Below are 60948 nucleotides of genomic sequence, written 5' to 3' on the forward strand. Positions count from 1 at the left end.
ACAAAAGAGCGACATGTGACGTCCTTATGTAGATGACGCTGCTCTGTATCTTGGCTGTGGTGGTGGATACACAAACCTACACGGGTGATAAAAATTTGCACGCAACTACACACACATCGATATGAGTAAAACGGGAAATCTAAATAAAGCCCATGAACCGTGTTAATGTCAGCATCTCGACGGTAATATTGTACTAGAGTTTCGTAAGATGTTACCCCTGGGAGAAATGGGACAAATGGTACCTGAGCTCTCTCTGTGTTATGTCTTACAACTGCGTGTGATTCTGCAATTATCTCAGAATTAAAAGCTTCATGGCACCATCTGCCAAGAGCCAGCCCTGGTCCTCTTCGCGGATCTAGGGGTTCACAGAGCAGGTGTCCGGTCCACCAGCAAGAGGACCGACCCAGGGGGAGAGATCTACTGGGGACGAGCGTGGGGAAAGAATCAGAGGCAGACGTGGAGCTGTTCCATCAGGGCATTCCTCATTCCTAGAGCCTGGTCAAAATTAAAGATGGCGTCATAAGTTCCATGTGGTCATGACCTCTGGCTTCCAAGAATTGTCTCCCTGGTGGAGGGGGGTGGGGGGCGGTGGAGGGGACACGGTGCATGACCCAGGCTTAAGGACAAATCAAAAAACTCTACAAGGTTTGTCTGAAAAACATCCATCACCCACTTCCTTTCCCCTAATTGCCCCCTCTCCAGTGACAACTTCTTTCCCTTTTTGTGGTAAATAGAATTCTAAGATGGCCGCTGTGAGCGTTAATTTTTTTTTTTCTTTTTATTGGAGTATAATTGCCGTACAACATTTTATTAGTTTCGGGCATACAATGTAATGGTTTTATATTTGTATATATTGTGAAATGATCGCCACAAGTCATTAACCTCTGTCACCATACGTAGTTAACAAAATTTTGTTCTTATGGTGAGAACTTCTAAGAGGTACCCTCTTAGCAAGTTTCAAACGTGCAATACAATGTTAGTAACTACAGTCACCATTCTGTACGTTACGTTCCCAGGACTTATTTATTTTATGACTTGAAATGTGTACCTTTTGAACGCCTTTGACCCATTTCGCCAACTCTCCACCCCACGCCTCGGCCACCTACCAATCTGTTCTCTGTATCTACGAGCTTGGTTGATTTTGCGTGATGGGCAATTTTATGTGTCAACTTCACAGGGCCACACGGTGCCCGGATCTTTGGTCGAACGTTGTTCTGAGTGTTTCTGTGAGGTTTTTTGGATGAGATTAACATTTAATTTGGTAGACTGTGGGGTCACTTAGCAAGTAACCGTGGATGGCCCCTCGCAGCCGAGAGCAGTCCCCAGCCCACAGCAAGACGGCAAGGACCACCGTCCTGCCCCTGCAGCGTTCTGTCAACAACCCGAATGAGTCTGGAAGAGAGCCTCAAGCCACCAATGAGAGGGAAGACCTGGCCGACAACTTGATTTCAGGCAGGTGAGGCCCTCAGCAGAGGATCTAGTCACACTCAGCCTAGACCTTCAGAAACTGGCCTAAGAAATGGCTTGGGGTTCTTTTGGTTTGGTTTGTTTTTTCAAAAACGGTTTTATTTCACAGATGCAAGGTCATAATTTCTGACTATTCCTCCCCGCGCTGCAGAATATGGACTTGTTATATTTGGTTACGACTCAAATTTAAGGAACTCAGAGCATTGTCAAAAGACACTAATAAGCACACCCCCCTTCCTCCATCCTTTAAAGAGAAGTGAAGTTCTTTTCAGGGCACCTGGGTGGCTCAGTCAGTTAAGCGTCCAACTCCTGATTTCAGTTCAGGTCGTCATCTCGCAGTTCGTGGGACTGATCCCCACGTTGGCTCTGAGCTGAGCCTGGAGCCTGCTTGGGATTCTCTCCCTCTCTCCCTCGGCCCCTCTCGTTCACTTGTGCTCTCTCTCTCTCTTAAAAAAAAAAAAAACAAAACTTTTTTTTTTTAATAAAGAGAAGTGAAGTACTACTCCATTTTCTGCAATAGAATTAAATCAAAAACCAGAATGGAACAGCCAATGGGGGAGGAGGAGGAGCATGATAAATTCCCTTCATCACGTTAGTGGGTTGCTACATACACTAATCCAGAATGACACCATACAATTAGATTATACGGGGTTTTTTTCTTTATGTGGTGAAATTCACGTAACATAAAATTAACCACTTTAAAGGGAACAATTCAGTGGCCTTTAGTACGTTCACAGTGTTGGGCATCCACCCATGAAGCAGTCACTCCCTGTCTCCCCTCCCCTCAGCCCTTGGCAACCGCCAGTCAGTGGTGTCTCCCTGGATATTTCCTAGGAAAGGAATCATGCAGCGTGTGGCCCTCTGTGTCTGACTTCTTCCACTCAGCATAATGCTTTCAAGGCTCGTCCACCCCGGAGCACGTATTAGCATTTCATTCTTTTAATGGCCGAATGCTACTCCATTGTATGCCTGCCCCGCAATTTGTTCATTCATGCATCCGTTGATGCACGTTTCGATTGCTTCCCCCTTTCGGCCACTGCGAATCATGCTGCCATGAACATGGTATACATGTACCCGTTTGAAGACCTGTTCTCAATTATTTTGAATACACACCTCGAGGTGGAATTGCTGGCTCGTATGGTAATTTTATGTTTAACTTCTTGCCGAGCCACCACACTCTTTTCCATACGTGTTGTGTTAGCTGCTCTTTGCGGTAATTTACTATGCAGAATTAAAGAAACAAATACACAGGGGCACCTGGGTGGCTCAGTCGGGTAAGTGTCCGACTTCGGCTCAGGTCATGATCACGGTTTGTGAGTCCGAGCCCCGCGTCAGGCCCTGTGCTGACGGCTTGGAGCCTGGAGCCTGCTTCGGATTCTGTGTCTCCCTCTCTCTCTGCCCCTCCCCGACTTGTGCGTGCGTGTGCGTGTGTGTGTGTGTGTGCACGCACGCTCTCTCTCTCTCTCTCTCAAAAATAAACATTAAAGGGGCGCCTGGGTGGCTCAGTCGGTTAAGCATCTGACTTCAGCTCAGGTCACGATCTCGCAGTCCGTGAGTTCGAGCCCCGTGTCGGGCTCTGGGCTGATGGCTCAGAGCCTGGAGCCTGCTTCCGATTCTGTGTCTCCCTCTCTCTCTGCCCCTCCCCCATTCATGCTCTGTCTCTCTCTGTCTCAAAAATAAATAAACGTTAAAAAAAACATTGAAAATTAAAACAAAATACACCTTTCTTGTACCTGATTATTTAAAAATCTACATCCATATCTTCAGATAACATGCTCTGGATAATTTAATTGCTGCTTCTTGATTTTCCAGAAATAGAGTAAGAATTGTCCCTTGACTTCCCACCATGGAAAATGAAGGTCAGGTCCTCTTAATTCCCACCCCCCACCCCACCCCCAGTACAGTCTTCCCGTCCTCCTCCTCCTCCCTGGGTGGTTATGTCATAACTTTGGTTTGATTATTATGTAGTGCTTATATTATTATAATACCCATGTACTTACACCATGCTTACTCTTCCTTTCCTGCACAAAATTTGTTTTTTCTGGAGTTAATGATTTAAAATCTAAGCTTTACATTTGCTTCATTGTCTTTTCTTTCTTTAATTTTTCTAAATATTTATTTATTTTTGAGAGAGAGAGAGAGACAGAGTACAAGCAGGGGAGGGGCAGAGAGAGGGGGAGACACAGAATCCGAAGCAGGCTCCAGGCGGTCAGCACAGAGCCCGACGCGGGGCTCAAACTCACAGACTGCAAGATCATGACCTGAGCCAAAGTCGGACGCTTAACTGACTGAGCCACCCAGGCGCCCCACGCTTGCTTCATTTTTTATGTACTTACTACTATTTCAAAAATCAAACACTCTGCCAATTGCTGAAATAGCCTCTCAAGCTTTATGGACACCTCAGCTATTCTATTTTATCATGCTGGAGAAGCTTCTCACAGCCTGCTGACCTACTGGACCCTGGACTGGTTGCCCCTTATGGCCAGTGCCCAGTAGGAGTCCTGGGGGTCTCCCTTCCGGCTCATTCTGGAATTTGTACCTCTTCTCTGTTGGAGCTCCTGTTTCTTATATCGCCGATCTTTTCTCCTTCCCTGACTTACTCCCTCTTTTATGTTGCAAGATATGCTCCGGTAATTTCCCAAGAAAGAGTCCTTGGAGGAAAATCTTTTGAGACCTTGCATGTCTACAAATGTCTTTATTTTAGCCTCACACTTGGCTTACAGCTTGGCTGGATCGAGAAATCTGCAGCGGAAATTATTTTCCAGCAGAATTTCCTGCATTCTAGTGTTATTGAGAAAATGGAAGTCACTTCTGTTCCCAATTCTTTGTATGTGCTCTGTTCCTTTCCCCTGGGGGCTTGTAGGATCGTCTCTTTGTATTTAGTAGTCTGTAATTTCACAAGACCTGGCAGGAGTCCGTATTCAGCTGTCATCCATTCTATTTGTCATTCAGAAAGTCCTTTCAGGGGCGCCTGGTGGCTCAGTCGGTTAAGCTTCCAACTCCAGCTCAGTTCATGATCTCGTGGTTCATGAGTTCAAGCCCCACGTCAGGCTCTGTGCTGACAGCTCGAAGCCTGGAGCCTGCTTTGGATTCTGTGTCTCTGGCTCTCTCTGCCTCTGCCCCACTTGCACTCTGTCTCTCCCAAAAATAAATAAACATTTAAAAAATTAAAAAAAAAAAAGTCCTTTCAACCTGGAAAGGCATGCCCTTTGGTTCTGGACATTTTAAGTATTTCATTGATAATTCATGTCTGCCCCCATCTATCTCTTTTTTAATATATTTTTTAAGTTTATTATTTACTTTGAGAGAGAAAGAGAGAGAGCAAGGGACATGAGGGGGAGGAGAGGGCAGAGAGAGGGAGAGACAGAATCCCAAGTGGGCCCTGCGATGACAGAACAGAGCCCTATGTGGGGCTCGAACTCACAAGCCCACAAATCATGACCTGAGCTGAGATCAAGAGTCGGATGCTTAACAGACTGAGCCAGGTGCCTCTGTGCCCATCTATCGCCTTATGAAACTCCCATTGTTCGCATATTGGACCTTCATGGACTGGCCTTGAAATTTTCTCATCTTTTCTTTATCATGCACACTTCCTTGCTTTTCTTTTTATACTACTCACTGTGCAATATCTTCAACTTTCTCTGCCAAGACTTACATTCTAGTTTTTTGTTTGTGCTATCAAATCTGCAGCTTCCTAGAGCTTTTTGTTTGTTTTGAACGTTCCTTTTTTTTTTTTTTAATCATAGCCTGGTTTTGTTCCATGACTGCACTATCTTTCCATGGTTCTGAGGTTCCCAAACGTAGTGTATTCTTCTGAAATACTTTCTCCTCAAACAGGCTCTTTCGTCCAAGTTTCTTGTTTCAGTATGTTTATTTTTTCCCCTCGTTCATGGTGAGAAGTTTTCTGCAGATGTCTGGTAATGCTTTTCTGCTCATAGTTAAGGATGGGGGCATGAAGGGTTGATAGGAGGTGCTGGGGGAGGCCTGGGGACAGGAGCGTCATGGGCGCTGTGACAGCTTTGGGCTGTTTAGCTGGGAAACTCCAAATCCGGGTCTTGAAGTCTTTCCTTTGGGGCCGGTCAGGCTTCCGACAGGTGTTTCCTCCTGGCGGCCAGCATCACGGGTCAGAAGTTGAGAGGGAGGCAGAGGAGGGGTGGGCCATCATCTCAGCCTGTCGTGTGCAAGCCGCCCCCTCGAAGCACCTGTTTCCAGCGCGGTACCCCAGCCCCTAACGCTGTGTCTGTGCACCAGTCTCTGCTGTGTTCTCTCCGAAGACTAAAGCTTCATAAACAGACTCCCAACCAACTCTTATTTTATTAGCAGGAGCCCCTGCACCCCAGCCTCCGATTATGGAGATGTCTGCCGCTGTCTGTTCCAGAGCCTTGGGGGGGGGGGTGGCAGCGGGGGGAGGGGGGAGCTCTGCAGTGACTACTGAGTTGGTTTTCACCCCTGCCTGGCTCTCTCCATTGGTGATTCCAGGTTGGGAAGTGTTTTTCAGGTCTGCTAGCGATTTGCCACGCTTCCCTCTGCTCTCCACATTTTTAAGTTTTGCTGCTGTCACCTTCTCTCGGGGGTCTCCCATTCCTGGGCATGTATGCGTTTTGCGTAAAAGTTCCTTCCTGCCATTTTGGTGAGGTTTCAGGAAAGGCCTGCCCGTATCTGCTCCAGTGTCCCTCTTCCCCCACCCCTCCTCGTTCTGCAAAGTTCTCAGTAAGGCTGCGCGGGAGCATTCCCGGCTGGCTTTCTGGGGTGACGGGCCTGAGGACCATCCTGGACACAGCCAGAGCCAGAAGACCAGAAGGCTCTCACACATTGTTCATTTTCTTTCTGTTTCAGCTCCCTTGAGAGTTTGAAGGATGCTTTGGGGTGGCTGAGATTGGGGATTCGGTTGTGGGAGTATTTTTCCCAACCGGTTCCATTTGAGATTTAATAAAAATTAAAAATAAAAAATAAAAAATAAAAAATAAAAGCACTCAGAACTCACAAGAAGAACATCATTCTCCCAACAGAATTAGATTACCTTTAATTCATTTCCTGGGAAACTTTTGCTAAAATGGCCTCTCCCAGCCCTGAGCTAACCCGTTCTCTGTTTATGCATTTCTTGGGAATCATCAATTTCTAACATGTGCTGTAATTATGTGGGGTATTTGGTTTCTCTCTCTTATAAACATCGGAGTTTCTTTAAGGCTGGGGACTCTGTCTTATTCATTTTTATCCCTTTCTCCCCACCCCCCTATTGTCGCTTTGCCAGGAGCAGGTGTTAATAAACATTTTATAAATGATGGAGTGAATGAATGAATGAATGAATGAAGGGCTTCTGAGCAAGATAATCCCTGGGAACAGGAGTGTGTCTAACTCCTTAATCTTGCACAGTGCCTTGCCCAGTGTAGGTACTAACACGCATTCAGTAGCTGGCAAGTAGAAATGGGGCCTCTTCAATAGTACTAACCGGAGAAGCAAGAACATAGCAATCTCCTTGTATGCCTGCTGTGTTCCTGCTGTGTCTATCCTCGCCCCATAAGTAGCAGCAGCTATTTACTGAAGAAATGAAGAAACAAACAAAAAAAAATTGTCATCGGACTGAACGTTGATCCGCTGCATAACCCGGGTTAAGAATATAGGCTCCAGGGGCGCCTGGGTGGCGCAGTCGGTTAAGCGTCCGACTTCAGCCAGGTCACGATCTCGCGGTCCGTGAGTTCGAGGCCCGAGCCCCGCGTCAGGCTCTGGGCTGATGGCTCAGAGCCTGGAGCCTGTTTCAGATTCTGTGTCTCCCTCTCTCTCTGCCCCTCCCCCGTTCATGCTCTGTCTCTCTCTGTCCCAAAAATAAAATAAACGTGGAAAAAAAAAAAAAAAGAATATAGGCTCCAAACTCAGGCTGCACGGGTTCAAGTTTGCCTCTATCAGTATTCAAATTTGTGACCTTGAGACGTATACGCATCCTTTCCGAGCCTCGGTTTTCTCCTCTAAAAAGGGGGCACAACACCGGTGACTAATAATACATAAGAGCAGGTTTGAGCAGCGGCACATAGGAAGCACAACGGTATGTGGTGACTGTTGTAGCTTCTCGAAAAGGTAGAGAAAAGAAGGATCTTAAATGTTATATCATGACCTAATCTTTGTGAGCCCTGGTCCTGCTGCTCCCAGAAACAACAGATTTTAAAGGTGAGTCAGTCATTCCTTATTCTTCTAGTCCAAGTGGTCCAGAGTGATGATCCAGCCCCTACTGGATGAATGCCTAGTCTCTCACATCTCTTTCTCTCCCTGTTTCTCTCCAGAACTGTACCTGGGGCTTATATGATGGAGTCCTCTGTCCACAGACAGGCTGTCTGCTCCTTGACTGTGACAGGTGATGTGTGCCGGACCCCATGCGGCCCCCTGGGAGTGGGGCTGGCTCCCAGGGCCACAGGCTTTCACTTACTCTACTTGGTGATCTCTGAGCTACCTACATCTGTGATTGGGCGTCTGACATTCCCTCGGGGAAATTCTCGTTTGTGATTGCTTTGTGTATTTCTTGTTTCTTTCTCTCTCTCTTATAGTCTGGCATTCCCATTAAGCAGACGTGACACTTTCTGTAGTTGTCCCACGATTCTGGATGTTCTGTTCTGGTTTGGGTGGGGAATTGGTTTCTGTTTATTTTTTTCTCTCTTTGTTTTTCTTCTTTGGAAGTTATCGATCGACATAACCTCAAGCCCACTGATTCTTTGTCAGCCCTTTCCAGTCTTCTGATGAACCCATCAAAAGCATTCTTCATTTCTGTTACAGTGCTTCTGGTGTTTCCTTTGATTCTTTCTTAGAATTTTCTTCTCCCTGCTTACATTGCCCATCCTAAGCATATTGTCTGTTTTTTCCATTAGAGCCCTTACCATATTAATTATAGTTATTTTAATTTTTTTAAATGTTTATTTTTGAGAGAGAGAGAGAGCATGAGTGGAGGAGGGGCAGAGAGAGAGAGGGAGACACAGAATCAAAGCAGGCTCCAGGCTCTGAGCTGTCAGCACACAGCCGGACACGGGGCTCCAACTCAGGAACAATGACATCACGACCTGAGCCAAAGTTGGACACCTAACCGACTGAGCCACCCAGGCGCCCAATCATAGCTCTTTTAAAATTCCTGGACCGATAATTCCAACATCCCTGCTGTGTCTGAGCCTGACTCTGATGTTTTCTCTGTCTCTTTCAACTGTGTTTTGCCTTTTAGGGTGCCTTGTGATTTTTTGTTGACAGCTGGACATGATGTCGGGGATAAAATAACTCTGGTAAATAGGCCTTTAGTGATGTGGCGGTGAGGTATGGGGGGAGGGGAAGCATTCTACGATTGGGTCACAGTATTTTAATGAACCTGATCCTCTGGGCTGTGACCTTCACAAGCGTTTCTCAGCCCTCTCCACCCCCTTCGGTGGGGACTAGAGGATGACTAGAGCGGGACGGAGTTGGCTATTTCCCTTGCCCCAAGATAGTTAGGCTTCTACAAAACCACAGTAGTTTAGGCTGAAGTTAAGTAGTTTCTCTTGAGGGCAGGCTTGGTTAAGAAAAACAGAAGCATGTTTCTAAATGGTTCCTTCCCCCTCCCCCTGACTGAAGCACGGGGGTGTTTTTCTCTGATGATCGATGATCGTCACTGTGAGAATCCAGGTAGGGCTTCTGGAGGTAAAGCTCACAAAGGTGTGGGGTCCCCTCAGGATGGTGCCCCTGGGGTTTTTAATCTCTCAGACTTGTCCACACCGAGCCTCCAGCCATTCATCAATAACAGACTGGGTTTTCCAATCCCAGGACTGGCTCTCACGGAGGTTTCTGCACCAGTAAATTGCCATTCTCTCTCCATGTCTATTTCTCCAAGTTAGGGGTCAGTAGCTTGCCCTGTGGCCTCACTTCTCCAACAGATCTAAGAGGAGCTGTTGGTTTTCAGTTGTTTGCGTGTTGTTAGAACAGCAGAAGGGCATCCCAGCTCCTGACATGCAGGTTCTGGAACTGGAAAGCCTCCTCCACCAGCCCTTTCAGCTTCTCCGCTTCCCAGGGGCACGTGGGCACATCTGGATCCCCACCTGTTATCTACAAGAGGGTTGTTCCGGGCCCACCTCTCAGGCCGAGGAGGCAACTGCTGTTTTCAGCAAAGAAAAAAAATGAGTAGGGGCGCCTGGGTGGCTCAGTCGGTTAAGCGTCCGACTTCGGCTCAGGTCATGATCTCCCTGTCCGTGAGTTCAAGCCCCGCGTCGGGCTCTGTGCTGACAGCTCAGAGCCTGGAGCCTGTTGCGAATTCTGCGTCTCCCTCTCTCTCTGACCCTCCCCCGTTCATGCTCTTTCTCTCTGTCTCAAAAATAAATAAAACGTTAAATAAAATTTTTTTTTAATGAGTTTTTAAAAGGATAAGGAGGACTCACAGAATCATCGGGAGCACTCAGCTTCCAGGAAGGATGCCTGGCATTTCACCACTGGCCTGAAGAGGAAAGAGTAGGTACTGCCGATGCCCCTGCCCCTGCCCTGCCCAGACCGCCTCTGGGGCGGGAACTCACCCTTGCGGGGTCTGGGAAAGCATAACCGGCATAGAAGCTGGCCTCTGCCACCATTCGCGCGAGCAAACGCGGTGGGTGCATGGGTTACACGCTCTGAGCTGGAGTCCGGATGCGATTTGAGGAGTACCGGTCACCGGCCTGCACCCAAGCTGCAAGGGAGGCTAGGCTTTGAGTGTCCTGTGTTCTGCCTTCGAATATTGGGACTCTTGAGGCTGGAAATTCATAAAACACAGCAAAGGCATCCAAAAGGGGCTGGGCAGCCGGACAAGATGATACAGCATGGAAGGAAAACCCTTTTTCATTTTATTAGGAAAATGTTCAGACATGGCTTTTATAAAATTTTGTCCAAGATTTTTCTAAGTAGGCTCCACGCCCAGCAGGGAGCCCAACACAGGGCTTGAACCCATGACCCTGAGATCAAGAGTCAGATCCTGAATGGACTGAGCCACCCAGGCGCCCCATCAAAGAGTTTCATAGTGAACACCATATAACCACCACCTAGATTCTACCATTGACATGTGACTATACTTGGTTTATCACACGTCCCTACATCCATCCATCCATCCATCCATCTCATTTTTGGTGCCTTTCAATTGTACCATCATTAAATTCCAGATGTCAATACACTTCCTTCTAAATCAACATGCCTATCACTGACTAGGGTTTGAAATTTGCTTACAGCTTTCTTTTTCCTAAATGTTAAATGTGCATACAATGAAATATACAAACCTTAAGCGTACGTTGGTTGAAGTTTAACGAATGCCGGTGTAAACAAACATCCCAGTCAACAATCCCATTCAAACTATCACCCCAGAAAGCTCTTTCATGCCCCTGCCCTCTCAATCCCCGTCCCCACCTCACCCCCAAAGGCAACCACAGTTCTGATCTCCCTCCGCAGGTTCGTTGGCAATTACCCTTTTCATTCTGGCTTTTCCCTCAAACTGTGTAGTTACCCACTATCCCCGCCTTTCCTCCCACCTCTGGAAATTTGGTCTGAAGAGGCGAAGTCAGGTCAAGAAACCTGCCGGCTTCTCCTCCTCTGGTCTCCGTTCTCTTCCCCGCAATCAGCAGAGAGGGGCCTCCTTCACTTCCTGGATGGAAAGGATTTAAATGGAATATCTAGAGATCTCTGGCTTTGGTTTACAGTAACCTCGAGGATCGTATCCATTAGGCCTGCCTGGCTTCTGATTGCTAGAGGAGGTTTAGAGTTTACTAAGTCCCTTCTTGGCAAAGCCTAGCTTTAAAGGTCATTGTCTTTTTTTTTTTTTTTTTAATTTTTTTTTTTCAACGTTTATTTATTTTTGGGACAGAGAGAGACAGAGCATGAATGGGGGAGGGGCAGAGAGAGAGGGAGACACAGAATTGGAAACAGGCTCCAGGCTCCCAGCCATCAGCCCAGAGCCTGACGCGGGGCTCGAACTCACGGACCGCGAGATCGTGACCTGGCTGAAGTCGGACGCTTAACCGACTGCGCCACCCAGGCGCCCCAAAGGTCACTGTCTTATCAGGCACTAATCAAAGCAAACAAACCAGAACACCCAATCAGGCAGCCGATGCCTGACATCCAAACTCTTGGCTTCAGTGGGGGATGGGGGGGGGAGGGGGCCCCAGGGCAACACAATAACCTCGAGGATCATATTACCCCCGCTGCAGAATGAGTGAACCACAATGAACCAAGGGGAAGGTCCAGAATAGGTTGGTATCTTGACAATGATTGAAAAAAAAAAAAAAATGTAGGTACTGATGTCTCTGTAGGTTTCACAGAGATTCATTTGCCCTCTAGTGGGCACGAAGAAGTGTTTGTTGAATGAATTTTGGAAGGAGTGAATGAATGGGGAATGAATGTATAAGGATGTGAAGAGATCACGAGCACCCAATGCAAAAACACAGTAGGCAGGGGCGCCTGGGTAGCTCAGTAGGGTAAATGTCCGGCTCTTGATTTCGGCTCGGGTCATGATCTCACGGTTCGTGAGTTCAAGCTCCACGTCCGGCTCTGCACTGACAGTATGGAGCCTGTTGGGGATTCTCTCTCTCCCTCTCTCTTTCTCTCTGCCCGCTCTGCCTCTCTCTCTCTCTCTCTCTTTCTCTCTCTCTATATATATATATATATGAACATTTTTAAAAAAACAACACAGTAAGCTGTGCATGTTCTGTAGATTCATAGTGGCTTCTAGGTCCTGCTAATGTTTGATAGACAGGCAGGTGGATGAACAGGGCGACACTTGGTCACTGGGGGCAGGGATGAGGGCACCTCCCGGCTTGCTTCACAGCTTCTGGCCCCCACACGGTAAGCAACAATAAGGTCCGCTGAAAATTGTGAGACGGCCACCTGCCTTCTCTGGCCGGGCAAACATCTCCCTCCCAGAGCCTGAACCCTGGCCGTCTGTGTCACCGAGGTTATTACTCTCAAGATGAAGTGATGTAGAGATGAGTCATTAGTTACCCAATGACTTATCCAATGGAGGGGAGCGGTATCAGCTCCCATGTCAGGGCTCGGGTTATCAGAGGCCCAGAGAGGGGAAAGGACAGCCTGCTACCGGACCAGTCCAGGTCTAACTGAGGTGGGTCCTGATGACTCGTTGTCCCGTGAGGATGAATTCCCGAGACAATGTCGATGACTGCCAGCCTGAGCACAGAGGATCCTGTGTCCAGCCGGCTGCTCAGACCTTGGGATTCCCCCACGGGCAGCAGAGGGTTGGCTGTTGCTGGAGCCACGGGACTCTGGAAAGGAGGGGACCCAGCACCAGAGGGCTCAGTGGGCTTCCCCTGCAGGGCACAGCTGCCCCTGGAGTCTTCTGGCCCATGGCCTCATCTTTGCTTGAGGCCACAGCCTCAGATCCCCACTCCCCACTTCCCCACTCCCGCTCCTAGAGGGGAGGTAGCGTCTAGACCAGCTGTCCTCAACAGTTCCATCTCAGGACCTCTTTATACTCTGAAAAAATTTTTGAGAACCCCAAAGAACGTTTGCTCATGTAGGTTACAGCAGGAGATACTTACCAATTTAGAATTTAACACTGAGAGGGGCACCTGGGTGGCTCAGTCCATTAAGCGACTGACTCTTGGTTTCGGCTCAGGTCATGATCTCACGGTTCATGGGATCAAGTCCCTGTAGGGCTCTGTGCTGACAGCGTGGAGCCTGCTCTGGATTCTCTGTTCCTCTCTCTCTCTCTCTGCCCCTTCCCTGCTCGTGTGTGCTCTCTCTCTCTCTCTCTCTCTCTCAAAATAAATTTTAAAAAAAGAAATTAACACTGAGAAACTTACAGAAATGTTTACGCATTAACTCACTTAAAAACTATTAAACCATGGAGTGCCTGGGTAGCTCAGTCGGTTAAGCGTCCGACTTCGGCTCAGGTCATGATCTCACGGTCCGTGAGTTCGAGCCCCGCGTTGGGCTCTGTGCTGACAGCTCAGAGCCTAGAGCCTATTTCGGATTCCGTGTCTCCCTCTTTCTCTCTCCCCTCCCCTGCTCATGCTCTGTCTCTCTGTCTCTCCCAAAAATAAATAAACATTAAAGCATTTTTAAATAAATGGATAAAAACTAATAAACCCTGCATCTTAACACAACTAACATGTATTTGTGAAAAAGAACCATATTTTCCAAAACAAAAAATAATATCAGTAAGAGGGGCATTGTTTTACTTTTTCTTTCCTTTTTCCTTGTTTGTCTTTTTTTTTTGAAAACCGCTTTAAATAGAAGCCTTCATGGGAAAACAGCTGGAGTCTCAGATCTGCTTTTGCATTCAGTGTTTTGCACTATCACATATCATGCAGCCTTCTGGAAAACTCCACAGCACACCCATGAGAGAACAAAAATGAAAGAGACCCCTTCCACACCCCCCAAAAAACCCTTGATAGTACTAGAAAAATAGTACTGACTTCCCAGATTCCCTAAAAGCGTCTTGGTGATTCTGGACCTCTCTTTGAGAACGGTTGCTCTCGGTAGAGTTTCTCGAACCGTATTACGCGGATGAATCATGCGAGGAACTGTTAAAAAATGCAGATTCTGGTTCAGCGGGCCTGGGGAACGGCCCAGAAGTCTACATTTCTAACCAGCTCCCCGGTGACACCGATACAGCTGGCCCAACGACCACACACTCACGGACTCACAGCTCTGCCTCTGACGCTCTCCAAGGCGGGGCCGGACAGATGCTCTGAGTCCCGCAAAAGTCATGGTGCCCTCCGTTGCCTACAATTAAAACGAGTAAACTGGAAATTAAATAAACCAAAAAAAAAAAAAAAAATCCTTCCTCTTCCCAAAGGTGATCGTTTTGATATTTTTGAATTTTTTTTTACTGTTTATTCATTTTCAGAGAGCAAGAATGAGAGAGTGGGGAGGGGCAGAGAGAGAGGGAGAAAGAGAGAATCCTAAGCAGGACCCGCACTGTCAGCGGGGAGCCCGGCGCGGGGCTCGATCCTACGAACTGTGAGATCATGGCCTGAGCCGAAATCAAGAGTGGGACGGACGCTTAACCGACTCAGCCACCCCGGCGCCCCCTCTGTTTGATTTTTTTAAAAATTCACTTTTTTTTAATTTTTTTAATGTTTATTTATTTCTGAGAGAGAAAGAGAGACAGAGTGAGAGTTAAGGGAGGGGCAGAGAGAGAGGGAAGCAGAATCTAAAGCAGGGTCCAGACTCTGAGCTGTCAGCACGGAGCCCGATGTGGGGCTCGAACTCATGAACTGTGAGATCATGACCTGAGCAGAAGTCGAGCGCTTAACTGACTGAGCCACCCAGGTGCCCCTGATTTTTAAAACATTTCTTTTGCTGCTCACACTTTGCTGGTTATATCAATAACCCCTTACTGTTGAAAGGGCAGAGGCCCTGCCCAGATCACAATATGAGCCCAACATACGGCCGAGTGAAAAGGTTAAGTTACAAATTCACTTCTCCGTCCACTTCTTGCCTACAACCCTGAGGCACATACATGCATTTACATATGTTTGCAGTGATATGCGTATATACTTTCTTCTTTCTCTATGTTGCTTGCCTTTTCTACGCGAGCACGAGCACGTAGTATCTTTAGAGTCAGAAAAACAAACTATTTTTAAAGCATGTGTTTATTCCACAGGCACAGATTTTAACTTGTGAAGCAACATTGATTGGGCTCTCCCGAGTTGTCCCAGGCTTTGGCTCCTGCTTGATCATTTAGAACCAGAGAAGGTTGGGACAGGCGAGACCTAATCTGCAATGTTATCAGGCACCAAGGCCCAGAGAAGGTAAGTGACTGGCCGAGGGTCACAGTTTGGCCTGTTTGGCCTGGAGATAACAGAGCCCGGGCTTCTGCCTTTTATCCCAGGACATTGCCCTCCTCTAAACTTGAGTATGAATTGTTATTTGGGGTTGTGGGAAGGGGGGGTGTTTTTAAATGCCCTATATTCTGGGAGCCCCAGTCTGGGCAAACCCCAGATGAAAGATAAAGGGCCCTGGATGAGACAGTGATTAGTGGGGAGGAGCCTGACCGGCACAGGCAGAAAAGCAGCTTCAGAAGGGCCCGGGGTCTGCGGGCTGCAGGGCAAGAAGGAAGGAGAACCCTGGGCCGGGGCCAGAAGGCAGTAATTAAAGGCAGGGTAGGCCTCCAAAGAGCCCATTAAACATGTTTGCCCTGCACCAAACTGGCAAGCAGAACTCAACCCCTTTGCCATTTTCTATAAGAAATCCAACCACATCAAACACTTGGGGTTTTTATACCCTTTCCTGAGTGCTCAGGTGATCACAGAGAGCAAAGGCGCACAGCACTCTCCCACCTCGCCCCTCCTTGCCCCTGTCTCCCAGCGTCTAGCCCCCCTACCTCCCCTTTCCTCCCTCACCCAGCCCCACCCAGCCCCCGTGGGCCCCAAGTCAGGCGCTTACCAACAGAGAGAAACCTCCCTCCCAGCTTCCAGACAAATTAAAAAAACCCCTCTATTTCATTCGACAGCGACAACATGAGACTTCAGCCGCTTTGCCGTCCCGGGTCTCGGAGCCCCGGGATCTTAGCCTGTGAACTAGGATGACACTTAAGAATACTTTAGGCCAGTCCTGTTAGGTCATAGGTGGAGAGGCCGGGGTTCTGAGATGGAGAGGTCTTGCTCAAGGTCAGGGCCCCCGGTGGCTCCAGGATAGATCCAGCTCACAAAGTCAGGTGAATTAGCCTTGCCTTCGAGCCAGAGAGCCCCTCCCCTCTTTCTTATTAACCTCCTCCCAAGAGCCTAGGGAGACAGAGCTCCAGAATGGGCCGGCTCCCACAGTATGCCAGAGGGGAGGGACAGGGGAGTCGGGATCCCTGGGTGCCCAGGCCCTGGCCGCGAGTCCCCCATGGTTGCCGTGAGTCTCCCCATAGCTGCCCTGTAAGGAGAGGCCGCCGTCTTCATTTAACCGCTCCTGTCACCAGGAGATGAGCTGGCCTTCAAACCCAGGCCTGTGTGGGCCTCAAGTTTCTCCGTCTGACACTCAGGGCTCCTCCCTCGAGGCCGAGCCTGTCGGTGGGGGGGCGTGCAGGAGGTGGAGGGTGTGGTGTGGTGGAGGCATGGCCCGGGGAGGACCGTGGGCCTTTCCCCCCGTACATGCCTCTGGAGGCCGCACAGAAGAGGGCACTGGGGCCCGGGAGCCTTCTCATCCCACCCAGGACGGGAGAAGACGGCCCCGCACCAGATGCCACGAGACCCGGGTCCTGGTCCCTGCTCTGCAGCTTATCACGATGTACCCTTAGGGCACCCTCTCTGAGCCTCTGTTTTCTCGCTGGGAGGGTAAGGATGGGAGACGGCAAACCCAGATCCCCCCCCCCCCACCTCAACTGCTTTCCTCTCCTCCCTCCTCTGTTCTTGCCAGGTCCTGGGACCTCTCTGGGCCTCAGTTTCTCCCACAGCCCAGCCCTCAACTCTGTGTTAGGAAAGCCTCTTGGCTGAGGCCACTCCCACGCCGGACACCTTCGAGGTGCAAACCAGGGCAATTACTGGGCGATTAGGTGCCACTGCTAGGGCGAGAGGGGCCACGCCTCCGCTTGCACGCTGGGCGTCCTGCCTAGGAGTGCCCCGGGATCTGCCTTGTTAACGCAGGTCCGGCTGGCTGCTGTGACACGCCGTCCTGAAGGTGCACACATCACACGCCGAGGAAGCCAGGGCAGGCCGGCCCGGCATGGCAGGTGAGCGGGCAGGGCCTGGGGGCCTCGGGGCACAGGGCCGCTGAGAGGAGCTTCGGGAAAGGGGGTGTCTGCGCGGGGAAGCTTGGATCACTGATCCTTGGGGTTGTGTTGCTGCATGGTCCGTGTGTCGTTCCCTCGTGCTCCTGAGGGAGGCCCAGAGATGGAAAGAGCCAGCCCCAGACTGCCCAGCAAGTCCCTGGCAGAGCCCTTCCTGGGCTGGGGCCAGGCCTTCCCCATAGGCCTTGCTGAACCAGAGGAGGACGAGCAGGGGAAGACAGAGAAGGGGCAGAGAGAGCCCCCAGGGGCCGCCTCCTCTTAATTCCCACCCCCAAGATTCGAGGGCAAGAACAGCTCTGTCTGAGGTGAAAGGAGCTATGTGGCCTTGAGCAAGGGAACTTGCCTTTGGTGCCTCCATGTTCCCATCTGTAAAATGGGAGTTAGTACACTTCGCAGGCCTGCTGTGAGGAACTGATGGGACCGAGGGTGCTGAACTCCCCACAGTTTTCACATGTGGGGCCTCGGAGGCAGCAGGCTCAGAAAACGTGCCAGAATAGTGAGGGGCAACACTTCTGGGTAGCTAACACTTACGGGTTTCCCACCTCCTCTGGCTAGGTGCTGGGGTCCCGCGGTGAGTGAGTCAGCACCCGCAGGGGTCCTGCTCTCATAGGTCTTTTTTTTTTTTTTTTCAACGTTTATTTATTCTTGGGACAGAGAGAGACAGAGCATGAACGGGGGAGGGGCAGAGAGAGAGGGAGACACAGAATCTGAAACAGGCTCCAGGCTCTGAGCCATCAGCCCAGAGCCCGACGCGGGGCTCGAACTCACGGACCGCGAGATCGTGACCTGGCTGAAGTCGTTCGCTTAACCGACTGCGCCACCCAGGCGCCCCTCTCATAGGTCTTTAAAGGTGTTCCTCACGTGGTGCTTCCTGCTTTCTATCGTCCAGGATCATGTGACAATTACATGAGTCAACTCTTGTTTATTTTTTGACGTTCAAAGCCAGGTAGTTTAGCTTCCTTGTCATATTTGAACTTCTTCTCGCTCCACCCTGCGAGCTGCTAACACTTACAGGCATCCTGGGCCTTTCTGGCTCTTCGGATGGGGTCTGCTCCCTGAGGGTCACCCCACCCCGGCTCACACCCCAGACTGCTGTTTCGAGACCTGGGGTTCGTCTTCCCCGTCAGAGCCCCGGGCTCTGCTTGCTTCAGGATCTACTTTTCAGGGCGCACCGAGAGGTCCCTCCACCCCGATTCTCTGATACACTGTGGGCCTTCCGCTGGACAGAGTTTAATTGCTGAGAAAGGACCCTTCTGGGAGGCGAAGCCAGTGACAGAGAATTCCCATGTCAGGTCTGTTACTAACTTGCTGGGTGGCCATGCCTCTCTCTGCAGCTCATTTTTCCACCTGTAAAATCACAGCGTGAGATCCATCACGCCTAGCAAATAGCAGTGATAGATAGTTAGGTTGAATTCAATTCCCCGGTCTTCTGGGTCCTCCTGGCTTCTTGGGGACCTACTCCTCAGAGCGGTGGGCATGCGCCCATCACGCAATCGGGACGTGAATGACAGAGACATCAGATTCTGGAAGCAAAGCGTGTGGCCTGTGGGCTGTTCCTCCTGCCCTCACTGTCCGTGGCAGACGTCGCTGCTTGACCCCCGAACTCCTCCCTACAGGGCCCCAGCGTTCTCCTCAACGTAGTTCTTCAAGTAGTCCTAGCAATCGATCGGTGCTAGCAGACGAAATGAGACCCTTCTGCCACTGGTGGGTTATAATTCCCTTTTCCCAGCTCAGAAATTCTAAGAATCAGGGGGCATACTCTGTGCATGGTTGGTTCCGGCTGGGATGTTCTCACCACTGCCTACTGGCGACAGAGGCCAGCAGCTTCCAAGAGGACCCGGAAGGAAAGGGACAGTGGCCCCAGGCAACTCCCCAGTTAAGCGTTTAGCTGTGGAGGTCAGGTGCCCATGACGCACACTACGGATAGGGTTATAATAGGGCCCATTAAAAACCGATTATGCTGAGTCCAGTGTCTGGGAGAGATTGCTGGCGTCAGTAGAGAACCTCCTGGGCTCGGCCCCACTGGGTGCCATCCCTGGGGCTGGGACAGAGATCTGGGGAGGAAGGCATCATCAGCTGACTGGTGTCACCCAAGGGCGGGAGGAGAAATAGTCGGGGTGAGCTAGGGCTGGGGGTGGGTTGGTGGTGAAGAGCTGGGCGGGCGGGAGGCAACCTTCCCTCCAAGTAAAACTCGTTCTTCGGCTGGCCTCTGGGACCAGCTGGTGAGCAAGTGAGCTGGAGCGAAGATGAGGTTGGCCGGGAGGGGAGTGGGAGGCGGGGGCAGATGGTGAGGGACCTTGAACGCCACCCTAACGGCCGTGGATCTGATGGCTCTAGAGCAGGGGCAATGACATGCTGACGCTCGTGCGGTCAGAAGGGTCCCCTCTCCTTGCTGAAGCTCGGGTTCTCCATAGTAACAGGATGGAGCGAATGAAATGAGCTGGAAAATGCCGGGAGGCTGTGGGAGCCAGGCAGTAATTTAAGCAAGAGGCGAAGAGGGGAGAGTAAAAGGAAAAACAATGGGCGTAGGAACAGGGAAGGGTGGACTGAAGTGGCGGGAGGGATCCAGGGAGAGGAGGAGGACTCCCATCTGCTGACCCAGCTAAGGGTGACCCGGCGCCGGGCTAAGTACCATGTACAGAGCGAGACCACTCGCCGTGGCTGAAGCTTGTGGCTCAAGAGTGTTTATTGATAGCTCCATCCACACTCTGGGTTTCCAGGGCTAGGAGACGCACTCTTCCTTGCCCTACTTCTGGCCGTCACCTCATCTTCCAGAAAAGTCTATGAGGAAAGTATTAGTATTGCCATGCTTCAGGGCAGGCAGTCTGAACCTCAGAGAGGTCCACTCACTTATCCAGGGCCGCACAGCCAATAAGTGGAAGGTTCGGGATAGCACTAATTGGCAGAACACTGGACTGGCAGCCAGCCGTTCTTGGGCAAATACTGACGATCATACGATTAATAACACGCATGCTTACTGAGCACCTAATACGTGCCGGGTCCCGCTCTACGTACTCTGTGGAAATTGTTTCACTTAATCGTTACAACCGGGGGAGGCGGCTACTATCACCAGTCCCAGGATTCAGAGGGGTTCATCCCTTGCCTCAGGTCACACAGCCAAGGATCCACGAAGCCTGCATTTGAACTGAAGTGTGTGCCTCTGAAGTTGGGCACCTAATTGCCATGGGAAGGAAGGCCAAGAGGGGAAGGTGGGAAGGAGAAGAAAAAGACGGCAGGTGGAGAGGCCACGAGGCTTTGGGGTGAGAGGGTAGGCGGAGAGAATGCTCTTACGGCTTCCCTCTTTCTGTATGTGTGGCGGGCACAGCCTCAGGTTTGGCGGTCATGGGCCTTGAGCTCGGGGCTGGAGCTCACCCAGCATATCCCCAGGGTGGGGGCCCAGGGTTGATAATACGTCATCCATTCTGTCCTCAGGGCCTCAGGTGTGGACCAGAGAAGGCCTTGGTGGGACGTTGCCTCTCCCATCCCTTCCCCGGTGCCCACCAAGGGGCTATGTGACAAGCCTACATCAGCACGGGCCTGGGGGTAAGGGGGGTGTGTTGTGGGGAGGGGCTTAGAGGAGCCCTGGGGCTGTCAGAGACACTTGGTCCCGCAACCCCCCCCCCCCACAACCCAGTCCCTAAGTGCTCTTCCGGACTCATTTCACAGATAAGGACACTGAGGCCCCGAGAGAGGAAGCAACTTAGCCCACATCCCACAGGGAGCTGGTGGCCGGGGCTCTACCCATGTCCTGGGTCCATGACTGCAGAAGACAGGAAGACAGGAAGGAAGGGCAGGTTTTGGAATGTGGCTGCTTGAGAGAGGGGATTACAAGTGGGTGGAGAGGACGGGGTGTGGGCAGCTGATGGGGCATAGGTGTTGATCCCGTGTTCCAGGAAGCTGGGGAGCTCCCCTTTTCACACCTTTGTCCCAGCCAAGGGACAGGGAGGGACATTCGTTCATCCAACCAATATTCACTGAGCCTCTACTACGTCCTGGGCCCTGAGCAGGGCTCTAACAACCCAGACAGAATGAGACCCAGGTCTTGCCTTCACGGAGCCCACAGTCCAGTGGAGGAGAAAGACCTGTGAGCAAACAACTGTGACTAGGCTTCCTTGGCGACTGATTAGAGACACAGCCTTGGTCTCGGCAGGATTCTCGCCGAGCACGTGGAGGGGGTGACATTGGGTTCGTTTTAATTGGAGATCTGGAATCCATCCCCTATCTCTCGTATCTCTTGTATCTCTTGTGTCCCTTGTATCCCTTGGCCTTGGGCTGCCCTCCTCTGTGCCCATCTGTCCCCAGGAGGGCTGAGGAGGACACCAGTTAGGAAAGAACTGGGCTGTAACCACCAGAAAAGTTGCTTTCTCCCAGCAGGATCCTGGTTGCCTAGCCCTGACAATCGGCCCACCCAGGCCGGGTCTTGAGGGTGTGACGTTCACAAGTACGGATGACTTAAGTCACCGGAGATGCAGCTCTAGGGACAGACAACACAAGGACCAGAGCAGTGACCTCCTGGGTCAGGGCAAGTCTGGCCTGGGGGGACGGGTGGCAAGTCAAGATTTCTCGGTAACAGCTCTGCAAAACCAGCAAAGGGCAAAAAGAACAGCCATGTTCGGGGGTGGGGGGGTTAACGGAGAGGCAGAGTGGGAACAGCTGGGGGAAAGGTTGCAAGAAAAAAGTCTTTGGTTGAGCAGAAGGAAGGACATTTTAACATCTGGGCAGCAGGTGAGTGGCCTGCCAAAGGCATGCAAGCTGGAACTATGGTCACGTATCCACCGGATATTCAGAGGAGGGAATTTGACTCCGGCAGGAAGTTGTGAGAGAGGCGGTCTTTGAGATTCGGGGGTAATGGTGACAATGGCAGTTCTGGCTTGTTCTATCCTTCTTGCCCCACTGTGATGAGTCTCTTGCCCGGAGGGTGGTGGGAGATGCTTTGGGCTGTGGTGGGGAAAGGTGAAGCCAAGGCGGGACTCCCGGGACTTGAACCCATGACCCGGAGCCCAGGGACTCTTTTTACCTCCTAACCACCCCCTTTGCAAGAATCCCTGGGGCATGCCAGCACTGAGATAATTCCCACCCAACCACCTCACGTCCCACTCCTCACTCATCCCCTAAACACACACACACACGCACACACACACACAAACAATTGCACCCTGTGTTGGCCTTTCCCCGCGCAAGCTGTGGCTTGGCTTAGCATCCTCAGGCGAGAAGTCTCTTTCTTCCCATCTCTGGGTCTCAGTTTCTGTCAATGAAACAAAAGACCTGGGCGTCTAATGGCCCTCTCAGCTCTGCGGTTATTAGACAATCCTACATACAAGGTAACTGGGGTTCTGGCCTGTGTGTGCAGACAAAACAGAGGCCACCCGATCGCAGACTTCTGCGACTTGAGAGGAAATTTCCTGACCAAGAACCGCAGGGGCAAAGTCAGTGGGAGGCTTCCACTCTACTCTCAGATGTGAGAGGGAGCTCTCCAGCGAGGCAAGTCTCCTGGCGCTGCTGTTCCAGCCACCTCCCGACAGGGGTCGCTGTTGTAACCAGTCCTTGCTCACCCAGCACGCTGGTTGGCTGTAGGAGCTCCCAAGCTTGGGACTCACGCGTCAGCTATGTTCTCATTTGCATGTTTGGTCATTATCCCCAGATCATGGTGCCAGGCTGGGGCTTCCAGCCTGGTTAGAGTTAGCTAGAACTAACCTTCTCCATGAATCTCAGGCCTGGGGATTGAGACTGTGGTACCAGCCCAGCTCTTTGTAAGTGGAGACCGGTTGGAAGGCTGTTGCAGTCTAGACAAGAAAGACGTTCATTGCTTGGCCTAGGGTAGTGGTGGAGACAGAGGTGTGTGATGGGCTTGATGCAGGTTTTGGAGGTGGTCCCATCGGGACTTGATGATGGATCGGATAAGGGGGGTGAGAGCAAAGGGGAAATCAGAGATTCCTTGCCTTGGTCCTGAGTGCCAAGGCAGATGGGACATCTCCCAAGACACAGGAGAGCAGGGATTTGGGGATGGGGTAGGGAAGAAATGGGGAGTTCTGCTTTGGGTGTGTTAGGCTGGATTTTCCTAGAAGACCACCCAATGGAGACTTCAAATAGATGGCTGAACATATTGTTTGGATTTCAAGGGAGAAATCAGAGTGGAGATGTAACCTTGGCATTATCAGCAGGAGATCTCCAATCAAGACCACTTAATTATCAGAAAAAAACCTCCAGGGGCACCTGGGTGGCTCAGTCGGGAAAGCGTCCAGCTCTCGATTTCGGCTCAGGTCATGATCTCGTGGTTCATGAGTTCGAGCCCCATGTTGGGCCCCACGTTTGACAGTGTGGAACCTGCTTGGGATTCTCTCTCCCTCTCTCTCTCTCTCCTCCTCCTCTGCTCACTCTCCCTCTCAAAATAAATAAGTAAACATTAAAAAAAAAACCCTCCAGTAATATTGAACCTCAAAAGGCGAGAGTTTAGGGACCCCATTCTTTTCTTCCTGAGTTCCTCCTTCTATAAATGTACCCACCTCTTCCCCAGTTTCCTATATCAAGCAGGACTTAGAGGAGCTGCCTTTTTCAGGCCACAGAGGTCCCATCATTCCTTGACCCAGAGAGGAACACCTGGCGCCCATAGTCTATGTAATGAAGGGAAACCACACAAGGGATTTTTTTTTCTCCAAATCATATCTTTTCTAAGCTGACTTTCTCCTTCCACCTCTTCATATAGAGATGCAACTTCTGAAATCCTATCTCACTGTAGCTGCATAAAAAATCACCCCAAGACACTGGCTTCAGGCAGTAGCAGTCATTTATTACCATTGTCCCTCCCCGTTCTGATGCTGCACCTGGTCCAGCCATGCACCTGCTGCCCAGATCTCCTCATCCCTGTGGTTTGGCTGTGGCTGGGGTGGGATTACCATAAACGCTTCTTCCTGCCCTGTCAGGTGCTTGGGCTTCTCAGACTCTATCTTGGTCTTTCCTCAAGGCCTCTCCAGCACGGTGGTCTCTGTGTTGCTGCACTTTGTCAGATAGACAGGTGATTGGTTGATAGGTAGATAGATGTGATGGAGAGAGAGACAGACAAACAGACAGACAGACAGACACAGAGAGAGAGAGACAGAGGGAGAGAGGGCACATGCTCAGGGCTTCAAAGGTGCTTATCCTGAGGAAGAAGTAGCCAGGCAGAAGCTGCATCCTGTTTATGTCTCAACATCAGAAGTCCCATGGCTTTCACATTCCACCATATATATTGGTCAGAACAGTCCCAAGCGCCTGCCCAGAATTAAGGAGCGAGTATATAAACCCCACCCCACAGTGGGAAGGATTTCAATCACATTATAAGAAAAATGTGTAGAATGGCATCCATCCATCATCTATATGAATTAGTGAAGCCACCTTTGAAAAATACAATGTTCCACACTTTCCTTGTGTATTACTCAAGGTTCTCCAGAGAAATAGAACCAACAGGATGTGTGTGTATGTAGACTAGATAGATAGATAGATAGATAGATAGATGATGGATGGATAGATAGATGATGGATGGATGGATAGATAGATGATGGATGGGTGGATGGATGAATAGATAGATGATGGATAGATGAATAGATAGATGATGGATAGATGGATGGATGGATAGATAGATGATGGATGGATGGATAGATAGATGATGGATGGATGGATGGATGGATGATGGATGGATGGATAGATAGATGATGGATGGATGGATGGATGGATGGATAGATAGATGATGGATGGATGGATAGATAGATGATGGATGGATGGATAGATAGATGATGGGTGGATGGATAGATAGATGATGGATGGATGGATAGATAGATGATGGATGGATGGATAGATAGATGATGGATGGATGGATGGATGGATAGATAGATGATGGGTGGATGGATAGATAGATGATGGATGGATGGATGGATGGATGGATGGATAGATGATGGATGGACAGATAGATGGATAGATAGATGATGGATGGATGAATAGATAGATGATGGATGGATGGATAGATAGATAGATAGATAATGGATGGATAGATAGATGATGGATGGATGAATAGATAGATGATGGATGGGTGAATAGACAGATGATGGATGGATGGATAGATAGATGATAGGGGGGCACCTGGGTGGCTTCGTCAGTTAAGCATCTGATTTCAGCTCAGGTCTTGATCTCACGGTTCGTGAGTTCGAGCCCACATCAGGTTCCACACTGACAGCTCAGAGCCTGGAGCCTGCTTCTCTTTCTGTGTGGGTCTCTCTCTGGCCCTCCCCTGTTCATGCTTTCTCTGTCTCTCAAAAATAAATAAGTAAACATTAAAAGAGAGAGAGAGAGATGATAGAGATAGAGGAGAGAGAGAGAGAGAGAGAGAGAGAGAGAGAGATGATAGATAGGGATAGAGGGGATAGAGAGAGAGAGAGATTTTAAGGAATTGGCTTCCACGATTATGGAGGCCACCAAGTCCAAGTCCGCAGGGGAGGCTGGCTGGCTAGAGATTCAAGGAAGAGTTGCAGTTGGAGTCCGAAGGCAATCCGCTGGCAGAATTGCTTCTTGCTCAGGGGATGTCAGTGTCCTACTAAGGCCTTAACTGCCTGGATGAGGCCCACCCACATTATGGAGGGTAATCTGCTTTATTTAAAGTCCACTAATTTAATGTAAACTCATCCAAAAAACAACTTCACAAAAGCATCCAGAATAATGTCTGACCAAATATCTGAGCACCATGGCCCAGCCAAGTTGATACATAAAATTAACTATCACATCATGCAACGGGAGAAGAAACAAAATGGATATTTAAGGAGCACCTAATATGTGCTAGATGCTTTCCACACATCATCTTATTCAATGTCGTTATTAGAGCTGAGAGAAAGCGATTATTATACCCATTTTATGGATGAGAGAGGTGAAGTCATGCTGAAGGACACACGGTGAGCAAATGACAGACCTAGGATGCTGACCCAGGTCTAAGTGACTCCAGGAAAATGAGAGGGAACATGGGTGATGACAGATTGGAAAGTGGGGCTAGCCTCCCAGTGGAGGTCTCAAGAACCAGACCAAGGAGTTGAGGCTCTTCCTTGGGGGAGGAGAAGCACCCCAAGGAGTCATGGAAGCCAGGGGTAGAGTGGCTACAAAGACACTATTAACAACTGACTATCACTGATCCATCATCATTAGAGGCTGAGGAAGAGTAATCCTGGGACCAGGTCCATTCCAATTATGGCGGAAGGATGGGAGGAATTAGTCACAGGGTCTTCCTCAGGGCTCCCAGGCTGCACAGAGGACTTGGACTTTGCCTTGCCCACGGGAGGAGGCAGAGGGCGAGCAGGAAGAGGGACAGAAGTCTGTGGTATCAGAGCATAGGTCCCACCTTCTCCAGAAAGATGGAAGAAAATGACACTTGCTGAGTGTCTGCCATTTGCAAAATGCCACACCGCTGGATGTCATATGGGGGCGGTCTTTTTGTCTTCCTTCCAAGAGGCCTGTGGGGCAGGTGCCATCAGTACCTTCAGTTTTTAGACCAGGACACCGAGACTCAGAAAGGTGACGTGATGTGTCCGAGGGCACACGAGACACAGCCCGACCGGGGTCAGGGTCCGGGTCTCTCTGGCCCCAAACCCTGTGTTTTCTCCATTCCACACCCCAACTACTCAAGATTTGCCGATTCCTGGTCTCAGCCCTTGATCATCAGAGATGCAGGATAGCACGGAATCCGGGCATCACCCACCTTAGCTGTGCAACCTTTGTAAAGTTACTTCACCTCTCTGTGCCTCCGTTTTCTCATCTGTAAAGTGAGGGTAATAATAGTGTTTGCTTCAAGATCGCTGTCAGGATTGGGGCGCCTGGGTGGCGCAATCGGTTAAGCGTCCGACTTCAGCCAGGTCACGATCTCGTGGTCCGTGAGTTCGAGCCCCGCGTCAGGCTCTGGGCTGATGGCTCAGAGCCTGGAGCCTGTTTCCGATTCTGTGTCTCCCTCTCTCTCTGCCCTTCCCCCGTTCATGCTCTGTCTCTCTCTGTCCCAAAAATAATAAAAATAAACGTTGAAAAAAAAAAGATCGCTGTCAGGATTAAATGAATTCATAAATGTAAGTCACAGAGGATAATGTCTAGCTCATAGCATTAAATATATATATAAATACATATATATATATATATGTTAGCTATTCATCTTATTATTTTTTTCTAATGTTTATTTATTTTAAGAGAGAGAGAGAGAGAGAGAGAGCATGTGAGTGGGGTAGAGGCAGAGAGAGAGGGAGAGAGAGAGAGACAATCCCAAGCAGGCTCTGCACTGTCAGCGTAGAGCCTAATGTAGGTAGGGCTCGAGCTCACAAACCGTGAGATCGTGACCTAAGCTGAAATCGAGAGTCGGATGCTTAACTGACTGAGACACCCAGGTGCCCCCACCTTATTATTCTTATTGTCATAGTTGGGGGCAGGGTGGTTCTCACATCACCGGGGACAGCCTTACCCAGCCTCTAAGTTAGGATACACGTATTGAAAAGAAGCTGAGTGTTATTGGTGAAGAAGCTCCTAAAGATTTATCCAGATCCCAGAGCTGCACATTAAAAAGTTTAACAGGTATGAATGGACAACCCAAACCTGGATGTGAAATATAGGTCACATTTACTGATACTCTTCAATCAAAAGGAATCTGAGTCCTGCTCCCACCGGGCGTGTTGGAAAATTCCATCCAAGTTATTACTGGGGCTCCCCGCATGTTTCGGTTATCTACTGCTGCGTAACAAACGGCCCCGACACTCGGACAGTTAAAACAACAGCAATCATTCGCTCACTCACAAACCCACAACCTGGGCGGGGCTCAGCTGGGACGGCTTGTCTTTGCCTCACTCAGGTTCAGGGGAGGCACGTGACCAGAGGTGGGCGCTCAGGGGGCTGTGGGTGGGGAGTCTTGGTTCCTCTCCACGTGGACTTCTCCACGGGCCATTTGACTTTCTTCATGGCGTCGCCTCTGGGTTCCCGGGTCAAGCAACTCAAGGGAACCAGGCATAAGCTCTATCGACTTTTATGGTCTAGACTTGCAAGTCACAAAGTGTCACTCTGTTTTAGCCACAAGTCCTGTCAGATTCAGGCAGAGGGAATACATATCCTACTTCTTTTTTTTTTTTTAATGTTTATTTATTTTTGAGAGAGAGAGAGAGGCAGCATACAAGAGAGGGGAAGGGGCCGAGAGAGGGGGAGACACAGAATCTGAAACAGGCTCCAGCCTCTGAGTTGTCAGCACAGAGCCCGACGCGGGGCTTGAACTGACAAACTGTGAGATCACGACCTGAGCCAAAGTCCAACGCTTAACCGACTGAGCCACCCGAGTGCCCCTATCCTACTTTTTAAAAAATTTTTTTAAATGTTTATCTATTTTTGAGAGACAGAGAGAGACAGAGCACAAGTCAGGGAAGGGCAGGGAGAGAAGGAGACAGAGAATCCAAAGCAGGCTCCAGGCTCTGAGCTGTCGGCACAGAGCCCGATGCCGGGCTCGAACTCACGAACCGTGCAATCATGACCTGAGCCGAACCAGGAGCTTAACCGACTGAGCTACCCAGGTACCCTGACCTTTATCCTACATCTTGATGAGGGCAGTACCAACATCATACGATAGGAAAAGCACGAGTGATGGGCGATATTATTGCAACCATCTCTGGAAAATACAATCTGCCTTTAAAAAGCCAAACATTTTGGCCGGCTCTCCCCAGACCTTGGTCCAGACGAGCCGCTGTTCTGGTGCGCATGGTCCAAAGCCATGCTGTGTTTTAAAGTCAGGGATTTGGGGTCTGTGACTCCTGTGGGGCCAAAGGTAAAGGCAGCAGGGCTCGCAGGTTCCGTACAATCACAGACCCGACCGTGGCAGGCCATACTTCACAGCATGGTCATATCAATATATATCTAATCCAGCACATTCCCACCATGTAACATGGACCCATTTTTCATCAAGCGGTGGGGTGTGTTCCCTCCCCTTGAACCTGGGCAGACCTTTGTAGCTGCCTTGACTAATAGCAGACAGTGGGGGCGACCCTGTAACTTCGGAGGGTAGGTCACAAAAGGCATTTCAGCTCCCACCTCGGTTCCTCAGATCACTTGCTCAGGGGAGCACTGGGGGCCGTGCTGTGAGGACGCTTTCAAAGCGTGCTCTTAAACATCTGAGCTCTATCTGCTTAACGCCAACCTCCTCCCCTGGCCAGGGCAAGCCCGAGAGAGAGGGAGACACAGAATCCGAAGCAGGCTCCGGGCTCCGAGCTGTCAGCACGGAGCCCGACGAGGGGCTCGAACTCACGAACCGTGAGATCATGATCTGAGCCGAAGCCGGATGCTTAACTGACTGAGCCACCCAGGCGCCCCTAAAATTTATTCTGAATTCCAAATCTTGGTACTTTCGTGATCACCTGCAGCCAGGCACAGAATAGGAAAAACGGAGTCACCTAACATGCTCGTTTCCAGACAAGGTTGAAAAAGTCCACACCCTGCCTTCTTGTTTCCACTCTCCTACTGGAAACAGTGTGTCCTTTTGGGTCTATTTCATGCCACGGTTTTTTGCATGTTTGTCCCTCTCTGTCGGGGATTTTGCTGTTTAAAAGGGCCCCAAGTGTAGGGCTGAAGCGCTGTCCAATGTTCCTAAACACAGGAGGCTGTGATGTGCCTTCTAAGAAAACCAGTGTGTCAGATGAACTTGGTTCAGGCATGAATTATGTTGTCCGTGAGTGCAACGTTAATGACTCAACGATATATTAAATAAGGTGTCTTTAAACAGAAGAACACACAAGAGAAGGTTACCCATTGATCGGCAGATGGAAGAATTGTGAACAGAAGCTAACAAGAACCTAACCCTGCATTTGCTGTAAGAGTCATGGTTCGGTATTCGTTAATTCGATGTCGGCGGAAACTTTAAGGAACGTGATCTACTGAGAATGACCGGAATCAATTGCATAGGATAAAAAGTAGCCGCGTGAACAAATGACTGCAGGAAGGCAAGGCGGAGGGGGGTGAGAAACATGTCAAGGGCTTGGCCTCACCTCCCTGTCCTCCCCCGGCTCAGGGATCAGAGTCACCGAGGTGGACTGGCAGAGCCTGAAAAATGGCGTTGCCCACCACACCCAGGAGTACCCCTGCCCTGAGCTGGTGGTACGCAGGGGCCACACGTTCACCTTGGTGCTGGAGCTGAGCAGACCCCTGGAGGACCAGGAGACCATCATCTTCACGGTGGAGACAGGTAATTGTCAGGCCAATGCCCTCCGCTGGTCTACATTCAGAAAGATCTGTCTTGTGACCGGTGACCCGAGACCCTTTGGTCATCAGCCCAGAGGGAAGCATGTCCCTGCCGGGGCGGGGGGGGGGGGCTGAACTCCGGAACCCTAGAGGTCTTTGATGACAGCTTGCGGGGACGGCTGGCAGGCATTGCCAGCAGGCAGTGGGGGAGATGAGAGGACAGCTCTGGAATTCTTTGCATACCAAGGAATCGAGGGCTCTGGAAGATGATGGAAATTCTTCAGGTACTTTGGGAGCCCAAGCTTTTCTTTCTTAGACAAATGGTGGACTTTGAAAGTCCCCATTACTTTCTCCTAGATCCAGGAGGTGGGTGGGAATCAGAACCGTGGAGGTGGCCCCCCACAGTGTCCCAGCAGTTCAGGGAGCGAAGGTGGGCATTCCAGGCTTGTAGCTTTTCTGCTTCTCTAGAGCTGGGTTCCCTAGGGGCAGCTGGATCTCCTGAGTGCCTCTCCCCTCCGCCAGGACCCCAGGCCTCCGAGGACCGCCACACCAAAGCCGTGTTCCAGATATCGGAACCAGAAATGGGCAAGACCTGGACAGCAGTGAAAGAGGCTGAGACGGAGAACACCGTGACCGTCAGCATCAGCAGCCCTCCCAACGCTGTCATTGGCCGCTACCTGATGAGCACCAGGGTCTCCTCTCGCCGAAAACATAATGACCGAAAGCTGGGCGAGTTTGTTCTCCTTTTCAACCCATGGTGCCCAGGTAGGAGCTGGCAAGCTTTCCCGGAAGCTGTCCTAGAGGTGGGCCTGCCCTTAGCAGGGGCCTGGAAGACAGACTAAGCAACGGGGAGGTGGATGCCCAGAGCTTGGCGAGAGCTGAGCTTAGGCAGAGGTGGGCACTGGGCAGAGGAAGCCGGTAGCAGGTGCTACAAAGGACCCTGGGAAGGAGGAGCAAGAATCAGCAGTTTCTGGCTCGAGGGGGCCAGTAGGCAGGGATGGGGCCTCGTGGGAGGAGAGGCCCAGCAATGGGCAAGAGCCCGGCTTGAGCCATCAGCAGCCTTGGCTCAGTCCTAGCTCTGCTTCCCTCTATGAGTCTTGGTTTCCTCATGGGTGACACGGGAGTGGTAACAGTGCCTACCTCCTGGGATTATGGTGAGAACTCATAGCGCTAATGGTTGTAATGTACAAGGTCCCTCGTAAGGGGTACTGGGGCCAGCATTCTTATTAAATATTTCTACAATATGAGGCTGCTGTCGCCATGAAGCAGGGCCTCTCAAAGGTGTCAGGATTCCTCAAGTCCTTCAGTCTTGGGCTGGGCTGGGTGGGTCCCTGCCCCGGGGAACGGAGCCCCCAGGGGGAATGGGGCCCCGCCGGAAGGCAGCCCAGGAGCCCGCAAACCCCCTCTTGCCCTCTCCCGTCCCAAGCCTCCCGGCACCCGTCCCGGAGCTCTCCCTGATGTAGCCCCTTCCCCAGGCCTGCAAGGCCAGAGCCCCAGCCCATGCTGAGCCTGACAACTGCTTTTCAGAGGACGACGTGTTTCTGGCCTCAGAGGAGGAGAGACAGGAGTACGTGCTCAATGACAGCGGGATCATCTTCCGAGGCGTGGAGAAGCACATCCGAGCCCAGGGCTGGAACTACGGGCAGGTCTCCAGAAGCACAGGCCAGAAGGGGGCGGATGCGGGCCGGGGTGTGCAGAAAGTCAGGCCAGGAGCCCTTCTGTCTGCTCTGCTCACTTCCTCCCTCCCCAGCGGGGACAAGCCTGGCCGACTCTTAGAACAGATCCATTCATTCACTAATCTACTAATAGCTGCGCTAAGACAGGCTCTGGGTCCTTGGGAAGGGGAGGTGCTTTGGATATGGTGCTTTGTAGAGGAATCAATAGCTTCGATCAGGGATGCTCCGTCTTGTGCGTGCGCCAGAATCCCGTGGAGGGCTCTTTAAAACACAAGGGTGGCTGGGCCCCACCCCAGAGTTGCTGATTCTGTAGATCTGGGGTGGGCTCTGAGAATGTGCATTTCTAACAAGGTCCTAGGTGGTGCTGAGGCTGCGGGTCTGGGACCACGCTTTTAAGAGACATTGGCAGATAAATAATGACAATAAAGGGCATGATGGTGGGGGGGGGGAGGGGGAGGGGGGCGGGCATCAGAGTGGTAGAGATGGGGCCAGAGGGAAGTCAGAAAAGTGTGAAAGAAAATCCACCCCGGGGATGGTGGAGACTTCCCGATAATGGGGCTGGGCACAGCCTGGCCAGGGAGAGGGCAGAGCCCATAGCAGGTGGGAGTCAGGGAGCAGAGGAGGGTCTGCTAGAGGAATTAGGTCTGCTTGGGCTGCGGGTGTCCTGGAGAAAGGTTGGCTGGGCCAGTGAAGGACCCTGACTGTCAGGTTCAGGAGCCAGAGTTTGAATCCGAGTAGTGATGGAGGTACTGGAGAGTCTGGGGCCCGCCTGAGGGGTAACCACTTCTCAGCACCCACCTCTTCCTGCCATGTGGCCAAGGGAACCCAGGGTTCCCCGGACCTTCCCAAGATCCTTCAGGGAGCTTCAGAGACCTGAAATCTTAATTTGTATGTAAAGATCCTCCAGTTTTTAAATGTTTACTTATTCTGAGAAAGAGATGGGGGGGGTGCAGAGAGAGAGGGAGAGAGACAGAATCCCAAGCAGGCTCCGTACTGTCAGCGCAGAGCCCGGCATGGGGTTCGATTCCACAAACGGTGAGACCAGGACCTGAGCCGAAATCGAGAGTCGGATGCTTAACCGACTGAGCCACCCAGGCGCCCCAAGATGCTCCGGTGTTTAAATGTTGTCCGTTCATTCAAGTGTATTTGGAAAAATCATTGGAACCGAAGGAGTGGGCAGGCCGGGTAGACGCGGCTCCAGAGTCACTCGTTTACCACAAACTTTACCGCGAGTAGTGGGGAGCGTTGGGGGCAGTTACGGCACAGGGCAGGGACTTGATTAAGGTTGAGCTTCTGGCTCGCGGTGACTCTCTGAGGGAGGGTTTCTGAGCTGGGGATGCTCTGTGGTGTCCCAGGGTGGGGGTAGGTGAATTCCCGTGCACAACACAAGGGACCCACTGGGTAAGTATTGTAGGAGGGTCTGGAATATGGGTGAGACTCTGGCCTCTAAGCACAGACTCTCTGGGGACAGTTTGAGGAGGACATTCTGAACATCTGCCTCTCCATCCTGGACCGAAGTCCTCTTTACCAAGATGACCCAGCCATCGACGTGTCCTGCCGCCATGACCCCATCTACGTCACCAGGGCCATCAGCGCCATGGTGAGGAGCCCCACCGTCCCTGCATACACACTTTCTCATGGGTCCCTGAGCCAACCCCAGGGTCCCATCCTATGATTTTCCCAAGTCACCTTTTGTTTTAATTCTCTATCGCTGCCCCCAAACCACCCCAAAACTCAGTGGCACGAAACAGCCGCTTATTATGCTCACGGTTTTATAGATCAGGGACTTGGGCAGAGCGCTGTGAGGACAGGATGGCTTGTCTCTCCTCTAAGATGCTTCCGCTGGGGGCATCTGAATGGCTGCAGACGGCTGGAAATGGTTTGAGGAGACCGTATATCTGCGGCCTTGGTTCTAGAAGTCTGGATCTTTGGTTCTCTTCCACGCTGTGTCTGCTGGAGCTGGAATGTCAAGATGATTTGCTCACTCTCCTGTCCCTGGGCCGGGGTGGTTAGAACAGCTGAGGCTGGCCCGTCACGGCTCTCTGTCCACGCAGCCTCTCCGTGTGGCTAGCTTGGGCTTCCTCACGGCATGGCGATCTCAGGGTCATCAGACGTAGCAGCTGGCTTCTCTCCGAACAACTGTTCCAAAAAAGAAGCCCTGGAAATTGCCACCGCATCCCTTCTGCCATAGTCACTGGTCAAAGCAGTCACAGTCCAGCCCAGATTCAGGGAGGGAGTGCACAGGCCCATCTCTCCCTGGGAAGAGTGCCTTCCTTATTACGTTACACACAACAACGCTTCCTCCTGCAAAGATAGCCAGAAGGCCGACCGCAAGCAGGTGTTGAGATCAGTGGATGGCTACCTGTGATTCCACAATTGGATGGAGCCAATTTTCTCGTATTTGGTACCCTTCATTCCTCAAGATCCCAGAGGGATGTTGGAACACAGAGACTCAAAAGCAGTGACCAGTTCCAGAGAGTAGAGCATCACAGCCCTGTGGGATAACAGTGCAGGCTCTAAGTCAAAGTCCTGAACTTGGGGGGTCACCCACACTTTTTGCTAACTTGCCATGTGACTTGGACGGGTCCCTTCACCCCTCTTAATCTCGGTGTTAATCTCACTGTCTCTATACTTATACCCAGCACCAGTCTCCAAAACAGATCATTTAAAAGGGGAAATGCTGCAAAATCATAGGTAATTTTCAGTAACAGAGAATCCTCATGGCAGGTCATTTAATAAATGGTACCCAAAGTAGGTATGTTAAGAGAACAGATGCCCCTAATTTTCAGGTAATTTAAAAGTAAGGGGTGACCCCAAACGAGGAGGGGGTCCAAAGAGTAAGGGGACTTTACAGTGGCGACGCCCTGAGGAGGGAGGCCCTGCCTGGTGACGGACCCATGCCCCCCTCCGTCCAGGTGAACAGCAACAACGACCGGGGAGTGGTTCAAGGCCAGTGGCAGGGCAAGTACGGCGGTGGCACCAGCCCCCTGCACTGGCGTGGCAGCGTGGCCATTCTGCACAAGTGGTTCAAGGGCAGGTTCAAGCCAGTCAAATACGGCCAGTGCTGGGTCTTCGCTGGAGTCATGTGCACAGGTACCCAGGGAAAGAGGGTCCCTGACCCCAGGCCGGCTCCCTCTTTTGCCTCCATTTGTATATATTTGCATACAGTCCACCCCACCCCTCCACCCCCACCCTCACCCCCCTTTAAAATGTGTTTCTTTTTTTTTTTTTAATTTTTTTAAGTTTTTTTTTAGTTTTTTTTTTTAATTTTTTTTTAACGTTTGTATTTATTTTTGAGACAGAGAGAGACAGAGCATGAACGGGGAGGGGCAGAGAGAGAGGGAGACACAGAATCGGAAGCAGGCTCCAGGCTCTGAGCCATCAGCCCAGAGCCCGACGCGGGGCTCGAACTCACGGACCGCGAGATCGTGACCTGAGCTGAAGTCGGACGCTTAACCGACTGAGCCACCCAGGCTCCCCAGTTTTTTTTTAGTTTTTATTTATTTATTTATTTTTGAGAGAGAGAGAGAGAGAGAGCAGGCACAAGTGGGGGAGGGGCAGAGAGAGGAGGACCGAGGATCTGATGTGGGCTCTGTGTGCACAGCTGAGAGCCCCACATGGGGCTTGAACTCCTGAACCCTGAGATTGTGACCTGACCTGAAGGCAAACGCTTAACCGCCTGAGCCACCCAGGCACCCCAAGTGTTCTTTAATTGGTGATGGGGAAGTAGAAGTCTGGTTAACGATGAGAGAAACCAGATAGTTCGTTTATGTAACTTTTGATCTTTTATTTTGCTGAAGGAGGCCCGGCTCCTGTCTCGAGCTCTTTGAGTGCCTTTGAGCAAGTCCTGTGGCCCCCCCCGCCCCAGGCCTCCAGTCCCCTCGAACCCAAACTGGCAATTACATGGTTATTATATGGCTTCCAAGTTCCCACTGGCCTCAGAGCCCGCGATTCAAATGGGGGTGGCCTAGTGTCTTCGGAAGTCCCTTGAGAGGTTCTACAGGGAAGGAGGCGCTTCCGAGGGCGGAAGCAGGAAAAGTAGACAGACAGACACGGGAGGGGCTGTGGAAGAGATGAGGCCTACTGCCTGCTGGGGGCACCTCGCCAGCCTCCTGCTTTTCAGTCCTCAGGTGCCTGGGGATCGCAACCCGGGTCGTGTCCAACTTTAACTCGGCCCATGACACGGACAGGAACCTGAGCGTGGACAAATACGTGGACTCCTTCGGGCGGACCCTGGAGGACCTGACAGAAGACAGCATGTGGTGGGTCCTCGTCCCCTGGGTCCCCAACCCAGCCCCACCCAAGGGCTCCCTGACCCTGTCGGCAGGAAGGAGAGGCACCTTCAGGGGTGACCCAGAGGCCAAAGGGGGAACTCAAGATCTGAGTGCCTTGAACCCTGGTTCCCCATCCAGGGGACTCTGAGCCTTCCCCTAGATTCCTGTGACCTGGGGATGAGGACCGAGATTCCCTCTGCGTCCTGGCCCCTGTGTCACGCCCCTGCCTCTGTCAGCTGCCTGCGTGCCATGTGTGTGTCTCAGGTGGGAGGCAACCTCCCTCCTCAGCTGCGACAAGACTCTTCCCCGAGAGCTTTGCACAATTCATTTTAATTTAATGTTTTTAATAGGAAATACACGCATGTGCGTTCATGCTCAAACTGTACAAAATGGGCCACCCGCCAGGTTCCAGCCTCCCGTCCTCCTCACGGAGCCAACATGGTGACTCGCTTCCCGAGTCCCTTCAGAGGGAGGCTCTACAGACACAAGAACATACACGTTCAGTCTTCTCACGGCCCCGCTTTTTACCCACTTAGTATCGGCACCAGAGTGCAATACTGTTCATCTTGCTCGTGCATTTCGCAGTTTTAAAATAAAATTGGGCGGGGGCGCCTGGGTGGCGCAGTCGGTTAAGCGTCCGACTTCAGCCAGGTCACGATCTCGCGCTCCGTGAGTTCGAGCCCCGCGTCGGGCTCTGGGCTGATGGCTCGGAGCCTGGAGCCTATTTCCGATTCTGTGTCTCCCTCTCTCTCTGACCCTCCCACGTTCATGCTCTGTCTCTCTCTGTCCCAAAAATAAATAAACGTTGAAAAAATAAATAAATAAATAAAATAAAATAAAATTGGGCGGCGGCGGGGGGCCCCTGGGCGGCTCAGTAGGTCAAGCCTCCGACTCTTGATTTTGGCTCAGGTCATGATCTCACACTTCGGGAGACTGAGCCCCGAGTCAGGTCCCACCCTGATGGCGTGGAACTGTGTCTGCTGTAGGCATGGAGCCTACTTGGGATTCTCGCTCTCCGCCCCTCCCCGACATGCACACTCTCTGGGTCTCTGCCTTCATTCTTTCTCTCTGCCTCCCTTCTCCCCTTTCCTTCTCCTGTTGGCTCCCCTCATCCCCTCTCCCTGCAGGAGAACCACACCACCACCACCACCAACAACAACAACAACAAGTTTTTCTTCACACAGAATGGACATTTTGGTGTCGGGGCCCGTCAATTCACAGGTTATCAGTTTGCCCCCAAATGCCTATCCAGATATTCTCCCAAAGATCACTACCTCCTTAAGAGGAATGCTGAGGTCAGCTCTGAAGATGCCAAGACGGGCAGCCCGGGGTTTCTCCCTCCTGCTTCCTTACTGCGTGACCTTGGGCGAATGATGTCACTTTGCCTTGCTGGTCTCATAGTCCCATCTTTGACACGGGAAACTTAAAGTCTGAACTCCTTACCAAGACCTACAGAGCTCTGAGTAATCTGAACCCTACCTGCCCCTCATGCTGGCTGTAGCCTAGAGATACATACCTTCTTGGGGTTTTTTTGTTTTGGGTTTTTTTGGGGGGGGGATTGGTTGGTTAGTTTTTGGTTTTTTTGTGGTTTTTTTTTTTTTTTTTTTAGAGAGAGTGTGAGTGGGGGAGAGGGGCAGAGGGAGAGAGTGAATCTAAAGCAGGCTGCACGCTCAGCACAGAGCCCGATGCGGGGCTCGATCCCATGACCCTGGGACCATGACACCAAAATCAAGAGTCAGACGCTGAGCCAGCTGAGCCACCCAGGTACCCCATACTTACATGCTTTCTGTTCCTTGAATACACAACGCCTTTTCTGGTCTCAGAGTCTTTGCACATGCTGTTCCTTCTCCCTGGAACACTGTTCCCTTCACTCTTTGGACGGCTAAGCCTTTCTTATTTAAGCCTCACCTTAGACGTCATTTTCCTAGAGCAGGTCTCCAGCAGTTAGTCTCTACTCAGGTCTCTCTCTTTCTTCACAGTATTTATTGTCACTTGCATTTGTTTTATTTATAGCTGCTTCCTTCCTTTTGGTGCCTCCCCCTCCTTCTCCTTTGTTAGAACATAAGCTGCATGAGGGCAAGATCTTCTGTGTTGTCTGTGATTGTATTTCTGATACCTTGAGCAACAGTTTCATATATATATATATGTCATGTATATATATGTATACGCACACACATATATATACATCTACGTACATACATACATATACTTACAAGTGGAATATATATATATACATGCATATATACACACATACATACATTTGTACATACAGATCGTATATAGAACTGTTCATCAACGTGGTGCACTGAATGTTTCATAAGATCCAGCCCCAGAACTGCGGAGTTTGGGCCCAGGGCCTGGCTCACAGGAGAAACTTGCCATCCTATGGGCCTCTGTCTCACTGAAGGCCACCCTGCCCCATCCTCTCTCTGTGGCAGGAATTTCCATGTCTGGAATGAGAGTTGGTTTGCCCGTCAGGACCTGGGCCCCTCTTACAATGGCTGGCAGGTTCTGGACGCCACCCCCCAGGAGGAGAGCGAAGGTAGGGGCTCAGCCGGGTGGGTCCCAGACCCCCGCTTTGCCTCACCCATTCCGCTCACGCTCATCCCTCCTGCCCAGGCGTGTTCCGGTGCGGCCCAGCCTCGGTCACCGCCATCCGCGAGGGGGACGTGCACCTGGCCCACGACGGCCCCTTTGTGTTTGCGGAGGTCAATGCGGACTACGTCACCTGGCTGTGGCACGAGGATGAGAGCCGGGAGCGGGTATACTCGGACACAAAGAAGATCGGCAGGTGCATTAGCACCAAGGCCGTGGGCAGCGACTCCCGTGTGGACATCACGAGCTTCTACAAGTATCCGGAAGGTAAGGACAATATGGCAGCCTCGAGAGCTTTATTCGGCGCCGTGTCTGTGCGTTGAGCCGAGTGCCTTTAGCTTCTATTAACAGCTTCCTCCGTGTATAAGTGGAAGGCTTCCCACAGCTAATAATAAAAGCTACATTTCATTGACCACTTACTCTGCCAGGCACTGTGTTAGGTATATTCCCCCATGATCATAAATACTAATAATGGTGATGATAGCAACAGGTATTATTTATTGAACACGTGGGCTGCACAGCACCAGGCATAGTTTAAAATAATAATAGTAATGATAGCAGCTTCAGTTTACCATCTGCCAAGAATTCTAGTGAATTCTAGAAATTCACAGATTGCTGGTTACTGGTTTCCTGAAGAGCCTCTGCTCATCGGGGTACAAGAAGACAACAGGCGTATTTTCTTAATAGCCAACTCCAGCTATACACGCTTCTCGTCACTCTTTCCCGTGGGATAACAGGTCTCTTACCAATGCCATGATCCGATCCAAATATGGCCCAATTCTGCTTATTAAAACAATGTGATTTGAATAACGAGCGGGTCTGTCTCTCTCCGCTCCCCTGAGTGCAAGCCAGTTTCCCCCCGGGAGGCTGCTCTCCAGGAGGGGGCACTAGGCTCTCTGGACGCCTGCACCCCTCCCTTGTCTACTCCCCAGCATAGCGGTCTGCAGCTCTAGTCGCACACTGGAATCACCGAGGGCGCTGTGGTTCGTTGTGTAGATGGAACAAACAGCTCCTTGTTTGAGCAGGATTCCGGAGCTCGGCAATCTGGGCTGTGCTCGGCTGGATGGTGCACCTGCTCCGTGTGGAGTCGGCTGGGATCTTGCTGTGTCTGGGGCGTTGGATGGGTCCGCTGGACAGCCTGGTCTTGCCTCCCCCCCCCCCCCCCCCCCCGCCCCGCCGTGGCCTCTCCTGGCCCAATAGGCCAACCCTGGCTCGTTCACGAAGGGGCGGGATTCCCAGAGGGGGAGAATGAAAGCTGCGAGGTCTCTAGAGGCCTCGCTCAGACTTTGCATCGTGCCACTTCTGCCGTATTCTGTTGGTCAAAGCCGTTCTCAAGGCCGCCCCAGCTCTAGGCGGAGGGGAGCAGACTCCACCTTTTGGTGGTAGGAGTTACAATGAAAGTATTATGGCCATTTTTAGTCTATCGCTGCAGCCCCGACTGCGTGTGCCCTGCCCAAAGGAATCACAGCGCCCAGAGGGTGTGGCCCAGGCACCAGGACTTTTTAAAGCTCTTGAGGTGATCCCGCCGCACAGCTGATGTTGAGAACACAGTGTGAGTCTTCTAGAGTGTTAGGCCGAGGGGGAGGAGGAGGAGGGGAGGAGGAGGAGGAGAGAGGAGAGCAGATGTCTTTGACTGTACTGGGCAGGCAAGGATTCCCTGCCCCTGGGTGAGTGTGCCCTGCCCCCCGTTCACTCTCTCTGCTTGAGGGCAGGTGGTGGCTCCAGGACAACCTGGGCTATCTGGACCCGCTTCCGGGCCCTACCCTCCCCCGCCAGGCACTGCCGATCTCTGGAGACATTTGGCCCCCACTTTCAGCAGATGCCCCCCGACCACACTGGTAGTCACACGGCTTCCCTCTGCTGCACGGCGGCTTTTGGCCGCAGGTTCTGCAGGGCCTTTACTCAAAGGCGGGTGAGAGAGAGGCCTTGGCACGCCGTCCTCCCCCTGCCAAGGCCCGTCAGTTCTCCACTGCTTGTTCAGTCAGCAACGCAGGATCCGCACACCTCTCCCGTGGGGACGCAGTGCCGGCTTCCCCTTCCGTTAGTCAACCCCGATCTTTCCCAGCCAGCACCCCCAAACCCTCACACCGATTCTTGTAAACACCCCTGCGTCCTCACGCACACCAATGTTCTGTCGGTCCCTTCCCTAGGAGCGGGGCACTTCCTTCGCTCTTGATAACCTCCGCTCCCGCAGGCCCCTTCCTGGTGTCTCAGGGTGCTGTGGACGGGGAGGGAGGTGGCAAGGCCTCCTCTGAACTGGCACCTCTCTCGTTAAGCTCTGCGGGTTGATGTCTGGTCCCCTCCGCTGGGAGCATCGGGAGCTTAGGGCACGGAGTCTTGGAAGTCTTTTGTCCTAAACTCTCGCCATGGCCACGGGACAAATCGCCATCATGTAACAGGTGACAGCAGTCACCATCACTGAGCGCCTGCCAGGGCCCGGCCGTCTTCACATGTTATTTAGTTATTGTATTTAACAAGTGCTTGTAAAGTGCTCGCGTGAGCTTGTAGGGTAGACGCTGGCACAGTTAAGGAAGTGGATTCAGCCAAGGGGCGTGGCTAGCAAACGGGGAGTCTGGCTCCAGAGCCCACGCTCTTGGGGTACATCTTCTGGCCACTGTCTTGTCGCATCTACTACTGATCGACCGCCTATGGTGGGTCAAGTGGCTTCACGTCTAGGCTGATAATAATAATAATCATACCAAGAGCGTCTGAAACGTGTGACGCATGGTGGTAACTGGTGCCCATGCACTATCTTATTTAATATTCATAAAAATGCCATTTTACAGATACTCAAACCGAGGCACAGCTTGGTTAAGTCACCTCCCCAAGTGGTCCAAGCCTCAAAAGAGTGGGGATTCTAACGAGATGTCTAATCTCAGGACCTCTGACCCCCTCTCCCCGCCCCCCGGGGCTAGACCGCCCCTCTCTTCCATGAGTGCCCACAATATTCTGTATACCCGCTAAGCTCTTTCCTATGTGCTGGAAAGAGAGTGCCTCCTGACTGACAGGCAAATTCAGAGGCAGGAAACAAAGAGAAGAGTCCAGAGAACTCGCTACACGGTGAGCCGATAGTGTGAGGACAGCACAGGGTGGTCAGCACTGTGTTGGGGAGGCCAGAAGGCTGAAGGAGCACAGAGGAGGGAGTCCTGACTCAGCCAGAGGGGAAGTGTCCGGAAAGGCATTCCAGGGGAAGAGAGGCTGAAGGCAACAAGACTTAACCAGGAGACGAAGGGCTGGGAAAGCATTCTGCCTCCTGATTCCAGACTCCCTGTAGGTAGCGCTGTTCATCCAAGTCATGGGCTTGGGCAGCCCATTCTGGAGGTGGGACGCCAGGGACTCGGGCCCGTCTGCTCGCTCTGTCTACTGAAGCAGGACACACACAATAGGGCACAAAGATTCAGAGCTCCTGGATGTAGTGTGCTTTGCTCGTACCCCCGAGCCAGCCCAGATGCTGAGCCACGAGAGAGCAAGCCCTTCAAGCCAAGGAAACCATACGTGCAAATAACACACTGACTGTCCTCACGTATTAGGCGACTTTAGATAAAATGGCCAAATTCCTCCAGGAATCGCCAAAACCGCCCCAAGAAGAAATAGAAGTTCTGAATGGGTGTGTAACAAGCAAAGCGACTGAATTAGTAACCCAGAACCTCCTACAAAGAAAAGACCAGGTCCAGATGATGTCACTGGTGAATTCTACCAAACACTGAAAGCATAAAAATCAATGCTTCAAACGTTTTTCGAAAAAAAAATAGAAGAGGAGTGAACACTTCCCAATTCATTCATCCTGATAGCAAAACCAGACGACGACATCACAAGAAAACTAGAGATAATACTCCGTAAGAATGTAGAAGCAAAACTCATCAACAAAAATGCTAACAAACTGAATCCAGCAACATTATAAAAAGGATTACATGTCACAACCAAGTAGGATTTATCCCAGAAATACAGGGTGGTTTTCACCTTGAAAATGAATTAATAAAATACACCATTATCAATAGAAAGAAGAAAAAGGATGAAGGCTACATGATCATCTCAATATAATCAGAAAAGGTATTTGACAAGATCCAGCACCCCTTTGTGATGAAACCACTTGACAAATTAAGAACAGAAGCGAATTTCTGAGCCTGATAAAAAGCCATCTATAAAAAAACCATAGCTCACACCGTATTTGTGGATTCCATTTCCTGTGGGAAAATAGTAGGGAGGTTCTTTATAACATTCAATTTATGATGTAAAATAGTCATCGTATGACCCAGCAATTCCACTTCTGGATAGATACCCAAAAGAAGGGAAAGCAGGAACTCAAAGAGATATTTCACTCACGTTCGTAGCAGTGTTATTCACCGGGGCCAAAAGGTACAAGCAACCCCAATGTCTGTTGACAGCTGAATGCATAAACAAAAGGTGGTACTTACATACAATGCAATACTATTGAGCCTTTAAAAGGAAGGTATTTCTGACGCGTGCTACAACATGGGTGAACTTCAAAGACATGACGCTAAGTGAAATGAGCCCGTCCCAAACGTACCGACAAATACTGTGACTCTGCTTCTATAAGGCACCCAGAGTAGTCGAATTCATAAAGACAGAGAATAGAACAGTAGTTGCCAGGGGCTGGGCAGAGGAGGGAATGAGGAGTTTCGTTATTTAAGAGATACAGGGTTTCTGTTTTGCAAGATGAAAAGAGTTATGCAGATGGATGGTCGTGATGATTGCACAACGAGAGGAGTGTACTTAATGCCACTGAAGTGTCCTCTTATTAAGATGGTAAATTTTATGTTATATATAATTCACCACAGTTTTAAAAAATAAAAAGAAGGAAGGAAGAAAGGAAGGGAGGGAGGGAGGGAGGGCGGAAGGGAGCGAGGGAGGAAGGGAGGGAGGGAAGAAGGGAAGGAGGAAGGAAGGAAAGGAGGGAGAGGAAAGAAAAAGAAATAGACGAATTTCCAGATTGGAAAGGAAGAAATAAAACTACCTCTGTTTGCACGTGGCATGATCTTGTACATATAAAATCCTAAGGTATCCAGTAAAAAGCTCTAAGAACCAAAAACTAAGTTCAGCAGGGTTGTGGAATACAATATCAATTTACAAAAATTAATCGTATTTCTGGACACTAACAATGTATAATCTGAAAGTGAAAGGAAGAAAACAGATCCATTTACAATAGCATCAAAAAGACCAAAATACTTAGGAGTAAATTTCACAAAAGAAGAGCAAAGTTGAGACGCTGAAAACTACAAAACACTGTTGAAAGACATCAAAGACCTAAATAAATGGAAAGACCTCTCATTTTTATGGCATGAAAAATGGCAATGACCCAAAACTGATCTACAGGCTCCGTGTAATCCCGATCAAAGTTCCAGGTGAGTTTTTTTGTTGTTTTTTTTTTTTCCAAATCTGACAAGCTGATCCTAAAATTCATTTGCGAATGCAAAGGACCCAAAATAGCCAAAACAATTGAAAAAGAAAAACAAAGTTGGAAGGCTCACACTTCCCAAATTCAAAACTTACTGTAAATATACGATCACTCAGACAGTAAGGTTCTGGCATAAAAATGAACATATGGATCGACGGAGCAGAACTGAGAGTCCAGAAATAAACCTTAAAAATTATGCTCAATTGATTTGGACAAGGGTGCCGTGACAATTAAGGGGGGAAAGAGAACGAGCAATCTGCAACAAATGATGCTGGGACCACTGATTATCCACATGCAAATACAAGTAAAGTTGGCCTCCGGCATCACACCATACTTGAAAATGAACTCAAGTGGATCGCAGACCGACATGTAAGAGCTAAGAGTATAAACTTCTCTTTTTTTAATGTTTATTTATTTTTGAGAGAGAGAAACAGAGAGAGAGAAAGACAGAGACAGAGACAGAGGCAGAGACAGAGACAGAGCTTGAGCGGGGAATGGGCAGACAGTGAGGGAGACACAGAATCCGAATCAGGCTCTAGGCTCTGAGCTGTCAGCACAGAGCCCGATGCAGGGCTCGAACTCACGAGCCGTGAGATCATGACCTGACCCAAAGTCAGACGCTTAACCGACTGAGCCACTCAGGCATCCCTAAAAGTATAAACTTTTAAAGGAAAACATGAGTTAATCTTCATGATCTTGGGGTAAACAAAGCCTTTTTAATTAAGACATCAAGAGCACAAGGGACAACAGAAACAATGATAAATGGGACTTCATCAAAATTAAAAACGTGTGCTACAAATTATACTTTTCCAAAAAATGGAAAGATAGCCCAGAGGAGAAAATATTTGCAAATCACGTACCCAATAAGGGTACCTATATCTGGAATATATAAAGAACTCTTACAACTCAATAATAAAAGAACAAATAATCCAATTTCTTGAAAATGGGCAAAGGATTTGAATAGATGTTTCTCCAAGGATGATATACAAATGGCCAATAAGCACATGAAAAGATGCTTGACGTCATTAGTCACTAGGGAAATGCAAACCAAAACCACAACGTACCATTTCATACCCGCTAGGACCGCAATTATCAAAAATAGACAATGAGTGTCGGTGAGCTTATGGAAAAGGGAGCCACTCGTACATTGCTGGTGGGGATGTACAATGGTGCAACCACCTCGGAAAACGGTTTGACAGTCCCTCAAAATGTTAAACGCAGAATTGCCATTCCCAGCAGATGCGCTTCTAGGTACATACCCAAGAGACATGAAAACAAACATCCACACAAAAAACCTGGACGTGAACATTCATAGCAACATTATTCAAAATAGCTAAGGAGTGGAAACAATGCAAATATCCATCAATGGATAAACAAAATGTGGTATATCCATACAATGGAATATTATTCAGCAATGAAAAGGAACCAAGTACTGATACATGCAATGACACGGACGAACTTGGAAAACATTACGTTATGTTTAAAAAGCCAGCCACAGGGGCACCTGGGTGGCCCAGTCGGCTAAGTGTCTGACTTCAGCTCACGTCCTGACCCCACAGTTTGTGGGTTTGAGCCCTGTGTCGGGCTCTGTGCTGACAGCTCAGAGACTGGGACCTCCTTCAGATTCTGTGTCTCCTTCTCTCTCTGCCCCTCCCCCACTCACACTCTCTCTCTCAAAAATAAATAAACATTAAAAAAAATTTTTTTGGAAGCCAGTCCCAAAAGAGCACACATCGTATGGCTCCCTTTATGTGAACTGTCCAGAATAGGTAAATTAGAAATCAGACTATCAGTTGCCTAGGACTGGGCTCACTGGGGGGCAGAGTTGGGAGCCCCCACTAATGGTTATGGAGTTTCTTTTTGAGGTGATGAAATGTCCTAAAATTAGATTGTGGGGATAAGTGGAGGACTCTGTGAACATACTAAAAGCATTGAATTGTATTCTTTAAATTTTTTTTTCAACGTTTATTTATTTTTGGGACAGAGAGAGACAGAGCATGAATGGGGGAGGGGCAGAGAGAGAGGGAGACACAGAATCGGAAGCAGGCTCCAGGCTCTGAGCCATCAGCCCAGAGCCTGACGCGGGGCTCGAACTCACGGACCACGGACCGCGAGATCGGACCTGGCTGAAGTCGGACGCTTAACCGACTGCGCCACCTAGGCGCCCCTGAATTGTATTCTTTAAATAGGTGAATTTTGAAGTTGACAGAATTATCTCTGTTCTTGAGAGGCAGAGAAGGCCTCCCTGAGAAAGTGACATTAGAATCTTTGGCAGGGAAATGAAACATTTTATAGTAAAAAATATATTGGGACTATATTACAGGGTAGAGTGCAACATTCACACACATTTCAATATTGAAACATGAGATGTTAAAGAACCTTTGGATCCACATGGGTCCCTTCAAGCAGAGGTCACATAGGATCAAGGCACTTGGAAGAAGTTGCTTGGGAGGAAGCATGGTGGGAGCCCACACACCACAGGTTTCTTTCAAGTGGGGAAGTGGAGCCATCAAAGCCGGATTTGGGGGTGCTCAGGGCGGCAAAAGCACTGGAGTCAGGGTGGAGCCTACATTCCCAGGAAGGGAGGGAACATTCTGGAACACAGCACTTTGTGCCTTGCCTGTGAGCCTCTTCTCTCCACTTTACAGATGGGAACACTGAGGCTAGGAAGGGCTAAGTAATAATAATCGCAATACAAGTCCACAGCATCTGCTGGCAAACTGGCCCCATGGTGAGGCAATTTTGAGTTTAATTATTTTGAGAGAGAGAGGGAGAGAGAACAAGCGGGGGAGGGGCAGGGAGACGGGGAGGATCCGAAGTGGGCTCTCTGCTGTCAGCACAGAGCACATCATGGAGCTCAGACTCATGAACTGCGAGATCATGACCTGAGCTGAAGTCTGCCGCTCAAACGACTGAGCCATCCAGGCGCCCCTGGTGAGGCAATGTATATGGGGGTCTGAGGAGAAAAGACGGCAGATTCTAGAGATCCATGAGGGTGCTCCGCAGGACTGGGTGACTGATCCACTGTGGGAGGGGAAGGTCTGGGAAGAGCCCAGGATGCGGCCAGTTTCTGGCTTGTCCACTGGGGGAATGCCACTGGGCAGAAAGAAGATGGCAGGTTCGGTTGGGTTTGGGGCACCTGTGGGACATCATGCAGTGGAGACGGGAGGGCTCCAGTTGGACGTATTGGTCTGGAGGTCAAAAGACAAGTCCGTGCTAGCAACAGGGCAGGTGGGAGATCAGGGGTCCTGACCTTGCCCGTCGCCTTGTAGACAGCACCGAGAGTGCATCAGGCCAGTGGGGATTATAGGTGGGACCGTGGAGAACCCCAAAGTACATCCCCACCGGGGAGGGGGGGTGGGGGCAGCCATTACCCACCTGTAGACTGTTATATTATATTATATTATATTATATTATATTATATTCACACACACATATGTGTATATATACACACACATACATATATGTACATATACATACATACATACATATACATACATACATATATATATCCTTACCTATAAAATATAAAATAATATAATAATGAATAAAAATAAATAACAATAAAATAAAAATAATAAGTAAATAATAAATAAATGAACAAATAAACATATATATGTGTGTATATGTATATACACACATATATATACACACATACACATATGTGTATATATACACACACATACATATATGTACATATACATACATACATATACATACATACGTATATATATCCTTACCTATGAAATATAAAATAATATAATAATGAATAAATGAATTAAATGAATACATATATATATACACATATATATATGTGTGTATATACACATATATATATCCTTACCTATAAAATATAAAATAATATAATAATGAATAAAAATAAATAATAAAATAAAAATAATACAAGTAAATAATAAATAAATGAACAAATAAACATATATATGTGTGTATATATATACACACTATATATACACACATATATATATCCTTACCTATAAAATATAAAATAATATAATAATGACTAAAAATAAATAATAATAAAATAAAATAATATAAGTAAATAATAAATAAATATATATGTTTATATATATTTATGTGTGTATATATATGTGTGTGTATATACACATACATATATCTCCTTACCTATAAAACAGGGATGATAGCAGTACCGACCTCCTCGGGGAGAATACAGCATCTAGAACTGTAGAACCCGGCACATCATAGCAAGTGTACAAAAGCGTCAGCTATCTGTGTCACGAGTCTTCCGACCCAGTTGTCAGGGAAGCCGCGAACCTGCACTTTTGTGCGAAATTTCCCGATCTGAAGTTGTTGGCGACTGACTTGAAACGTATTCAAATGGTCCCAGAACCGAACACAGGGCACCTGGCTGAGGTGCGCCTCTGGCTCCTGGGCTGTCAGTCTGTAAACGGTGGCTTTGTCTGGAGAGGAAGGGAAATGGGCAGGGATGGCCCCAGGGGCCCCCGGACGGGGGGGAGGAGGAGAGGGGTGCCCGCCTCACCTTGCACGATGCCTGCAGGATCCCGGAAGGAGAGGCAGGTGTACCGCAAGGCCGTGAGGAAGCTGTTCAGTGTGGAAGCCTCCGGGAGGAGGAGCCGGGTCCGCAGGGCCGGCGGCCGTGGTCTTTGGCGGGAGGACCTCCTGGAGCCCGCCACCAAGCCCAGCATCACCGGCAAGTTCAAGATGCTGGAGCCGCCCATGCTGGGCCACGACCTGAGACTGGCCCTGTGCTTGGCCAACCTCACCTCCCGGGCCCAGAGGGTCCGAGTCAACCTGAGCGGCGCCACCATTCTCTACACCCGCAGGCCGGTGGCGGAGATCCTGCACGAATCCCATACGGTGCGGCTGGGGCCCGAAGAAGGTAGGAAGGCCGCCACTCCGCTCGGTGGGAACCCCTTACTGGGGGGACCGGGGTGGGAGTTGGGGGGACGGGGCGGGACTTCCCAGCATCCTGCTCCATTCCCAGGAAACATGGGCATGCTTCTGGCCATTTGTTCAGTGCCTGCCTCTCGTCCCCATTTGGCGGGTGAGAAAACTGAGCTCAGAGGGGCTAAGTAATGGGACTAATAATAAAAGCCCCTGACCGTCTGGTGACAAACGTATGAAGAAGAGGGGATCGCAGTTCGTGTGAATATTGACACCCCGAGTAAATACCTGCTGGGAGCGTTTCACGATATAGGCCCCGTGTTACCTTTCTAACATCCAACTTATTCTGGAGCCCGTCTGGCTACAAGAGTCCTGTGTGAGAGGCGTGGACCAGTAAGAAATGGCTGCCACGTGGTAGCAGGCGCAAGGGTCTGTCCCGAGAATTCTGCACACATGAGCCAGCATCCCTACAACCCTTCTCTGTCCTCACTCCTCCCTTCCCTCCCCTCCTGCTCTTCCCCCTCCCTCTCCCCCACTCTCACCCCTCCCCCTCTACCCTCTCCCTTCCCCCAACCCTCTCCCTCTCCTCCCTCACATGACATTCTGAACTCTCAGGATTCAATTAAACAAAGAAACTGCTCCCCTGGGCCCGTTTCTGGGGAAGCTTGTGTGTTTTGACTGAGTGAAAACACGTAGAGGAGATGTCACGCACCTTTTCGCGTTTTTGCTTTTTGTTTTTCACGAAACTCAACTCACACAATAACACTGCATAAGGAAATAGTAACAGACGCTTTCTCCTGGGTTTTTTTTTTTTTTTTCATATTAAAAGTAGTATATACTAGGGGCGCCCGGGTGGCTCTGTCGGTTGAGCATCCGACCTCAGCTCAGGTCATGATCTCACGGTCCATGAGTTCGAGCCCCGCGTCGGGCTCTGTGCTGACAGCTCAGAGCCTGGAGCCTGTTTCAGATTCTGTGTCTCCCTCTCTCTCTGCCCCTCCCCCGTTCATGCTCTGTCTCTCTCTGTCTCAAAAATAAATAAATATTAAAAAAAAAAGTAGTATATATTCATTAAGGATTTCAAGAGCACAGAGAAAGGTCACCCGTGATCCTGCCACCCACCTACAAATTGTTACCATGTTTTCCTTCCATATTTTTAATTCCTCTTGCCTTTTGCGAAACAGCTCTAATTAAACTGTGCATGCTTAATGTTCATTAGTGCTTTCCACATCACATTGTTCTTTCCACATCTTTCCACTCTTTCCACATCACATTGTTCTTTAAATATTTTTATAAGCTCTTCATTCGCATCATTTTAATAGAGGCATAATCTTTAAATAAATAGTTCTGTGTATACGTTGCGGGATTCAAGTCACTAATTTGTTGCGGAGCCTTAGAATGTGCATTTCTTTTATTTTTATTTTTAATGTTTATTTATTTTTGAGAGAGACAGAGCGTGAGCGGGGGAGGGACAGAGAGAGAGGGAGACACAGAATCCGAAGCAGCCTCCGGGCTCCGAGCGGTCAGCACAGAGCCCGACACAGGGCTCCAACTCACAAACCGTGAGATCATGACCTGAGCCGAAGCCAGACGCTTAACTGACTGAGCCACCCAGGCACCCCGAATTTGCATTTCTAACAAGTTCCCAGATGATGCCAGTGCCCCTGGGCCCAGGACCACACTTTGAGAACCACCCATCTCCCACCACACAAGGAGTGAATGATGTAAAATATATCAAGCATTTGGCATAGTTCTTACAACCTAAGGAACGTGTGATTTTTTGCAGGGACTGACAGTGTTATTGATATTATTAGAAGTTGGGGATAATAATACTTGCTCATGGAATCGTTGTACGGACGGAATGAATTAGCTGATGAATATGCTGGATCCCCAGGGCCCAGCAGCGAAGTTAGTAAAAGTCAGCTTTTCCCATTATTAATTATTGCTGTGATTGTAGTAAGGAGTCTTAGTAATGGCCTACTGGACTAAGGAAACCCATAAAACAATGTAGAATTTTGATGAATGGATCAGCATCTGGGCATTCAGGAAGCACCTATTGTATGCACATGTGCTCTGGGGGAGCATGGAGTGAACCGAGTTCAAATCCTTTAAGGACCCAAATCCACACGTTGAAAACTCAGATGACTTCAGGGACAAGAAGGAAACAGGATTACAAGAAGAGCAGTGGGAGGTGGTAGGACCTAGAGCAAGTTGGAAAGAACACATCGTACCTAAAAGAAAAAACATACGGTGGTCCAAAAAACCCAAATACGACTGGCAATCAGCTGTGGCCTTGCTCGAAAGAAGGAAATGCATAGGCAGGGTGTCTGTGGCTGGTGAGGGTCCCAGGACCATGGGAGCTCAGAAGGCAGAGGGCACGAGATCACTTGAGTGGGGTGTCCGTGAAGGCTTTCCACCCCTGGTGGGGCTGATTAGGATGGGCCTTCATGGCGAGGGAGGATTTGGAGAAGCTTCAAAGAAGTTGGCCTCCTCACTGGATTGGAAGCTTGAGGCAGACCTTTGACCTCTCTCTTCTCTGCACCTGGCACATAGTAGGTGCTCAATAAATGGGGAGTGGATTCCTAATGGGAGGAATACATAATGGACTGGGGGATTTCCATCTGGAATGATGAGGGGAAGTTTAAACACACCTCCGGGAGTTCATGGAGAAATTGTGTGGTGTGAAGGTAGCCCACTGGCCTGAATTTGAATCCCACCTCATCTTGGCTCCTTGACTTACTTGCTGTCTGCTATTGGACAAGAAATTAACCTCTCTGAGCCTCAGGTGTCTTCATCTGTGAACTGGTACTAATAATGCCCATCCCAGCTTGGGGACAAGGACCAAAGAGAGTATAACTAGGAATTGACACTTCCGCCTCATTCTGGATCCCGTTGAAAGAAAACATTGGACCCCTAACTCCCACCTCTGCTTTCCCTTCCAGAGAAAAAGATCCCAATCACAATAGCTTACTCTCAGTATAAGGAAGACCTGACAGAGGACAAGAAGATCCTGTTGGCTGCGATGTGCTTTGTCACCAAAGGAGAGAAGCTCCTGGTGGAGAAGGACATCACTCTGGAGGATGTCATCACCATCAAGGTGAATCCAGTCTGCACCCCCCATTCCTGGAAGTCCCCGTTCACAGCTGAGGGAGGGCATCAGAGGCCGGGGGGTTGTGCCATGAGCTCTGGCAGTGGAGAGGTGGCATGGATGCAGGGGGATAGATATAATGATGGAGCTCACTGAGGGGGTGGGAGGATGCCATGATTAATGCCCATGCCAGGATCCAACCGGCGTCCCAGCAGGCCCCATAGGTTTCCTGGGGGAGTGTGGAGGAGGAGAAAGATGACTTATGGGTGTTACCCCTCCAGGTGCTGGGCCCAGCCATGGTAGGGGTGGCGGTTGTGGTGAAAGTGACGGTGGTCAACCCCCTCCTGGAGACAGTGGAGGATTGTATGCTGATGGTGGAGGGCAGTGGCCTTCTCCAGGGACAGCTCAGCATTGAGTAAGTACCAGCCTGGGAGTGGAAGGTCCACCTTCCTTATAGGATGGTGAAGCTACCAACAGAGAGGGGTGCGGGAGATACCCTGGACTCCCAGGGACCAGCTCACAGCCTACATCAGCCTTCATTTATGTATCCTTTCCTTCCTTCCTTCCTTCCTTCCTTCCTTCCTTCCGTCATTAGCTTAGTTGTGGAACTCATCCACTCACTCATTCCCTCATTCATTCACTTCATCTATCTGCTCAACTCAGTCTTGACTGGTTTCTTCCCCCACTCATCCACGCATGTTCTGTTCATTCGTGCACTTGTTGACTTACTCTCAACCATCCACTCCTTCGTTCTTGCATCCACACGCTCACTCGTTCACATGATCCTTAATCATAATGACCTCTTCTCTGAGCCATGTGTCAACTTTGGGAACACCAGGACGAACAGATGGGGTTCTGCCTGGAGAAGTGTTCTCCTAGACAGGTGGTCCTTCAAAGGAAGATACGTGTGATTTGTGCAGAGGAATGGATCTCCAGGGTCCAGAGAATCAGGAGTAGCCCTTAATTGGGGATGAGGTGGAACCAGGGAAAAGCTGAAGCAGAGCTGATATTTGAGCTGGGCCTTGAATGCTGACTTGAGAAGTTTTCAGGTACCAAGAAGCATGGAGGGTTTCCCAGTCCGAGGTCTCAATGGCTGGTATTGTCGGGGAGGGTCTCCTGGAAGAAGAGACACTTGATCTGGCCCTTGGTTGTGATCGGAATAGAAAGGGCAACCTAGGTGGGAGGAACAGTGCAGACAAAAGCCCAGAGAGAGGAAGTGTAAGGTAAGTTCAGGGCACAGGGAGGAGACAAGCCTGGTTGGGTGGAAAGGGGTGAGAAGTGGTGGAAGGGAAAATTATGCTGGAAGCCTACTGGTGAGGCTTAAATGTCAAGTCTCAAGGTGTGTCCTTGATCCCAAGGGCTCTGGAGAGGGCAGGCCAGGTTCAGAAGGAGAGGGGGCTGATGGTCTGCCTTTCTCCCATCCCCTTTCCCCAGTGTGCCCAGCCTGGAGCCTCAGGAGAGGGCCTCGGTCCAGTTCAACATCACCCCCTCCAAGAGCGGCCCAAGGCAGCTGCAGGTGGACCTCGTCAGCCCCGACTTCCCAGACATCAAAGGCTTTGTGATCATCCACGTGGCCACAGCCAAGTGACTGGCCACCACCGGGGGCTGAGAGGGGAGGAGATGGCCCCTGGTCCCTCCCTGTCCACCTCTCTGCCTCTCTTGCGTGGGAGCCAGGAGGCCTGGGTTCCAGTCCTGCTTCGGTTTCTGCCCCACTTTGCGAACATGGGCAAGTCTCCCTTCTTCTCTTGGGCCTGTTTCCCCATCTGTGAAACAAGGTGTTAGACTCAGCAATCCTTAAACTTTTGGACAACGATGGGTGATGTTGGGAACCTCTCCCCCCGTCACCCATCACCATCATTGCCGGGAGGCTGATCAAGCATCACTGTGACCGTGGCCCACCCAGCTCTGCCACCCCTGCCCTGCCAGCCCACCATCACCCTGGCCGAGCCCTAGGTTCTCCTTGCTTCCATCTCAGGTCCTCAACGCTCTGACCAGATCCAGATCCAAGAATGTCCTCCCAGCGTTGAAGGGGAACCCGAAAGTGTTGGAGCTGACACCCACACATCCCTCCACACTCCCATTTTATGTAGAGGGAAGAGCCTTGTCCACAGCCATAGGGGAGCTACAGACAGAATTGGGGTCCGCGTGGATGCCATCTACACCACCAAAGTGTTACCCCCAAAGTCATGTTCTGGAAATCATTAGATTTGAAGCAATGGGAGATGTTCCCTCAGTGAAGACCCACGACCAGCACCTGCGGACAGCAGGAGAGAGGCCATCAAGCCCGGATTGCATTTGAGGATGAAACCCCAAATCTGATCCCATCACGGTCATCAGGGGCCTCCTACCACCAGCCCAGGGGTTATTTACTTTCTGAAAATGGAAACAGTGTTAACTTTGCAAAACACCCCCAGCCGCTTACTACACACGACCGTGTTCTTGGCATCAAAACAGGACAGAGATTTCTGGAACGAGGACTGGAGTAGAGACCACCAGGACTCTACTGCACAGGTCAAAGAAATCAGCTCGAAATGTCCCAGACAGTCAAAAGAATTACGATTAGTCACGGAATTTAAGTCATCTGAACAAGAACAAAACAGGCAGTGAGACACCTCCTGAATACGGACTTCCGTGGAAACAATTTATGTAGTGAGTCTTTGCTAAAAGGGCGTCAGGCAAACACACAGACAGTGAGGGGTGGGTGATCCTTGTGACCAAGGCTTCGTTGAAGGCATTTCTCTGACGAGTCTACACAGCAGGACAGCTTAGAGAACCCAGATGCGTGGAGGACCCCCTTTCCAAGCCTAGGTTTTGGATGCTCATCCTGTTCATGTAAGAGGGGCAGCTGGAGGTTCAGAAGAGGCAGCCATTTCCTCAGGATTGAGCAGCAGGAAGGGGTACTGGGGGCTCAGTACAACAGAGCGGATCTCCCACTCTTAGTAAAAGGGACGCTCCTTTCAGCAGGGAGACCAAGATGGTCTCCCCCCCTCAGTGGCCCCAGACACCCCATCCTTGAAGCAAGTGCCGACTGCCCATCTTCCTCAGGCTTGGCTGAACCAAGTTTCACGTCCCAGGAGGCTGACCCTCTGAGTTGGAGTGTAGGGTGCAGGACATTTAGTAAGGAATGACCTGGGGGTCAACACAGTGGAAGGGAGGGGGACAAAGCAGGATAGGCAGAGAGAGGAAGAGAGTGCTGATGCCGGCCCAGTGCCAGCTGGGGACCACCCCACGGGCAGCTGTGGAGCTAACATGGCCTTTGAGAGTTGTCCTAAGTTGGGCCAAGATGGCTGGGCCTTCCTACGCCTGCATCCGTCGCCGATTGGCCCCCGAAGAGGTGTGACTTTGGGCAAGATAGCTCCCGACAGTGGAGGCCATCCCTGAGGGGGTTGACAGTGACGGTCATCTGCAGGCAGCACCCCCAGCAGTTGGTGCAACAAGCCGTCCACTGAAGGAAGGTCTGGACAATGTGTCGCCACATCCACCCGCATTCTGTCCAACCCAGGGACAGAGCAGTGACAGTACAAGGTCCCTCTGCCCAGGGCGATGACTTTCCGGCCGGGGGACACAGGTATTCAATCACAGCACCTTAGAGGGTGCGGAAAGTAAAAGGAGACCTAAGAGGAAACAAGCAAACAAATCTGTAAATAAGCTAATTACACATCCCCGAGGCGTGGGGGCTAGGATGACACCTGTCCCCATGGCGGCATCAGAGAAAGTCTCCCCGAGGAAGTGGTATCCAAGTTCACGTTTTCATAGTAACAAAACTAACGATTAAAACTAATGTAGTAAGAATCCGTGTTCTTACTACATGCCAGGAACTGTTTCGGGGGCTTGATGCATATGAATTTATTTAACCTTCATAACGACTCAGCGCAGGAGACACTATTATTCTCTCCATCTTCAACCTGCCTCACGGCGCAGCCAGGGCTGGGCACCTTCACTCATGCGGGCACGGGCTCTCTCCTGAGATCAGGATGGAGGGAATAAATGTTCAGACGGTCTCACAGGGGTGGAGGGGTCCTCGGGGTCCTGGGCTGTGTCCCAGCCAGGTAATTTCTGCTCTGACATAGTGGCCGCATGTTCCAGTTACCAACTGCTGTGTAACAAACCAGCCCGTAACGTAAGGCTTAAAATCACGACGACCGTTATTTTGCTGATGAAACTGCAGTCTGGTCAGGGCTGCGTAGGGATAGCTCATCTCTGCTTGACTTAGGGGAGCAGAGACAGCTCAAAGGCTGGGCCGGGGATGTCTGAAGGCGTATCCACTCACGTTTCTGGCCATGGATGCTGGCTGTTGGCCAAGCACCACGCTGGGCTGTCAGCCAGGACGCCCACCTACAGCTTCCCCACGTGGCCCGGGTTTCCTCACAACACAGTAGAAGGGCAAGCATCTCAAGAGAGTCAGACGGAAGCCATGTTGCCCTTATGCCTTGGGGTTAGAGGTCATCCAGTGCCACTTCTGCCACATCCTGTTCGTCAAGGCACTTACAGGGTTCCTCCAAGTTTCAAGAGGAAATAGCTCATGATTTAAAAAAAAAAAAAAAAAAAAAAGGTGCAAAGATTCTGGAAGAGCTTGGCGGACTGAAAATATCGCCGTAGATATTTCTGGAAAGACACAATCTGCCGTGCTGTCTCGGGCTGCCTACTTCTTGACCCTCTGAAGACTCGTCGAATCCCATATTTCCCGATGTCTGCTCCGTGTCTTACCATCTTCTCCAGGTTGCCCTTAATTTCTACACCATCCCCTTTGCTTAAGCCGACAAGGATCAGTTTCTTCCGCTTGCAGCCAAGAAGTCTGATTCATGGAGACGCTGAGGCAAAAACAACCTTGTCCTGGGACGCCCCGGGAACAAAGTGAAGGCCAATGTGCCCAAAGTGTGTTGCAGCTCACTACCTTCTTGATATGGGTCAGCAGCCCTAACCTTCAGTCTCGAGATGGTAACCGACAAGGGAGATTCAGAGGCCAGTACCTTGACCCTGACCCCTCCAATAGCTTCCCCTTCACGTTATCTTTGCCTCTGCCACAGGCCTAAGAGACTGTCCCCGCAAAAGATCCCTGGTCTCCTCTTCACTGGCGAGGCTTGGTGGGTTACGAGACTATTTCCCAAACCGAAGCAGGCAAGGTGGAAAAGTGGTTGTGGTAATGGGGGTGCTTGTGTGAGCCGGGGTTCTCGCGAGAAACAGAACCAACGGGATGTGTATATCAGACCCGTCTGCCTCCAGAATCACGGGAACCAATATTTTAATCAGCTGTATTCCTGTGGACTCTCATCGAGCAATCCAAACCAAATTTATTTTTAATTTACATTTACAGCCCATAAACATGAAATATTTAGATGTCAATCTAACAAAACGTATGGATTTCCGTGCGGAAAACTAAAAAATACTGATGAGGGAAACGAAGGCAGATTTAAATAAATGGAGAGACATCTCTTTTTCATGAATGGAAAGATTCAGCAGAGTTAAGTCGGTTATCCCCAAATTGATATACAGGTTTAATGCAACTCGCATCAAAATCTCAGCAAGAAAACTTGATAAATTGGACTTCATCACAATTCAAAATGTGTGCGTCTGTGAGAGATCCTGTGGAAAGAATGAAAGACAAGCTACATACTGGGGGGAAAAAACGTTTGCAAACCACATATCTGACAGAGAACTAGAATCCAGGATACATAAAGAACTCTCAAAATCCAACAGTAAACAGCAATCTAAGAAAATGGGCAAAAGACATAACCTTTTCGATGAAGAGGATATACAGATGGCAAAAAAAAAAACAAAAACAAAAACAAAAACCATGAAAGGATATTCAATATTATTAGCCACTAGGGAAATGCAAATTAAAACCACAATGAGATGTCACTATATACCAACACAATTGCTGACGTTTCAAAAAGGTGACAATGCCAAATGCTGGTAAGGAGACTCTTGATCACTCTTACCTTGCTGGAATAAATGTAAAATGTTGCAGCCACTGTGGAAAATAATTTGGTGGTTTCGGAAGGAAGGAAGGAGGGGAGGGAGGAAGGAAGGAAGGAAGGAAGGAAGGAAGGAAGGGAGGGAGGGAGGAAGGGAGGGATGGAGGGAGGGAGGGAGAGAGAAAAGAAGGGGGAGGGAGAAAGACAGGGAGGGAGGAATATGCCACTAAGATACAAGCAAGCAATCGCACTCCTGGGCATTTATTCCAGGAAGTGAAACTTGTGTGCATATAAACATCTGTGCATGGATGTTTAGCAGTTTTATTTGTAGCAGCCCCAAGCTGGAAACAACCTAGATGTCCTTTCATTGCTAGGTAATTCAACAATTGGGGCACCTCCGTGGCTCAGTTGGTTAAGCGTCCGACTCTTGACTTTGGCTCAGGTCATGATGTCACGGTTTGGGAGTTCAAGCCCCACATGGGGCTCTGCACTGACAGTGCAGAGTCTGCTTGGGATTCTTCGCTCTCTCTCTCCCTCTCTTTCTCTCTCTCTGCCCCTCCCCTGATTTCTCTCTCTCTCTCAAAATAAATCAATAAATAAACTTTGAAAACAAAAACAAAAAACAGTGGTCCATCTATAGCATGGAATACTACTCAGAGATAAAAAGTGATGAACGATGGATACCTACACAATCTGGAGGAATCCCCATAGAATTATGCCGAATTAAAAAAAAAAAAAAAAACGCCAATTCTAATAGGTGACACAGTATAGGATTCCATTTCTAGAACTTTCTTGAATTGACAAAATTCTAGAAAGGGAGCACAGATTAGTGGTTGCCTGAAGTGAAGGAGGACTGAAGGCGAGAGAGAGTCAATGCGGCTATAACAGGGCAACACAAGCATCCCCGTGATGATTCGAATGTGGACTCTGAACTCTGTCACCGCCAGTATCCTAGTTGGGATGCCGTCCTATAAATTTTGCAAGATGTTACCATTGGGGCAAACTGGCTAAAGAGTACCTGGGATCTTTCTGTGTTGTTTCTTACGACTGCACGTGAATTATTATTATCTCAAAATAAAAAGTTTAAAAAAAATTAATGGATAGAGGTTTGCTTTATTGTGTAGCATATCATCCACTCTCAAGAATGTTACCGTGTGCTTGAGAAGGAGGTGTATTCCGGGGGGCGCCTGGGGGGCTCAGTCGGTTAAAGTGTCCGACTCTCGGTTTCAGCTCAGGTCATGATCTCACGGTTCGTGGGTGCGAGCCCCACATCGGGCTCTGTGCTGGCAGCGAGGAGCCTCCTTTGGATTCTCTCTCTCTCCCTCTCTCTCTGCCCCTCCAGCTCTCTCTCTCTCTCTCAAAATACATAAACTTAACCAAAAAATAACTGTGTATTCTGTTCTTGTTGGACAGGGTGTCCTATAGATCTGTTAGGCCAGTGAATTGATAAGAGCAGCTTTGAAGTCTTTGCTCAGAGATTGTGTGTATTGACTGTTGTTGTTTTTTACCCCTGATGGGGGGGGGCGGGGAGAAGGGAGGTCACATTTTCCTAGCTTGTGTGTGTGTGTGTGCGCGCGCGCGCGCGCGCGCGTGTGTGTGCGCGCGCGCATGCGCGTTGCAGGTCTTGTAATTTTTACGGGAGACCAGACATTTTACATCAGAGAATGCTCTCACATTGAATTCTGATCCCTCCCAGGAGAGGCAATTGTTACCGCTGTTTATTTGCTTCTTTGTGTCCTTGGTGTGCTTGCCTGGATTCATTCTATGAAGTCTATTTCCCTTGCATTGTGTGGTGACTGATTTCTCCACTTGGAGTTTGGGGGTGTTGTGTTTTTGATCCTTGTTTTTAAGTCTGACTTCTTAGAGGTCATCCCTGGGTCAGCAGATTAGTCAAGAGCTTGCGCTGAAACACCTTGAGCAGCCAGGCTCCTAGTCTTTGCTAATGAATCTGTGGGTGGTTTCAGGAATGCAAAATTCGGGCAGTTTACAAGTGGGCTCCATCTTTTAAGTTCTGTGTTTACAACACCTCAGGGTCAACCAGCAGGGAACAGCTGGCCGGTGTGCCCTCTGATCTCCCTTTAGGTGCTCACAGCCTTGGGTATGACCTCAGCCTTCCAGCCCACAAGGGATTTAAGTAGGATCTTAATCAAGACCCACTCTGGCTGCCTCCTTCCCAGCTATCCATTGTTAATTTTTTTATGTTTATTTATTTTTGAGAGAGAGAGAACATGAGCAGGGGAGGGGTTAGAGAGAGAGGAGACACAGAATCCGAAGCAGGCTCCAGGCTCTGAGCTGTCAGCAACAGAGCCCAACTTGGGCTCATACCCATGAACCATGAGCTCATGGCCTGAGCCGATGTCGGTCACCTAACCGACTAAGCCACCCAGGTGCCCCTCGTTGTTAAACTTCTGGCTGGTCTACCAGTCTGCTGCTTGCCCCAACCAGTATGGACGTCACGTCTTATGACTGTGACGTTGGCCTTGCCTGATAGTTTGCCACTGATCTTGCTGTTGGGTTTGAGATCAACCCTGAGCATGTAGTTTTCTGCCCTTTTCTACAAAAAAAGTCTGGCCCTTTCACCCACAGAGCTGCAATCCTCATGACCTGCCTCGTCCCGGTAGGACCACAGAGCTGGGGGTAGGGAGACCAGCTGCTCTGAGCTGAAATGCCGTGGATTCCCGTTGGTTTTGCCGTCGTTTGCTAGATTTTCTTAAATAAATGCTTCTCAATTTGTGTCTATTTTAA

The 60948-nt window shown here is 50.0% G+C and overlaps 1 protein-coding gene across 1 annotated transcript; it reads left to right on the forward strand.

The window, feature by feature from the left end:
- The first annotated feature begins 17091 nt into the window (after positions 1–17091).
- Positions 17092–53876, forward strand: TGM6 (transglutaminase 6). Its single transcript, XM_047854439.1, has 13 exons — positions 17092–17098; positions 30189–30362; positions 30881–31123; positions 31886–32004; positions 33506–33634; positions 34950–35127; positions 36158–36296; positions 38747–38850; positions 38928–39170; positions 48857–49198; positions 52143–52297; positions 52570–52703; positions 53723–53876. The coding sequence occupies exons 1-13, from the start codon at positions 17092–17094 to the stop codon at positions 53874–53876; spliced, it is 2121 nt and encodes a 706-aa protein (XP_047710395.1).
- Positions 53877–60948: the final 7072 nt, after the last annotated feature.

This window comes from Prionailurus viverrinus, chromosome A3, assembly GCF_022837055.1.
Source record: "Prionailurus viverrinus isolate Anna chromosome A3, UM_Priviv_1.0, whole genome shotgun sequence".
Taxonomy (NCBI): domain Eukaryota; kingdom Metazoa; phylum Chordata; class Mammalia; order Carnivora; family Felidae; genus Prionailurus; species Prionailurus viverrinus.

Coding starts and splice junctions, on each gene's coding strand:
- TGM6 (XM_047854439.1), top strand. Junction 33,635..34,949: donor CCAGGGCCATCAGCGCCATG/GTGAGGAGCCCC, acceptor CCCTCCGTCCAG/GTGAACAGCAACAACGACCG. Junction 52,704..53,722: donor CAGGGACAGCTCAGCATTGA/GTAAGTACCAGC, acceptor CCCTTTCCCCAG/TGTGCCCAGCCTGGAGCCTC.